This window comes from Cornus florida, unplaced genomic scaffold (genome assembly GCF_030987335.1).
Source record: "Cornus florida cultivar Cherokee Brave unplaced genomic scaffold, ASM3098733v1 CherokeeBrave_3.0.0_Hap2_Chr05, whole genome shotgun sequence".
In the NCBI taxonomy this organism is placed as follows: domain Eukaryota; kingdom Viridiplantae; phylum Streptophyta; class Magnoliopsida; order Cornales; family Cornaceae; genus Cornus; species Cornus florida.
In genome coordinates, this window is record NW_026775575.1 from 86,481,096 (window position 1) to 86,553,184 (window position 72,089).

Sequence of the window (72,089 nt, forward strand, 5' to 3'; positions counted from 1 at the left end):
CCACTCAATTTTTAATCATTCATAATTAGGGTTTTAAATTTATTCATTTACATGATATAATGTATGCAAAACGTCTTGATTTTAATCCAATTAAATTTAGAAAATATTTGGACTTAAATGATTCACTAATATTTAATTTGAGGCACACTTCAAAAATAATTTACAAAAATAATTTTTCGTTTCCCAATAAGTGGCCTCTAATTAATTAGTAATCAAATCCAATTAATTTTCATAATTTAATTAATATAAATCAAGTCATTTAATTAAATATCATGGATCCAATGCATGAATACAATAAACAATTAATTATTCCATGCATCAGTTAAATAAATAAATAACAGACAGAAGCAATTTAAATGGCCAATGGATTTAGCTTTTAACATTTAATTGCTCTAATAACTGCATGATGGTCTTCCATCAGCATGAAAACACCCGCAGGAGGTTGATACGCGCTAGGAGAAGCAAAACGAGGCTTGCTACGCACCTGGAAGGTCATTCACGAGCTCCCACGCGCCTCTGGAGAGTCCCAGCGCGTGTCACGCGCTCCCACGCGCTTACACGCGCTGGAAAGATGATTCAGTGCATGCCACGCGCTGCCACGCGTCGGCACGTGCTGCCACGCGTCGGCACGCGCGTGGGGAAGGTTCCTTTGTCCGGCGCGTGTTCCTCACGCGCCGGATGGTTGACTTTGTCTGGCGCGTGTATCTCACGCGCCAGAATGCTGACCTTGTCAGCACGTGTACTACACGCGCTTTTCCATTGGCTGTCCTCTTCAGTGCACCATGGGTGCTGCTACACTGGATTATACGTCCATCTTCCGGCGCTGTCCCTCGCCGCCGGCATTGCTCCGGTCTCCGGAAAATCGCCGAAAATTCCAGAAAATATTTTTAAAATTCCAGAAATTAAATTAGGCCTTAAAAAATTCCAGAAAAATTCTGAAAAATTTCTAAAAAATCCTAGAAAATTCCTGAAGCCTAATTTAACCCTCTCGGACCTTCTTGAAACTTCAAAACATCCTTTGATGAAGATTACATGGCTTTAAATAAATTTACAATTTGAAATACAATGAAAAAAATTAAATTACATCATTGAACTTTCAAACGGCTAAATCAAAGCCTTAATTACATTCATCTAAAGATAAAATTACATTCCAATAACCTATAAGTTTCATCCATGGCCCAAACATTCATCATCATTCATTCACAATTATACATACATCATGATCATATAATAATATAAACATATGCATATATAAATTTGGATCCATGATGATGATTTTGATAAAAACATGATCTCTAGTAATGAATCAAACCATGCTCTGATACCACTGTTGGGAAACGTGCAAGTTTTAAAAACTTTTCGAGGGATTTTGATTCATAGATCTTGATTCATCACATAGAGACAAGTTTTATGCAAAAATAAAAATATGATGTATCATTCAATTAATGGATTGAATACTTACATCAAAGGTCTGAGTAAACCTTTAAAACTTTCCTCTAAAGTGAATGTTCTCACTTATTGTAGATCCCTTAGCAAGATGCCTTCTCCTTGGATCTCCATCTTCTTGGTAATTATTTTGCCTTTAGGAATCACTCATAAGCCTCCATGAATTACCTTGGAAAACTAGGCTTGTGGGAGCCTCTATTAGATGAGACCATAAACCCTAATTTTCTAGAGAAAGAAAATTCATTCCTTATTCCTTCTCATAAAAATCACCACCCAAAATATACATAGACCATGTATATTTATAGGCAACATAAAAATAAAGAAAAGGAAACAACAAATCCTTCTCCATCTCTAATTCATATGTCTCAAATCTAATATGATTCCAATATCAAGTTGGGCTATGAGTGAGAATCCATTGGGCCTATTATTTTATTGGCTACAATGAATTAATAATTGGCCCGGTCCATGGACCCAATTCAATTAATTCATAAATTAATTTATACTCCACTAAAAGAAATTAATTGAACTCCAATTAAATAATAAATAACCTCTAAGTCAATATTGCACTTTGACCCCTCTATGCATAATTAGTTATCGGATAAATATAGCCATCAATCCGACTACTTAATTAATATATTTATTTTGGTACCTTTGATTATTTCTGGCTCGATCACAATAAAACATTTGTTTGACAAAAAATAATAATTTAAATAAATAAATATATAATAAATCATTTTGTCTAAAAACACACGAAGGCCTTCGAATTTACTTTGTGATCAACCATAATCAATACAAAATAAATACAAGTAGCAATGATGCAAATATTGAAAATATAACCCTCTAACTATTAATTACATAACTACCCAAAGTGTCGGTCTAAGGATCCCGAAAAATCCGCCGAACAAATCAAAGTAATTATTAATTAATAAAAGAGTCTATACTTTTATCATGCTTAAGAGTCAAATGCCATGACGGTGATAGGGAGTAATTGCATACGACGGCTCTCGCAATATATCTCAACCTAACGCGGATCCAGTTCAAGTCTTAATTAATTATGAGTCCATCCATAATTACCGACTATGAACAATTTATAATTACTATTTATATATCATGTATTGATTGTCATCACATACATATATATAAATATTTCTTGTAATTACATGGACACTATCAATTTCACAGTGAATCGAAACATAATACATTGAATTCACCAATTATATAAATCATAAATATGTCAGGAACATATGTCAGGAACATATGTCACTACAATCCAGATAGGAATTTGCTATGCCAGGGCATATAAATCCCAACAGAGTTGTAGGTGACGATTTTGCAGATATGTTTGTGATGTTAGAAATTATGAATTGCATATAATATAGAGGACGTGAGAGAGAGTGTTAGAAATTATGAATTGCATATAATATAGAGGACGTGAGAGAGAGAGAGAGAGAGAAGGGTAACGTGAAAATTTTAATTTATTTAATATATGATATTAGTAAAATTCGGACCGTATTGATCATTAAAAAAAAGAAATTTGTATAATAATGTTTCATTTTTATATTCAAGCACCAATTCCCTCATGTTCCAGTGTTCCACGTTATTGCAATACTAATATTGATTGCATTTTGGAGCCCACCACCAACCACATTGTTACTCGCCATTGACCTTTACCTGTTCACGCGGGCCAAGAACTTTCCATCAATCATCATCATTATGAAACGAATACCCACTATCCTTCGTCATAATCTTGTCACCACAGACATGGATAGATAGATGGATAGATAGAGAGAGAGAAACAGAGAAATAGATATCTAGATAGAGAGAGAAACAGAGGAGAGAGAGAGATGGGCGGCAGCGGTGGTGGTGAGAAGAAGGTGGAGGTGGTTGAGAGCAAGGAATGGTATTTAGCTGCCTATGCACCAGAAGGTGTTCCGACGTCTGATCATCTCAAACTTCGCACCGTAACCTTATCACTCGCCGTTGATTCAATCCCTGATGGACACGTGGCTGTTCAGCTACTCTGGACTTCCACCGAACCATACCTCCGGACCATAATGACCGGCGTCGAGGAAGGAGGACTCTACTTTCCCCAAATTCCCCTCAACAAGGTAAAACTGTAATTTTCCCTCTTCCGACTTGATGAATTTTAGTAGTTTTATTTCTTATTTTGACTGTTGCTGCGATGCAGGTGATCACAACATTTGGGGTAGGAAGAGTGATTGTGTCCAAAGACGGTAAATTTAGTGAGGGTGAGATCGTGGTCAATCCCTTCTTTCCAGTTGCTGAATATAGTGTGGTAGCATCTCATTTCCTTAGAAAAACTGATCCAACTGCTGGGATTCCACTGCCTGAGTACCTTAGTTCTCTTGGTAATTTCCTTTCCTTTTTCATTACTAAAATTACTATATTTTGCAATGTCAATTTCTCTCTCTATATGTATATATATATACTAATATGGTCTGTATTTGTTATATATATATATATATATATATATAGGACTACCTGGGTTTTCTGCATGGGTTGGGATAGAAGTACTAGGGAAGCCAAAACCGGGTTCGAATGTATTTATATCAGCGTGCGCTGGAGCCGTCGGGATGATCGCCGGACAGTTGGCTAAACTTAAAGGCTGCCGAGTCATCGGAAGCACCGGATCAGATAACAAGGTATATGTAAAATGTTTTCCTTAAAATGTTCTTTTCATTTTTTTAATTTTATTTTCCTATGTTTGGCAACGATCGTAAGATATATTTTAGATAAGCTTCATAATTAATACTCATAAGAGGTTGCTAACCACAGTCGGCGACTGTAGTAGCGCAGTCGCGGCTTTTACTGGTATTTTTTCTTGAGCCTATCATCGATGTATAATTACCATCTTATCCCATTATCTTTTTAACAGAAAAATGAAAACACCAATGAAATTCCCCCTCCTCTCTCTCTCTCTCTCTCTCTCTCTCTCTCCGAAACCTCACTTCTCAGTTCTCTCTGTGTCTAATTTTTTTTTACAGAAAAATGAAAACACCAGTAATGTGTTGAATCTCTGCAATTAATCAATAATCTAGTGAGATGAAGATGGTCCCTCAATCCTAAAATCTCTGATCCAATTTTCTCGCCAACCAATCATTATTCTAGAAATTCAATCTCACATCACAAAACCACCCATGACCACCACCGGAGACACAGCTCCACCACCACCCAGACACCCCCTACCAGCTCCCCACCACCGCCACCACCACCACCAACAAAAAACTAACCCTCATCCCCCTCATCTTCCTCATGAGCTCGCCACCGCCTGCCTACCCTGGCAACGGCGGCTTCGTCCTTTGGGCCACCGCGCCTTCTGCGGCTCCCTCATGGCCACCTGAAAATTTCTTTCCGGCGTCATCCACCTTGCCACCTTCCCCGTCCTCTGCATCGATTACGTCGAGAAAATCTTCGCCTCCGGCCTCCATCGCTACCTCGCAATCCTCGCCGGTCCGGCCTTCTTCACCCCGTTGCTCAATACTCCCTCTGCGCCGTCAATCACTTTGCCGGCCACGATGGAACTATCAACACCTCATCGTTCTGTCTCCGTCGACAACTCTCTCATCGCCGGATTCTGCTTTGGTGTCAATATACATTTTTGGCTCTGTTTTCCAGTAGCTTGGTACCTAATTTGGTATGTTTATGTTGCCTGATTTATGGTGTTGGAACTTAATAATATTGGTTTGCAAGTTTAAAATTTTGTAATGTGTGTGTTATTACAGGCGTTTTCATCTACATTTTGGTAAAGAAAATTAGATGCAGAATGCTTGGTTAGAGACAGAGGGGTTCTCATTTTTCTGTAAAGAGTAGTAGGGCAAGATGGTAATTATACTCTGATGAAAGGCCCAAGAAAAAATGTCATAGAAGTAGTCATAGAAGTAATCAGTAGTTGGAAAAGTAAACTTACACATGGCAGCTGCTAAGGCCGCGACTGGCAACCCTCTTGTGCATAATTAACTCTTTTTCTTCAATGTTTCTCACTGAACACACAATTAACTCTCTTTTTCCACAGTTCCCCACCCACATGGAATAGAATATTGTGCATAATTAACTCTCTCTTTCTTCGATGTTATTCACGAAACCCACAATTAACTCTCTCTCTCTCTTTCCACGGTTCCCCATCCACAGAGAATATTACCCCCAAACCAACCCCTCTCTCCCTATTATTTTCTCTCTCTATCTTAAACCATCCCTCCTCACCATTTCGTTACTTTCTCTATCCACTCTCTCTCTATGCTAGAATATGTTCTCGACCCAAATCTGTACCTCGACCAACTTAAAAAAGAGAAAACTAAAGATTAGATTTTTATATTGGGAGGACCAAAAAAGATTAGTTGTTAGAGGAACATGTTATTCAATAAGAATATGGATAATTAGATGACCAAAGTAACACGTGGAAAATGACTTACTAAAATATTTTTAGTAAATCATTTTTAGTCATTTGGGGGTAAAATGATTTACTTGAAAAATATTTTTCTAACCTTGGAGTCTCTCAAACACCGAAAAATGAGGAAAATAATTTTTGAAAAATATTTTACGTTTGTTAAACGGAGCCTTAATTTACTCAGTTTTTCAGAACATAAAATTACATTGACCTAGCCTAGTTTTAGAACCCTTAACACCATTTTTGTTTTTGTTAGGTGAGTACTCACACACATTTGGCTTGAACCCCTCACCTCTCGTTTGAGTGAGGAGATGATGACCCACTGACTATCGTGGCCTCTATTGTTAAGTCAAATATGTTAAAAGGCTGAATTAACCTTATATTGTTTTGGGATAATTACACTTTCCTCTAATGTAGATTACCTAAATAACAAAAACCTCAACCTCCCTTCTAATTTAAGTCTCATTAATGTTCACCTCCCTTCTAATAAAATCTGATACTCTTATTTTATCTTTCAATGTTCAAAATTTACTAAAAAATCGAGAATACCCTTAGAAAGCTTGAAAATCCTATTTTGTCCATTTGTTGGACCAATAAAAATACAATGGTTATAATAGTCATTTAATATATTCGGATCAAAGGACATGAAAGTCTTGTTATTTAGGTAATCTAGAAGGGAAGTAAGTGTAATTATCCCTATTCATTTAGGAGGAAAACAAGCTATTGTTATAGTATGGCTAATAGAAGACATCTCATGACTCTTGTAATGTGATAATTCTCTTACTAGTTTTACTCATTAAATGATAAAGAAAACAAGAGACAACTATAAGATGACATTTTTTTGAACTTATACCATGATTAAATTGCATCATTAGTCATAATAATTATTTAATATTAATGTATAGCAACAATGCTATTTGATCAAAGGTTGTAGTTTAGTGGTATCTTCTTTGTCTTTCATGATGAAGGTTCAAGTTCTCATATGAGCAAGAGTGTGTGAGTTTCTTGCCATGAAAAAAATAGTATAAATTTTAAAAAATTATTTGTACCATTAGTTGGTGCTTCTAGGTTGGGTGGTTAGTCCACTGGGTTTGGTGAGAATTTAATTAATAGTAAAAAGGGACATTATGACTTACAGAAAAAACAAAACAAAAAGGGTCATTATGATCTTCAAGAGACTTTAATCGCAAGGCTAATAATAAATGATCTGTGATATCATGTTTGGTAGGAACAAGGAATGAAAAACAATGGAGAAGGAGAAAGGAAGGGATTTTCTTAATTTTGGACTCATCATATAAACAAATGATCTTGATAATAGTAAAATAATGAAATTCGATCCTTATTGGCAAGGTATAGATAGATTGATGGTTTAAATATGATTTTCATGTTTTGTTATGCAGTCAGGGTTTAGTGACTTCAATTTAATATCTTCTTTCCAATTTGATTCCAAATCATCGATCAGGAGTTTCAGGACAATGATTTGTTGAGAAAAAACAAAGTTTTTATAAAGTTGTTTGTCACATTGCGTACTTTGAATATTTTCCTAGCATCCAACCACCTGGGTCCAGTGTGCAAAAGCTTCATTTAGTGGGGCTGGGGCACCATAAATTAAATTGTAAACATATATACTGTGAAGTCAAGACACTTTTACAATCCAGAATTTGAATGGGCTACACCACATTATCTTTGGGCTTTGATGTTGTTGAGATGGGCCTATTGTATGTATGACATTTTGTGGAATCCCATTTGGCCCATTTTATACCATATGACTGTTAATAGCTTGTTTGGTAGCAATGATGGATGGTTTTCATTTGTTTAATAGATGGAAAGAGGAAGGGAAGAGGCAGGCCCATCATATTCTTCCTTCCAAAAGTTTAAGGAAATAAAGTATAAGAAAATAGGGGTGTAGAAATAGTCGGTTTGACCTGTGAACCGGACCAGACTGGTAGGTTTCGTCCGGGTTTTTTTTATGGTTCTATTCGGTTCCAATTTAAATAATAAGGAACCGTTAATTAATGATTCGGTTCTAGGTTTGGGGTCCCAAAGGACCAATCCAAACCGCTAATTAGTTTAAAGATCAAAGTAGAATCTCAATATAAAAATTTAAGTTATCAAAAAGGCCAGATTTGTGTTCCCAAACTAGTCCCTCATGGTTCTAATGATTCCGAAGGTCCGGTTTTTTCCAAACAACATTAGGGTAGGTCTCTTTCATTTTTTTGGATAGTTCTTAATTCTATCTTTCCACCTTTGCTTTTTCCAAGTTTCCATCTTCTTACCAAAAGAAGCATATTGGCCTACCAGCATTTGGGATTATTTAAAACGCTTAACCTCTTGTAATATACTTGATATGATTGAACTAAAGCTTGATGCTTAGTAATTCTTTTTCCAATTTTGTCTTCCTTATATTACTTATATTAACAGCCATTATAGTTTCACAACCATATGTTTAGCTATGAATCTGTGGTGATGCATGGAGTTTTTGGTGTTGTAACACAATAAAATATATATTTATTTAATTATCTATTTATTTTGTTGCATGAATTTATGTTATATAATAATCTCAACTACATAAAAATAGAATTTAACCGAAGAGAATATAAAATTCCAGAAAAGAAAAGGACTCATCACATAATATATTTATCGAAGATTTGTCTTTCTATTTTTTTATTTTTTATTTATTTTTATCTAGTGATTCTTTACATTAATTCCTTAATTTATTTTCTTACATAGGTACTTACTTTTGTTAGGAATAATATTTGTTGAGTTGAGTTGAGTTTATAGCTTCTTACGTTTACATGTGCTTGACCTTCACGGCCACACAATGCAGGTTAAGCTATCAAAGGAGAAATTCGGATATGATGATGCATTCAACTACAACAAAGAAACTGATTTCGATGCTGCTTTGAGCAAGTAATTTATTTAAATTCCTTTACTTTTTTTTAATAAAATGAATTATTGTTCAATGTTATGAGAAGATATGTCTGCTTATGAAAATACAATTCAACAAAACCATCATTCTGTGTTTAGGCCTTTCACATTGTTGGGTTCCCATTCGGTTTGCGCCTCTTTGGGCTTTTTAAATTTACAAATACACTTATATTACCAATAAGAACACGAGACATGGTTTTATGTGAAAGTGACAATGCATGGAAGTTTACATTGGATGTTACAGGTACTGCCCTAATGGCATTGATATTTACCTCGACAACGTTGGAGGTAAGATGCTTGAGGCTGTCCTTAACCATGTCAATAAGGGTGCTCATATTCCAGTCTGTGGGATGATATCTCAATATAACAAGGCAAGTCAACATCTATCCATAGATACATATTTTGCACAAATTGTATATAAATAAGTGTAAGGATGATCCTGATAAAACTGTCAATTAACTGGCCGCCTTCATGTAGACTTGGACAGAGAGAGAAGGGGTGAGGAACCTACTCAATATAGTTGGTAAAGAAGTAAAGATCGAAGGGTTTTTGGTGGGTACATATATGAATCGCATGGGGGAGTTCATGAAAGAGATGGAGGGCTACATAAAAGAAAAAAAGATTAGTTCGGAACACAAAATTTATAATGGGATCGAGAGCTTCTTGGAGGGCTTTGCATCCATCTTCTCTACCTCTAATGTTGGTAAAGTTATAATTCAAGTTGCTGCATAGAGTGCTGAAGGTCACTCCACTCTTATCGTTCAGGTTCCTAATTAATCGGTACTTCTGTGTTGCTGTTTATTTTGTTCATGGAATTGGCTTTAGCACCTTGCAAATGCTTCTTATAAACTACTTTTACATATTATTATTGAATAATTAATGCAGTCTGCATTTGTATGTTCTTACCAAAAAATTGATATTGTTGCAAAAACCTACATGTTACATATAGTTTTGTTCCCCCTTTTTATTAGGGTGAAACCTACACGTACGGTGTTGACTTAAGCAAAATCAACAGACTGTAGAATAGGAAGAAATCACGAAAGCAACAGACTGTAGAATAGGAAAGTAATCGTGATATGTCATATCGACTGAGAGTGTCTTATGTGATTTCAATTCTCACTGGTACATCTGTGTGGATCAGGCTCAAAAAAGTAGGGAGAACGACAAGAGACATAAAAAGTATGGTAATGCGTGGTAAGGGAACCCTCTGCATGTGTGTGTGTGTGTGTGAGAGAGAGAGAGAGAGAGTAGCATATGGGAATGGATTTTGGGAATGGAGGGAGCAAGAGTTCCTAAATTAAGTGAGAGTGAGTGGGGAGGAAGCCAAAAGTGTGAAGAAGAGTGAGAAAAAGATGATGTGATGAGAAGAGAAGGGAACACAAGGTTGGAGAGGTGAGAAATGAGTGGCTTGAAATGAGGTGGTGTGGTGAATAGCTCAACAAGTGCATGGACAAATTTCACTGCCACTACTCTTGATTCATGCGTTATCTGTGCTCCCTTAAATTAAAGTACCTTGTGAAAGTGAGATACCTTAATAAAATGTTTTATTGGTAAAGGTTAATGGTATAATATGATAGAACATGTACAAAGGACGAAACTAAACAGCCAACATGACAACAGCCACAGCTTAGCTGGTGCATAAATTATTACATGGTCCGAGATTACATAGTCTCATGTCAACTTTATTCAGTTTTTTGCTTGCTAGTTGTGATTGAATGAGATTGTAAATTGTGATTGACCGAGACTGTAAATTCTTAAAAAGCAGTGCTAAAAAAGGAATGAAACAGCATAAAAGGCCAGCTCCTAATGCTATACAAGCTGGACAAAATACATTGGAAATAAGGTGCAACAAAAGAACAAAATGTCATGTTTTCATCACTATAATAAGAGTTCAGTGCATAATAGTGCTAAGCTATATCAGTTGTCCTAGCAAACACAATATTTTTGTTAAATTTTTTTTTTCCCCGGCAGTAATTAATATCTTTGTTAAAATCTTAAAATGATTGCAATGGCATTTTGCTAGTCTACTATTTAGTATAAAATTTGTCTTGGGGTGGTAAATGGGCGGGTTGAGTGGGGTTTGGATGAGTCAGATATGGATGGTCAAATATTGGTTGGATTTCATATTTAACCCATTAACATCGGGTTGTGTCAAGATGGGCCGGGTCAAACCGTAATGACGCAATGACCCATTTTTTTTTTTTTTTTTGAACCCTTTATTATTTGGAAAATTTTATCTTTACTATTTTTTAGTCCGAATTCTATTTTTATTTACTAAAAAAAATTGAAGAAAAACCAGCACATCTCTCTCTCTCTAAAATTGAATCAAGAAAACAGTTACAAGTAGGTTCTAAACGCACACAGACACACACAAGTCTCACCGATCTGTCTCTCTCTCTCTCACGGCAGCACAATGAAGGCACCATGTATTCAGAGGCAAGAGATCAGTGTGGACTGTCCAATGCGATTTTGATTCAAGCCGGTCAAATATGGGTTGAATATAGTTAATCATATTCAATCCGTTTTGACCCTCTGGTTTAAATTTATTTAATCCATTTGACCAGTGTTTTAATATGATTCACCCAAATTCATTAAAAAGTTAGTGAAAATGGACAGATCAGTAACCATTTTGCCACCTTAAGTTTGTCTAATCAAACAACAAAGAATTTTGAAGGGAGAGAGTCTAAAAACGCTCTGTTTTACTGCTATCAACATAAATTTTGATGAGTTGAAAGTATGTACGTTCGATCCCTTCTTTTTTTTATTTTATTTTTATTTTTAATTTTTTTTAATATACGTTTTTTTATATCTTGAATCGAAATTTCCATGGATCGATTTTCAAATGCATAGAATATTTAAAATCTGAAGCCCATTATTATAGACTAGATAGGCATCGTCATGACAAGAATGAAATATAGGTCATGACAAGAATGATATTATTGTATACAATAATACAAATATCATTATATGTACACACGTGTATATCCATTGCGTTGTCAAAGAGTCACGTATGGCTCAAGATCCATTAAATTATTGAAATATACCTACGTCAGTAGTAGATATAAATAAGTTACCAAAATACAGTAGTAGTACATTGAACGTGAAACATGTTTCCATGGTCACAAATAACATAAGCACCTCCAATGTTCTTTTTATGTTTTTTCTTTCACACAAACAAGTCTTATATTGAATGTATGAGAGAGGAAAGTAGGCGATGATTGGGGAAAAGATGGTTTGCGTGAACCCTTTTTTTAAGTGATAATATTGTAGAAAGACATACCATACGTTTCAGAACAGAGAACAAAAAAAAGAAAGTCACTCAAGTTGACAAACATTGTCTTATTTTAACACCTCATTGCCACGCCACCACATTTATAAGAGAGAGAAGGCCCACCAAGGCACCTTCAAATTTAGCAATCCCTTTTAGCGAGATTCCGGAATAAAGCAACCATGGTCCAATTGGGTTGGGTTTATCACGCCACTTTCCAAAATAGGCAAACATTCAGTGGCCCAAAAAACATAATGGAATGTGGTGTATAAATTTATATGGTCAAATGTAAAAGGCAAAAAAGACCTATCTCCTATCTTTCTAACTATAGTACATTTTGAGCCCTCTAAAGTTGACATGCTCCTTTTCAAAGTGTGTTAAAAGAAAGAGATTATTACGTATAAATAGTATTAATGACTCATATTTATTATTTGATAGAGTTAAAGTTTTATCAATTCGAAAAAATGAAGATATAGAAAAATATTGTTTATCTTCACTGAGGTATCACTTTTTGTGCATACTAGTACCACTTTTTCTCTATGCCAAAAAAAAAAAAAATATTGTACCTCCATATACAAAAAGTGGTACATATATGTCTAAAAGTGGTACCTTAGTGAAAGTAAATAGTATTTTTCTATGTCCATGTTAGTATTTTGGTCAACTTCATTTTTTTCAAAACTGTGAAACTTGACTTCATTAAATGGTAAATATGGGTCATTATCACCATTTATATGGGTCATTAACACCCAAAGGTATCAAACAAATAAAATTAGACTTTACCTAAGGTACCCTTATATTTACATTTTACATTTTTAAAAGCATGATTTTGTGAAATGACAAAAAATGGCTAAACTAAAAGGACAATGCTTGGGTTCTGCTTGATTGAGTTTCACCTTCACCATATTCGAATTGCACAAGAAATTTAAGAACTAATTTGCTTCCAAACTCGGGCGGACCCAACACCGTTAGTGGTGGCGCATATTGGTTCATTCGACGCTGACGGCTTGACATTGCCCCCGTTTTACTCTTCCTGCGTCACTACAAACCCTAAATCTCAACTAAAAGAATGGAGACCAAGAAGATGAGATGCCACGACAACAATAGTGAGAGACCGACAGTGTAATGATTCTGGTAAGGAATAATGTTGTGGGGAAAACCAAATAATGGCTGACGATATGCCATATTCTTGTTCTCTCAAATTTTCAATCCAAATTAGGGGGAAAATCACAAATAGAAAAATATTACACTTTCCCCTTTCAAACAATTTACTCCTTTTGAACCATTTCTTCCCAATTACATTCATGCACTTACTTTTCTAGGCTAAAACCAAGAACAACTTTGTTTCAAATCCCTAAATTTGAAAATAACCTTACTTTAAAAGCCTATGGAGAAAATGAATGATCAATATTGCATACGTAAGTGCAAAAAACTGTAAATATTCACAGAGACACCGGAGAATAGAACAAAAGGGAACAAGGAATATTATTTGGAGATTTTTCTCTTAAACAATGGAGCTCTATTATAATAAAAACTCGATGACTTTCTTAGGCTTCCTCGGGTACATTTATAGAGAGCTTTAGTAACGGTTGTCGTTATTTCCTTCCTCAATCTACTCCACATTTTCAAATCGTTGTTGATTTTATGACTCGAATCATGCCCCCCACTACTTTCTAAATCATTTTCCTGCTTGAACTATTCCCTTACATGTCATTTGGCAGTTGTGCTATGTGGGTGTTTCTACTTGGTCTCTGATTTGGACATATGGACTCCTCTGCTTGGTGTAGGTTTTTGGTCCCATAATATATGTATACTCTTCTAATAGCCCTATGTTCCCTATTGTGAAAATTAAGGGCCTGCTTGGTTTGTAACTCTGATAATAATTTTCTGTTTTCAAAAAATTGAAAACAGAAAACTGTACACAAAATTCTGTTTGGTTCAATTTTCTGAAAACTCAGTTATAAAAGGTCTATTTTCAAAGAACTATCTTTTATTGTTCTTTGAAAACTGTTTTCTGTTTTCTAAATTCTTAAGAATTATTTTTAGAGTTACAAACCAAGCATGTCCTAATTATCTCCATAAAGATTAATTTGGGAGGTTCCCGCCTGAGTTGAACCCCAAAATCTAATACATCCCATTCCTCAATATAAACAAATCCATCACTATTCACTACAAAAGCAATCAATTCAAGTTTATTCCAAAAAACTTACTTAAAAAAAGTTGCCTTAATTTTTCTCAGTACTCAAATTTGAGCAAATCAAGAGAGGGAGAGAGAAGAAAACCAAAAAGAGAGAATGAGTGAAAGCAAAAGGGGGAGAGAAAAACCCGATTGAGGTGGTGGTGTCGGTGATAGAGTATGTTTTGTCAGTGGTAAATGAAGATGATAATGTAATATATTTATATAGGATCGCGAGTATTTAACATCCCTGTATTATGCATATAACTCATACAACCCTTTATATGTTTTGAAAACTCCCTAACATTTATTTTAGGGGCGAATAAGAACCTCTGCTCATTCGGTCCATTATGCCCTTCCTACAATTAAAATAAAAAATAGTAAAAAATTTAATTAATGTAAAATAAGTATTATGGCTTTTATATACAAAAAGGGTAAGGGCATTTTCTGAATAAGGGCATTTTCGGTATTTAATACAATTAATTAGCCATGTGCAAGGCACATAGTTTGTTAACAATACTTTCTTAACGATTGATTATCAGAAAGTCCTAATTTGCAACATTTTAAATTTTTTTAAGGAGTTATATACCTAAAGTAAAAGAAAGGGATATTATTTGCTCAAAAAATAAACCTTAGTGGTGTTTTATATACTTAGTCCATTTATATATACAAATGATCGCTTCCTCATCAATGAGCAAAAAATTTATATACACCATGTATGGTGACCATTTGATATAATTGTTACAATATATTTTTTTTGTAATTATTATATATATATTAAAGGTACTTTGCTCATTTAAAATTAGCTAAAATTGTCATTTAGTATTCTAATAGGGCCATTTAAGTCTTTTTACTTTAGTTAAGGATAGTTTCAGCATTTTAAAAATATCTCATTGACAAATTTAATGGTTAACTACCAAGGCTGGTCAAAGTAATTATGACAAACCTCAAGGGAGGTTGACCACACATTTTTAGATAGCTTTAGCCGTGGGTAATACGGCCAAACCTTGACGAGTTTCAAGTAAATTACCCTTATTTTGAAGATGGTGTGGTCATTGTAGCAACACCAAAGACTATATGATCCTTATTAATGCATTGAGATAGTCAAGAAATATATAAGTACCATGTGATTTAATTGAGGTTATAATGAGTTGATAAACAAGATTGATTATGAAATCGATCACAATTTTATGAGTCATGATCGAATGTATCTGATTGTATTTATATGAGTCGGAGTTAATGTAAAATAACATGATGACTTCATTCTCTGTTCACATAAAATAATCAAATATATTAATTTTTTTAAAAGCTATAACATTTCCCACATGTATTACTTAGTTGGTAATCAATGCACACATCCTCATCCTATTACTAATTTTTAGGCATAGTGATGAACTCTCTAATTAACCAATAAATTAAAAGAAGTATTAAATAATTCATTTAAATTTTTATATATCTCAAATGCATGCCAATTCCAAGTCAACATTCAAAATTAGAGAGTTTGTGCTAGGGCTAAAATTAACCGGTACAAGTTTTTGTGCTGCAAAGAGCTTAATTCATTACAAGAGCTGAACCTATAACATTTATACAACATTGTATAATCAACAGAGCTAGTGCTCGTTGGCTCCGAGAGCTGTACACTAAATTGCTGAGTAGAAAAGGCTACATAAAGTCTAAATTAAGCCAGCTTGTACAAGACAAGCGCTCCCAAACTAACAAATTGTAAAAGAAAGGATTACTAAAACCTAAGACACACGTAATTAAAGAGAGATTTGATAAATCCCTCAATCTCTAATTTCTCTAAATCAAATTCAGATGTTTCACCAAGTTCTTGGCATATAGCGGGCATGTTGTTCTCCCAACGTAACCTTAGGGTTTAGTAAGATATTCTTTCTTGTCGAGGTGGTTGTAACCGGAGGCGGTAAAGTTTTAAGCCGACTATCAAGCTTCAGATTGTCATCGATCATATCTATTAATCCATCATTTTACAAATTGTCACTTCCATCGTACCAACTGGGAACGGGCACGGTAAGGGGAAAGTTGTCTAGTAAGCTCGACAAATCATCGTCAATGGGGTTCATCTCTTCCAATGGATCTTTTGCTTTCACTCCTATGTCAACCAAAAATTAAAACCACATTTAATTCTTCATAGCCAAACAAATAAAGTAAATAAATAAATAACAACAATTCAGTTTGACTTTTGACCATGTTTTTGCTATAAATGAAAATTACAAGAGACAAAAATTAAGGTAGCCTACAACATTAAATAAGATTCCAACACCGCTTGCGTAAAGTTTGTAAAACAAGTTTGTGAACTCAATTCTCGAGGCAATACTTATCTAGAAATGAAATTGGCACTAAAAGAAAAAGTCCATATCACCCTTCTTCTTATAATGTTGATTAAGTACATGAAAATAGGGAAATTTTGTTTTGGGAGATAATATGAGTGGGAGAGTCAGAATTATGGGAGATAATATGAGTGGGAGAGTCAGAATTGTCCGATTGATTTAATGCGAGCGGGGTTGATGGCTGAAGTCATCACTACATTAACATTCAACAAAACAATAGGGGTTATTAGACTCTCAGACTGTAAATAATTTTCATTTAATTAATTTATTTTCTTAACTGTGTTCAAGGAAAATAAAGGGGATGAAATAATTCCAGTGACTTTCATTCCTGAATTTCTCCTTACCTTCATCGGCTGGCAATAATTTCTGCTTCTTTGATTTGTCGGTGCGCGCCATAGCATGAGACTCCTCCAACAGAGCTTCCAACAAGCCACTGTTGGCCATTGACATCTCCGGCGCAGTCTCATATTCTTCAGCATTGCTTGATGCTGCCATTGTGTAGTCACTCCCAGTATTGCCGGAAGAACTTGGTGTCGTAGTAGTCACCGGCATGATTGATTGGATTGAAGGTAGCTCTGTATCTTTACTTGGGGCTAAACCAATTAGGCCAATTGAGGCTCCATGTTTTGGTGTTTGGTTGGCATCCAAATCACCAGAATTAAACAGAGGGGATGAAGGTATTGGCAGTAACTCATTGGGCATGCTCTGGCTAAACAGAGCCGGCGACGAAGACTGGAACGGCGAAACATAGGACGGGAACGGCAAAGCAGGACCGGCTTTCCTCTCGTCGTGGCCTAAAAACTGGAACTGGTTGTTGGGATAGTAGAGAGGTGAGAAAGCTGCGAGGTGAGGCTGCATAGGACTTGACGATGTTTTCGAAAAATTGATGTGATCAAAGAGGGATAGAGAGTGGTTAAAATTGGGTTCTTGGTGTTGATGAGATGGTTGTAGGAAAAGAGATGAAACTGAAGATGATGAAGAGTTGGGTTGTGTTTGCTCTTGTTGCTGCTGCTGCTGCTGCTGTTGGTGGTTTTCTATGCCAGGAGGGTATATAGGTAAACCGGCACGTTGGCGTCTCTTAACTCTTGTGTTCCAATAATTCTTTATCTCATTGTCTGTTCTACCAGGAAGCTAGTACACACAAACAAAAAAATTGAATCAGATACAGAGGAGCTAAAGAAAGAGGCCAAATGAAGAAATAGGTCAAAACTACTAGTAAAGGCAAATTCAGTGCACCAGACTCCTACCATTTCAGGGTCTGGGATGGTTAAATGTATGCAAACTTATCCGAGCTCAAATAGTCAAAGATACCAAATTAACCCCCAAAAAAAACAAAAGTTTAATTATAAACAAAAGAAGGTGATGTAAATCTGATGGAGATTGCAGAAGATGATGTATGTGTATATACACACAAATCTATATACAGATATAACCGGGTAATTGTCAAAACTACAAAAACAGAGCAAAACACGAAAGGGTGATCATGAAATTACTTAACATGCAAACAGAGATAATAAATCAAAAGGAAAAAGAAGAATTGTGGAGACAAAGAGATGATAAACAACCTGAGAGGCCATGCGAGCCCATTTATTGCCAAACTTAGCGTGAAGCTCAATGATAAGCCTCTCCTCCTCAGGAGAAAAGGCACCTTTCTTGAGATTAGGCCTAAGATGGTTAGCCCATCTCAGCCTACAACTCTTCCCACACCTCAACAGCCCACAATTCTTCTGAACTGAATTCCAGTTTCCTTCACCATTCTTCCTCACATACTCCGTCAAGATCTCGTCCTCTGAGGCCGTCCACGGCCCCTTCTTCAGCGCCTGCCGGGACCCCCCACCGCCGCTTCTTCCTGTACCTTCTCTTGATCCGTGGACCATCTTCATTCTGTTTTGATGAAACGAATTAAAATGTTGTTGGTTTTTGTTAAATTGAGCTAATTGCACCTTCTTTTCTTTTTCCTTTTTTTTTTTTTAATGAGTATTGAGCTTTCAAATGATACGTTAAAGCTCAGTGCTTGAATTTGATACTCATGATGTGGAGGAGAGAATTGATAAGAGGTCCCTCCTCTCTCCTTGATGAGAGAGAGACGAAGAGAAGAGAGGAGAGATAGACAAACGAGGGGTTGTTGTTTCTGTCCCCTCTTTTTTGTTTGGCTCCAGAGAAATAATGGTTAGAGAAAGAGGGAGATGAATTCAGAAATTTGCAAGAGAGAGATGGAAGTGGAGTTGGGGGAGGGAGGGAGGGAGGGAGGAATTTGCAGAGGAAATGGAGAGGGTGGAAAGGTTGAAGGGAAAGAGGGAGGGATGGGGAGGGAGGATGGAGAGTGTGAGAGAGAGAAAGAGAGTGGGACCAAATTTGGGAATGGAGAGGCATGAGAGAGACTCAAAGGAGGTTGTGAGAATTTAAAGGCGTGAGCTTGCACTTCGGTCCGCGTTACATGCTACTACATCTTTGCACGCGATTTCTTTGTTCACTTTTTTTAGAAAATTATTATACAAAAAATTACTTATATTTTTAGTTCAATTTTTTCAACCAAATCTCAATGTTTATTAGAGAATAAAAGAAGCTTCCGAAATTTGTTTTATTGGCAATATTTTTTGTATGGTGCATTTTAAAGTGAAGAGATAAGGGTCAAGTCCCCGTAATTTTTTTTTTTTATTTTATATTTTGTATATTTGAAAACCTATTCTAATCTTAAAAATTAACAAAAAATCCTTTATTTGATTAAATTTTGTTTATATAGCAAAATACGTGATAATCGTAATTGTACTTGAATTAGATGAATTTTATTGTTTGGGTGTATCATCCGACCTTTTGACAATTATTTAATAATTTTCAAACAACGGGTTATCAACTTTGATTAATATTTGTGTGTGTGTGTATATATATATATGTCTTTGAGGTAGAAAAATTAAGGTAAGTGGGTGGTATTAATTGATAAATTTCCATTTTTACCCTTTATTTATTCTTATAACTGTACATATGTTCTTTCCCTAAAATACCTGACCTTCAAAGTCAAGCAAACATCCAAAATTTTCTCACTTCAAAGAAATCACCGTCCTAATTTGGACTGAAGCTGCATAACTACAAAGATACATTGAAACGGAATTTGAAATCACAGTTGTTCTAATCTTATGATTAATAGAAAGATTACTTCATACAATCATAAAAATATAATAAGATAAGTTGGAGAATAAATTTAAAAAAAATAATAAGTAACAACTTAAATTTATCTATATTTGTCTAGCATCAACACTTTCTAATCCATTCAACACTTTCATTGATGAAACACAATGGTCAAAATACCATCAACTAAACTTGACCAAACAAAACTCAAAGTCATTAATGTATACGTTCGCATGCTTCTTCACATTGGCAATTTCTTTGACACGTCTCAACGACTAAACCCTTTTCACAGTGCTCTTTGTCAACTAGTGTTTCAGACTTACAAGCAACTTCCCAACAAATCTCCACATAAATTGATACGGAGTACCTCCTTTTTTTTTTTTTTTTTTTTTTTTTTTTTTTTTTTTTTTTTTCACTTTTACCCTTTATTTATTCTTTTAAGTGCACATTTGCCCTGCCCTTCACATGCCAGCCCTCCATGGTCAATCAAATCATCCAAATTTTTGGAAAATTTTTTACATGATCCCAACCACTCATAAATCAATTTATAATTGATTAGGACTATGTAATCATTTCTCTATACTTATCATTTGATATTATGTCCTAGTCCGGACTTAAGTTATATAGATATAAAGGTATATTGAAACCGCCAATGAAATCACTTATAGTAATTATTCTAAATTTATAATCCATCAAATGTCAAATAGTTTAAGATCATTTACTAGTTTCTAAAAAAATATGGATGAATAATTCAGAATGATATTAGAGAGTAAGTGAGATCAAAAACTTCTAATTGGTCATATGCAGAATAAAAGAAAGTGAAACAACCACTTGTTTATATCTTGCATAAATGACTAATAAGCGAGAATTCTGCTCGACTCTTGGGTAAACCACTTAATATTTTCATTGATGAACCATACCCAACTCAACCAATTTAGCTCAATAAAGTCAATAGTCAAAAGTCATTAATCCATGTTCAAATGGTTCGCAATTGCCACTTCATTTACACATCTCAGCAAGCAAACTCATCACACACACTGCTCTTTCTCAACAAGTGTTCAAGCAAATTCCCAACAAATCCTCACTTGGAACACCTGAGTTTGACTTGTGTAGGTGCAAAATTTCGCCCAACCAATAATGATTGAGAAAAATAAAACAACTCACTCAAAAACAATAAAAATAAATAAGAACAGTGTGTAGAGAAGCGTAGAATTGCTTGATCCTTTATTGGAGGTCTTAGCCTCTATTTATATACAAAAGATTGCAAAATTATGGTAGGACTCGCGTTGCTTGCCCTCCAATTCTTTCTATATAACCATTCTTTTCTAATAGAGTTCTTTCCATTGTCGAATTTTCCATACATAGAAATTGCCTTGTACAGAACTTCCTATCCGAATTTTCCTTCTACAGCAAATCCTTCAAATGGTAGGATTTGTGCATTCTTGGGCTGAATATATTTTAATCCGGCTGGGTTTGGGTAACAGGCCGGATGTTAAATACTCATACGCTGGGCTGACGACAAGCTGGGCTGATGACTTCTTGATTCGGCCTTGATGGAAGTTGGAGGACAAATAACAATGGTCTTGGGCTGTAAATACCCTCAACTTGGGCTTGAGCATGATGGGCCTTGTATGTCCTTGGAATGTAGATATGGGTAGTGGTGACGTGTGCGCTTTTTATTGGAGGGAGTTTTTTTCCCTCCATACTTTGCCCTAAATTCCATTTTTAATTGAGTGCCGGCTCCTATTAAAGAGGGAATTGAAACCGGTTTTTACTTTGCTTCAGAAACGGTTCGTGGTCTTTCATTATTACTCCGTCACACAAGATTTTGCAAGAGTTACATTTGCCCTTGCTGCACTTCTGCGTCCTTCATCCCATCGCTTCCTTCGCTTTGTCAGGTTAGTTTCGCATCTTTCTCTTCAATCTTTCATTATGAGTACTTCATCTACTCCCGAACGTGTAGACCTTGGGGATTCTGAATCCACACCTTCATCTTCCCCCGTTCGCATTAGGGCTCCCCCTCCTAGGGTTTCTACAGATCGCCCTTTGTTGAATCCATTAGGTACTTCCCCTCTTCCAACCGAAACATCCACCTCAGGCTCTGATTATGTTCTTACCCATGAAGAGAAGAAAGCAATCATCTCTATTCGCCATATCAAGTTCTCTATTGCTTTGGTAATGGAAGAATTTGATATTCCTGAGGGAGTAGAAATTGCAGAATATCCCGAGAGTGCCGATTTCACCTCCGGCGAGGGAATTGAGGAGGATGAGTTGCTTCTTTCGGTAGGGCACCTTAACGCCCTCCGATTCCCTCTCCATCCCTTCTATCATTTAGTTTTCAATAAGCTAGGTCTTGCCCCCCTTCAGGTAAATCCTAATTTCTTTCGCATCCTTTCGGCACTGTTGGTGCGCCGAAAATTAAAGGCTCTGGATTTGACCCTTGCCGACCTTCTGCTTACTTACAATATATCTAAGCATGGGACCGAGCCTGGTCGCTTCTTTTTTACTTCTCCCCTTCATCAGAGGATATGCACGAACCTCCCTTCATCCGAAAAGAAATGGAAAGAAATGATGGTTGTAGTTAAAGGAAAATGGTTCGTGTCCCAATCAATTGCGCTCCCTATCCCGCGCAAATTCGGGAAATTAGATATAGAATATTTAACCTCCCTTCATACCAAGTGTTCTGGCTGTTTTCCTTGCCAAGTCTTAATATTTCGCCGTATTTATGAGTTTCTTGGTGTTTTTTCAGCTACATTCCCATCCTCCGCAGCAAGGAACAGACTTTCTTTTCTTAAGGAACGAGTCTGGAGTGACCCCTCGCCTATCGAGGACCTGCTAACTTCTTCAAACCTCAAGGACATTGCCTCCAGTGCCGTTGCTGCAGACCTCATGGATCTGTCTCTACCATCCTTTGACAGTTTCCCCATGACTGAGGAGGAGATACAGAGGGCTGAGGCTTTAAAAAAGAAAGCCGAAGATGCCCAACCCTTGGTCGTCATTGGATCAACTGAGGATGAAGTGGAGGTTGAGGAACCAACATTGAAGAAATCTCGCCTCAACCCCTCATCCTCTGGCAAGGGCAAGGTCCCTTCTAAAAGCAGAGGGAAAAAGGCTGGAGAGGCCGAACCTGAAGATGAAGTCAGGGCCTTTGTTCTATCTGAGACTGGGGCTCCTTGGACTCCTTTCTTCACCAGGGCTGACAGGTCAGTCCTGCACTCAGGGGATTCTGTGATTACAGACCCTTCAGCTGCACTGGCGGTGGCTCGAGGAATGTGGCTCCCAAAGGACGAGGAAGCCATCAGCCAAATGGGGTTGGAGCAACTACTCCCCTCTGCCCCAGTCCGGGCCATAGAGGTTCGCATTGCTCCTTCAGCATTAAGTTACTCTTGCTTGCTTATGTTTCTATTTATGCTTATATTTGTTTCCCTGTTAAACAGAGTTTATACCACACCATGGCCCTCTGCGCCACTGCTGAAGCTCAATCCCTCTCCATCAAGAAGTTGGAAAAGGATCTTGACAATGCAGAGAAGAGAGCCACTACTGCCTCTACCAATCTGAAGATAGCTTCTGAAGCCAAGGATGCGTATAAGAGGCAGTTGTCAGCCTCTGAGGCTAAGGTGGATTCTCTTCAGGCCGAGGTTCAACGCCTGACCGAGGCTCTTACTACTTGCTTCAAGGCGGGGAAGCAAATGCAGGGGCGCTACTCTTGTCTGGCGCACCTGGCTAGTGCTAAAGCGTTCCGGTCTGGCTATAATCAGGGCTCAGGTCCTAAGACGATGGATCCGGACGCCTTTGACAAGAAAGTGGGGGTGCACTTCCCATACGATGAAGGGCCAGAGGCTTTGGAAGCTGAAATCCGCTTTGCCGAGATGGTGAAGGCACACCTGAAGGGTACTCCTAGCTCCCCTGCTCCTGCGGCTTCAACTCCTCCTACCTCAAGTCCTAATGTAGTGGATACTTTTGAATCTACTTCCTTTGATCCGAAGAGGAAGTAGAGCCATGTATTTTATTTTTATGAACAGCCTGTTTTGGGATAATGAATATAATTTTTCGTTTTAGGCTTGCCTGACTTGTTTTTGCTGTATGCTCTTGATACTGTTCATATTTCTCTGTCTGGTAATGTGTTTAAACACTAAACATTGTCTTTATGCTCCGGATTTATGCTATCCGTGAAAACGCAAGGATTGTGGGAAGAAGGAGATCCTTTTAACAGTTTAGTTGATATCGCAGGATGATTCATATGGACAATGATTTAACTTCAAATGAACCCTCCTTGCCTTTTACTTGCCTGTAGTAGACGTATACATACTCTTTCTTTCTCATGTGTTCCTGATGTGGGGTGGAGTATGATGAACTTATGATATATCCGCATCCACAGGGTATTAAACACTTGGAGTCCAGAGGAAAGAGTTCTGATCCTGGTATCAGAGGTCTAAAGCGAATTACTCCCCGGCGCTGAGTCGTGGAGGACTAGTGCCGAATCGGACACTTAAGGTCCGAGGCGAGAGAACTACTCCCCGGCGCTGAGCCTAAAGGGAGGTTAAATGAATTACTCCCCGGCGCTGAGCCCGAGGGGAGGTTGTGCCGAACCGGACACTTAAGGTCCGAGGCGAGAGAACTACTCCCCGGCGCTGAGCCTGAGGGGAGGTTAAATGAATTACTCCCCGGCGCTGAGCCCGAGGGGAGGTTGTGCCGAACCGGACACTTAAGGTCCGAGGCGAAAGAACTACTCCCCGGCGCTGAGCCTGAGGGGAGGTTAAATGAATTACTCCCCGGCGCTGAGCCCGAGGGGAGGTTGTACCGAACCGGACACTTAAGGTCCGAGGCGAGTGAATTACTCCCCGGCGCTGAGCCCGAGGGGAGGTTGAATGAATTACTCCCCGGCGCTGAGCCCAAGGGGAGGTTGTGCCGAATCGGATACTTAAGGTCCGAGGCGAGTGAATTACTCCCCGGCGCTGAGCTTGAGGGGAGGTTTAATGAATTACTCCCCGGCGCTGAGCCCGAGGGGAGGTTGTGCCGAACCGGACACTTAAGGTCCGAGGCGAGTGAATTACTCCCCGGCGCTGAGCTTGAGGGGAGGTTTGTTTTATATTTTTCCTCAAACAACTTATCATGAGGCCGAGGACTCAAAAATGATAGGAGGCCAAGAAAGCGAGTAACAGTGGCTGTGAAGTTTTCCAAGTGTTGACTTTAGAGACCTGCCTCCACTGATACTCCCTTCTTGGCAACCAAATGTTGTGGACCACGCATATATGAACCGCATTTCTTTTCTATTTCTATCCGATGTGGGACATAGGCTAAATTTTGTCAAAAAGGTCGGTGTAAGGAATGCCTCTGGTATTGAGCTTGACAGCCTTAAATACCAGTGGGCCCTCCTTACACCGTGATTAACTATTTGAATATTCCCATATATAACAGAACGTGGCACATACTTTTTTGTCGATGTGGGATAGATAGGTTTAAGCACAGGCCATAACTCATGTTTTGTTGCTTTGTGCTTTTTTTGTGTTTTTGGTCAAAAAATCAGACGAATTTTTGTTTTGTTTTTGGTCAAAAAATCAGACGAGGTCAAAAAATCAGACAAATGCCATGCATAGTATGGCCCCCCATTTTTATAAAAAGAAACAAAAATAGAGGAAAGTGGTACTGAATATAGAAGCAAAATAAAGAAAAGCTTGGCTGACTGTGGATATACACAGCTTTATTTGTGAAGAAGTTGTAGCAAAATGGACAAACTTAACTAATGGAAATACCTTTTCAGGTGTATTGCGTTCCAAGGACGCGCAATGGGACGTCCGCCAACTTCGGCCAAATGATATGCTCCTTTCTCCACTACTTCGGTAACCCTGTAGGGTCCGGTCCAATTAGGTTCCAGTTTCTTTGCATGAGCTGTCTCCTGCTTCAAAACCCAATCGCCTACCACAAAGCTCCTGAATCTGACGCGTTTGTTATAACTGTTAAACACCTGCTGTTGGTATGCCGCGAGACGAATTGCTGCTGCATCTCTCCTTTCGTCCACCAAATCAAGGCTATGTTCGAGTTGTTGCTCATTGTTCCCCTCCAGTACCAAGGATGTCCGAAGGGTTGGGATTATGGACTCGGTAGGAATGACAGCTTCGGATCCATATGCCATAGCAAATGGGCTTTCTCCCGTGGGTCGTCTTGGAGTGGTTCGATAGGCCCAAAGCACTTGAGGGAGATTCTCGTACCACTTTGTCTTCAACTTCTCCAACTTTTTCTTTAAGCACCCGAATATCGTGCGATTAGTTATTTCAGCTTGCCCATTGCCTTGTGGATGACTAACTGCAGCCAATTTTTGCAGGATTCCATGTTCGCTAAAGAATTTCCCTGTACTTCTGTTATCGAGGTTCTTACCGTTGTCAATTACAATGACTTTTGGTACCCCAAACCGGCAAATAATGTTGCTCCAAATGAAATGTTTTACTTCTTCGTGGGTGACGCTAGAGAAGGCTTTAGCTTCCACCCACTTGGTGAAGTAATCCGTAGCCAGAAGCACATGTTCCTTTTTTTCCATGGTTTTGGGTAATGGTCCTACTATATCAATCCCCCATTGGGCGAACGGCCATGGATTAGCCATGGCGTGCAAACCTTCGGCAGGTTGGTGCTTTATTGGACCATGGCGCTGACACTTGTCACATCGTCTTGAGTATTCCTCGGCATTCCGAGCCAAGTATGGCCAGAAATAACCTTGGGTTAGAATTTTGTGTGCAAGGGATCTTCCTCCGGAGTGGTTTCCACAATCTCCTTCATGAACTTGTTTTAGAATTGTGAGAGCCTCAGTAGGGGTTAAACACTTGAGATAGGGACCGGAGAATGACCTTCGATACAACTGGTTATTGATGATTGCGTACTTAGCCGCGGTAAGCCTAAGCTTCCTTGCCTCAGCTTTCTGATTCGGGAGAACCCCTTCCTTGAGGTAGGCCTCGATTAGATCAATCCAGCAGGGCTCGCGTGGTACTTCTGGGATCATCATCACCTCTTGCCGGGGATTAATGCTGGGTTCTTCGAGAACATCGATTGGAACAAGCCGAATCAACTCTTCATCTGAAGATGATGCGGCTGCGGCCAATCGATCCGCTTCGACATTTTCATCTCGTGGTACCTGATGGAACTCGATTTGATTGAACTCTCGGATAGCACTCTCTACAGCATTTTTGTACGACTTCATACGTTCCTCCTTGGGAGAATATTGTCCTGTCACTTGATTGATCACAAGCTGTGAGTCGCTAAAAACTTTTAAACATCGTACCTGTAGCTGTTTAGCTAGCCGAAGTCCGGCAAGCATCGCCTCGTACTCAGCCTCGTTATTAGTAGATGGGAAATCTAGCAAAATTGACTGCTGCAGCTTGGTACCCTCGGGTGTTGTGATGTCAATACCGGCCCCTGCTCTTTTTCGGTTGGAAGAGCCATCAACCCGTAACTCCCAGTATGGCTCTTGAAGTGTCGGTTCCTCAGGTTGATCTTCGTACTCTAGTAGGAAATCCGCTACCGACTGCCCCTTGTGAGATACCTTCGGTGCATAGGTGATGTCAAAAGAGCTAAGTTCAATAGCCCATTTTGTAATTCGACCAGACAGGTCTGGTTTAGCTAGAATAGCCCGTATAGGGTGATTTGTAAGTACCACTATGCTGTGAGACTCGAAGTAATGTCGAAGTTTCCTCTTGGCATAAATTAACGCCAGGATTACCTTTTCTGTCTTGCTGTACCGCGTCTCGGCATCCGTCATCGTTTTGCTTGTGTAAAAGATTGGGTGCTGAACCTTGCCTCCTTCTTTGATCAACACTGCGCTTGTTGTTACAGCTGATACTGCCAGGTACAGGATGAGAGTGTCTCCGGGCGTTGGAGCAGAAAGGATTGGGGGTTTTGTCATGTAGCTTTTCAATTGATTGAGAGCTTCCTGCTGCTGAGGTCCCCACATATCTTTGTTTTTGGATCGAATAGCATCGAAGAAAGGTTTATACTTATCAGATAATCGGGATATGAACCGGCTGAGAGCCGCAATTCGGCCGGTTAGAACTTGCACTTCCTTGCGGGTTTTCGGCTCCTGGTTCTGTATTAGTGCCTTTGCCTGAGCTGGGCTTACTTCTATTCCTCTTTTATTTACGACGTGCCCAAGGAACTGTCATGACGAGACGGCGAAGGAGCACTTGGTGGGGTTCAGCTTCATATTGTATCTCTTGAGAGTATCAAAGACCTCGTGGAGGTGCTTCGGGTGGTCTTCTTTCCGTATACTTTTGACCACCATATCATCGATGTAGGCTTCAACCGTATTTCCCAGCAGATTATTAAAAATTTTATTGACAAGTCGCTGGTAGGTGGCTCCGGCATTCTTTAGACCGAAGGGCATCACTCTGTAGCAGTAAGTTCCCGTTTCTGTGATGAAAACGGTTTTCTCCTCATCTTCAGGATTCATGGGAATCTGATTATAGCCGGAGTATGCATCGAGGAATGTGAGCCTTTCATAACCCGTCGTAGCATCCACTATTTGATCAATCTTGGGCAGAGGAAAGCTATCTTTTGGGCAAGCTTTGTTAAGGTTGGTATAATCTACGCATACCCTCCATTTCCCATTCTTCTTTTGAACGACTACTACATTTGAGAGCCATTGTGGGTATTGCACTTCTCGAATGAATCCTGCTTGTAATAGTTTATTTACTTCCTCAGCTATTATGCGATTCCGTTCAGGTGCGAACCGTCGGTGCCTCTGCTTGACTGGCTTGAACTCTGGGTTAACCCTCAGACTATGGCATGAGACTGTAGGGTCGATCCCCACCATGTTCGAGTGATCCCAGGCAAAGACATCCGAATTGCACCGAATGACCCTGATCAATGCTTCCTTCTCTTCGGCTGTGCAAGATGAGCCAATGTAGGTGATCTTCTGGGGGTCTCCGAGGACTACCTCTATAGCTTCGAGGGACTCCTCGGTAGGTGCTTCAGGTTCGGCTTCTTCCTCTGCCTTGAGATACTTGGGCAGAGGATACTGTAACTGCTATTTGATCGCGTCTTTGGGATTCGGCTCTGACTGAGGTGACTTTGACGTTTTCTTTGCTTCATGTAGCGTTAGCATGTAACATTCTTTTGCAGCAACCTGGTCTCCCCAGAGGTCGATGACCTCCCTGCCATCCGGGGATAAACACCTCATTACTTGGTGAAGTGTAGAGGGGACTCCGTTCATACGATGGATCCAACCTCTCCCCATAATGAGGTTATAAGATGGATGAATTTCTGTTACGACGAAGTTTTCCTTCAGAGTTCTCTTTGCTGCAGTAACGGATAGATCGATCACCCCGAGCGGATTCACCTTAGTACCATCAAATCCCATTAGGGGGCTGGAAGTTGGCCTGATGGACGATGATGAAACCCCCAACTGATCAAAAGCTATTTTTGTAATGATATTGGCGCTACTTCCCGGATCTATCAGCACTCTCCTGATCATATAATTCGCTACCAGGAGGCTGATGACCAAGGGGTCCTTATGCGGGCGCTGGACTCTAGAAAGATCATTGTTACCGAATCCAATGTTGATGCTGCCTGGTGCAACCGTGTTTACTGAAGACACTCTTCGTAACTTATGAGCCTCTCTCAGCCTGGATCTGTACAACTCTTCAGACTCTTCATCATCCTCTGACCTTCCGTGTATAGCATGGATAACCTTTACCTGACCGCCCTCTACCCGTCGAGGGTTAACCTCCCGAAGTTTTACGTGCTCCTTCGTGGTGAGATACTCCACCAATTCTCCTCTCGCTATCATGCTTTCTACTTGTCGCTGTAGGGACCTGCAGTCATTGGTGGTATGCCCATAATCTCTATGGTAGGCACAATGTTTGCTTTTGTCCCTCTGCTCCAAGGGTTGCTTCATGGGCTGAGGAGTCGCGAACCTCGTCTTATTCTCTTGGAATAGGCGCGCCAAGGTAGTACGGAGAGGGGTAAGCCTGTCCTCTGTCCTTCGCCTTTTCTCAGACGCTTGGGTGACTTGTGTGGCGGTATGAGGAACCTTCTGCATCCTTGTGCTCGCAGCTTTCTCTCGAGACTTGTTTTCCACCGTGACGAGGGTAGCGTGCTGTGCACGGTGGGCTACGTTTTCCTCCAACCGAATGTAGATTTGTGCCCTAGCGTTCAAAGTCTGCATATCCGGGGGGAATATTTGACCAAGGATGTATGAAACTTGGTTCCCTGGATCATTGCCAACTTAAATGTTTCGATTGCCGTGGCAGGATGGCAATCTGCTATCTCCAAGGCCTCCATGTTAAACCTGGATAAAAAATCTTGCAGAGTTTCCCCCTTCCTTTGCCTTATGGTGAAAAGGCTGGCGATACAATTCTTCTGCTTCTTATTTCCGCAATACTGGGCTAAGAACATAGTGCACAAGGTCTCATAGTCAGGGATAGATTTGTGTGGCCTATTCCTGAACCATTCTAACGCTGCTCCGGTTAAACTGGTAGGAAAAACCTTACACATCCACGGATCGTTATGATCGTCCAGTGCCATCTTTTGTGCATAATGATCGAGATGCCGAGAGGGGTCTCCTGCCCCATCGAACTGGGTGAAGGATGGCATAGTGAACTTCTTCGGCCTCTCCACAAGGTACACTTCGTCAGTAAAGGGGGTCTTGACCAAGGAGTTCTTGTGCTCTCTAGCCATCTCGGCTGAGTTCTTGTGCTCTCTAGCCATCTCGGCTGGTGTTTGGACTCTCAAGAGCTTCTTTTCGTCGAAGGCATCTTGTACCCGTGCGCCATCTGGAACGCCATTGGACCATACCGTAAGCCTATGGCTGGACTCGGCCTGTTCGTCCTGTGTGCGATGCGGGAGATTATCCGAAGCAACCGCCTCGGACCTCGTCCCTTAGTTTTGCTGAACCTCACTAGGTCGAGCCCCGTTGGGTGGTGTCTCGTTGGCTGGAGGCTCGTGAACCGGAGGTAAATTCCGGGTGGGGGGTGGTGCCGCAGCATCGCCTGGTGGTGGTTGTGGCGTTAGCCTGGCCATGGCCGTGTGTAGCGTATGAGTCTGCTGCTGAAGCGTAGCTATCTGGGCGACACTCGTATCGTTTGCTTGCCGGAGTGTCTCAAATTGGTGCAAGAACTCTTCTCGCATCTTTTGCATCAATTCTATCTGTTGATTCATTGCTGACTCTCCGTTTGACATTCCAGACACGACTAAAGGATTTAATTTGCAGAACAAGTGGGAGTATATTTCTATACGCTTCTCACAGACGGCGCCAAAGTGTAGGTGCAAAATTTCGCCCAACCAATAATGATTGAGAAAAATAAAACAACTCACTCAAAAACAATAAAAATAAATAAGAACAGTGTGTAGAGAAGCGTAGAATTGCTTGATCCTTTATTGGAGGTCTTAGCCTCTATTTATATACAAAAGATTGCAAAATTATGGTAGGACTCGCGTTGCTTGCCCTCCAATTCTTTCTATATAACCATTCTTTTCTAATAGAGTTCTTTCCATTGTCGAATTTTCCATACATAGAAATTGCCTTGTACAGAACTTCCTATCCGAATTTTCCTTCTACAGCAAATCCTTCAAATGGTAGGATTTGTGCATTCTTGGGCTGAATATATTTTGATCCGGCTGGGTTTGGGTAACAGGCCGGATGTTAAATACTCATACGCTGGGCTGACGACAAGCTGGGCTGATGACATCTTGATTCGGCCTTGATGGAAGTTGGAGGACAAATAACAATGGTCTTGGGCTGTAAATACCCTCAACTTGGGCTTGAGCATGATGGGCCTTTTATGTCCTTGGAATGTAGATGTGGGTAGTGGTGACGTGTGCGCTTTTTATTGGAGGGAGTTTTTTTTCCCTCCACAACTTGTAATACGGGTTTTAGAGTTTTATAACAGAAATATCAATATGTTTCTCTGAGCTTGTATCATTGATTACTTTATATATATATATCCCTTTTTCCGCGTTAAAATCTTCGTGGTCTCTGTTGGGTGTGTTATGAAACAGACTCTCTGTTACTTATTTCAAACTTGTTATAATAATTCGGTCGTAAAAATTTCAAAAAGATCCCATCCTACACCACCCAATTCAAGCTTTCTAATATGTTTTTGCCCCCATCAATTTCGCTCTCATATTTGCCGATAAAGTGTCAGTCAAGTTGAATTGGAAGAGTTCTTCATGGATTAATAATAGTGCTTCCCAGCAAATTCTCAATTCTCTTTGAATGTGATTTTCAAATATAGCTGTTGAATTTTTGTGCTTAGAGCATGAGAAAGGGAGACAATTGATTTGTTCTTAAAAATGCAAGATGTTAAGGTCCATTGCATTACTGTGACTTTCACGTCCTAGGAAACAGTTTTACACACGCACACACACATACATATATATCAATCAGGTAAGTACTCACATACACTTTTGCCCACTCCGAAGCTTGAACCCCTCCCCTCCTCTTTGAAGATAAGGAGATTATACCATGGACTAGAGGCGCTATGGTAATACACGGTTTTGTTCCACAACCAAAAAAACCCAAAATTGATCATGGTCATGAGAGGGCAGAGCAGAGGGGTGACAACAAACAATCATGTTAGTATTTTTTATCATCACATATAAAACAATAAAACATCTCCTAAACCAAACAATAGTCACTCACAATCCAAGATACAGCTTCACTTTCTGAAATAGCATCTCAAAGCTTTTATAGAAGTATTCTGCATATTCCATCTAATCAACAATCATTCATAGAAATCCAAACCCCTGTGATACCAAGCTCCCGGTACATCACATTGAGGTACTGTGGATCCAAATTAGGGCAATATGTAGCACTAGTGCAGAAATCTAAACCCCAATATTATGGTCCATTCCATCAAAATGCAGGGTAAATAGCAGGACCTTGAGCTCCTCTCCAACAAGATTTCTAAATGATTTGGGATATTATGTATATAATGTACTTTATATGAATATGCATATTTTGGTGAAAAGGTCTCTTGATAGGAAGAGGAGCAGTCTTGATGTCCAAGAAACAATAATGATATGTTTGGGAGTACTGAACCAGCTGCTTGGATTTGGAATTGAAAGAAATTTAGTTAAAATTTTAAACTAAACTAAATTTGTTCTAATTCCAAATCCATGACACTGATTCAGTGCTCCCAAATGCAACTTTAGTTTAAATTACCTAATCTTATCGAGGAAAACTGAAAGGAAATAGCAAATCATTCGGATAATTTGGAATTTTGGATATATTTTGCTCCACAAAAATTAGAACTGTAGTTGTTCTCTCAAGTGACATAATGCAACCAACTAATATATACTCTATTAGAATTGCATCAGGGCAAGTGAATTATGTTCCAATTAGAAGCAGAACCACTGTACGATAACCATGAATGCAACAAGAGATAAAGCATTGCGAAGGTTGGCGTCCTTCACCATACTTTCCCTCTTTTTCATAAAGTAATATGTGATAGAATCTCTCTCAATGGAGCAATAAAGTGGAAACAATTATGAGAGGAGGCAAACAAATCATTTATGATAATGTCCAACAACTCATGATGATGCAAAACATAGCAAAGGAAGAAATCTTGTGGAACCTAAACTCATATTTTAGAACCAAGTCTCCCATTTTACTACCGAATATTTATGCGGAAGTCTTGATACATAATAAATACACAACGGAAACAGGATATGACCGTATCAATATAAGCGAAATTTTCAAAACGACAACTATTCGAACTATGTACAATGAGTAACTCACGAGATGAAAAAAATTTCAAATCAAGAAAGCATAAACGCAGAAAAGTCTAGTTCTTTAAGTAATGACTCGTAAGCTTCCAAGAATAAATATCAAATATGAGAGTTCAATTGACATAATGCTCAAACTTCAAAATATAATAGGAACATGTTTTTGATGCTTTTCAGTAGCAGCAGCAGTTCTCTCACTGTTACTGAGTTCAGTAGCAGCAGAAGTTCTCTCAATATGTAATAGATAAGATGGCAAAGACTTGTTTAAAACTTGTTATGACCCATGTGCTGAATCACCAACTATCACAAATGAATGCAGTTCTTACATATATTCACATAAATTATCATTTGATGGAAACTTCAGTATGAGTCGATAACCCATGGCGGTGTTTCCAATATCATAAAGAACAAGACTTACAGAACAATGAAGAAGATCCATGGTGGTTGAAACAGCTTAAGAACAAGGAGGAGCCAGCTGATACCTGTCACATACAAAATATGTCAAAGCAACCAGGGGGAACTAAGTTTGTCACCTCCATGGAATATCACCAGCAATCATCCCATGTTTCATGTTTGATACCAATATGTGGGAGAGTTTATCCAAATTCAAATCATATTCAAGTCGAAGAGATCATTCCAAATGCTCACAACAAATCTTTGATAAAATCAAGGTTCAGCGTATCCCGGATAATAAGGAATAACCCAAGAACTATAACAAGCATGATCCCTGATGACATAATCCCCTGCTCTAATTCTGTAGGGAGCTTTCTTCCACCTCTAGCTGCCTCTACCAGAATCAAGGCCAAAGAACCCCCATCTAAAGCAGGCAATGGAAGAAGGTTTATCACTGCAAGGTTAAGATTGAGAATAGCTGCAAATTGATAAAGCCCATCAATATTTGACTTTGCAACTTCTGCTCCAACTGCTATAATGGCAACAGGACCCGAAACTTTACTTGCTGTTTGAGAGAAATTAAGAAAAGTCTGTTTCAAGCTGTCCAAAACATTAGATGACAGACCCCAAAATTCGCGTCCAGAGAAACTAAAAGCCTCTATGACAGTCTTTGGTCTAACTTTTGAAATCTTAACATTTGGTGATAATTGAACCCCAATTCGGCCTGTACCATCCGAATTCTCATCCGGGGTAACCCCAATTTCAAGATCCAGCTTTCCCCTCCCAACCTTGAGCAACACATTTCTTTTGGGATTGTTCTTAATGATATCAACAACCTCAGAAACCAAATTAGGCCCGGTTTTCGGCAATTCAATCCCATTGAAACCAAGAATTACATCCCCAGGGAGCAACCCATCTCGGGATGCAGCCGATAAGGGTCGAACCTCGGGCACAAGGACCCCAGGGAAGGCCTCTTGTACAGGCAATCCAACGGACAATATTTGCACAAAGATTATAACATAAGCAAACACTATATTGGCAATAACACCAGCTGAAATAACAATAACCCTATCAATGATTGGTCTATTTTTAAGCAAATTCTTGTCATCTACAGGAATATCACTATCAGGATCATTATCAGGAAAACCCACAAACCCACCTAGAGGAAATGCTCGAATTGAGTACTCTACATTTTTGGCATTGAATTTAGCTAAAATTGGACCAAAACCAACTGCAAATTTACTTACATGAATGCCTTGAAGATAAGCTGCTAAAAAATGACCACTTTCATGAACCACAATGATAGCTGTTAACACTGCAGATGCCTGCAGAACTGATTGAGCACTCTCAAAACCCCCAAAATCAAATCCAGCAATAGCACAACACCTGAAATTTTGCCTATTTCTATGTGGTTGTCTACTCTTGTGGTGTAAAAATGGATTTTTGCAATTTACATTGAGTTCTGAAGAAGAAAATGAGTGATATAATGTACAAGATACAGATTTTGGTAAGTGGGTCTTGGGCTTTAGAGGGAGTTCTGAAATGGGTGACTTTGAATTGATCAATCTGATGAGAGAGGAAGAGGATGGTGGAGAGGAGCAGAGGTTTATTATCATGGTGGTTTTTTGGTTTTCCTTTTTTCAGAGGTATTAAGAGGAGAGTTTGGGGTTACAAAAAAGGGCGAGAGAGAGGATAATTCATATTTTTCAGATTTTCTGTTCTGTGGAGGATAAGTGAGTCAGATGTTACGTCTCAATTGTTTTCCACAAGTTGGGCTTTTTTAGGAACTTTTGATGGTTTGGGATAAAATATGTGAATGAAAAATGGAAATACCCAAACGTATCTGTGGTTTCCCGGAGGAGCAGCCGGCGGTCAGCATACTCCGGTTGGGTTGACCGGTGTTACAAAAACCAGACCACATCAAATTGAATTATATAAAATAAAAATAAATTAAAAGAAAAAAAGAGAACCCCACCTCACTCTCATTTGAGAAATTTGTGTCATTCACCTATTATATTTTGTTATATAAATTTATAAATAAAAATATTTTATTCTAAGGTAAAATAATTTTTTTTTGAATTTTCTTTTCTATTTTAGGTAAAATATTGTTTTAAATTTTTATTTTTTGGTATTTGACAAATATTTAGGTCGAAATTAAAGTCGATGGAGCAAGGCGTGTAACATAACTTCTCCAAGGCATGTAACATAACTTGTCATTTTTGCTAGGTTTTAATATTTTTTTCCTCTTAAAATTTTATGACAACCAAATACAAAAAATAAAAAAATTTTAAAAAAATTTTATATCCAAATAAACGAAATTATTGAGTCCTATTACTACGTGTCAATATTTAATCATTTGATAATACAATGTTATTAATTAGGGACAGATTCAGGACCTAAGATAAGGGGGCAAAAATGAAATTTAGGGAACTGTAATATTTCTTAGATATATTACTAAAAATAAACAAATTATAAAAATATATTACTAAAAAAACAATTTAGTGAGAACAATTGCCTTCACAGACTTAAATGTAACTACGTCCCTATTATTAATACAACACGAATAATAAAATGTTTTTCGTGTGAAAACTATTCGTGAAAATTTGCCCTTGATCCCATCGTTTATATTAAGTTTGCATGTATGAGCATGTCTTCGCAATTTTGGAATAGATGTTTTTCTTTTTATCATAGAATCTTGACAAAGTGACTTTTTGCTAAACCATGCTACTCAAACAAAGGCATAGTAGTTATTTGCGTTAATTGTTAAACCAATGTGTTTTTTTTTGCGCAAACTTAAAGTTAGTATAGTTAGCTAAATGAAGGAAATTTGTTACTCTTTAAATTTTTTCAAACTTGATTAGATACATATGCAAACTAGAAAAGATAACAAATAATTATAAAAGAGAATAATGCATTAATTGTATTCTGTAAAAAAAATCAACCTAAAAAAGAATATGGAATTAATAGAGTATTATTTTGGTGAATTTAGTTTAGTTTGTCGAGATCAAATTACCATTTGAAAAAAAAAAAGAAAAAAAAAGCACAGATTCAAGGAATCATTCGACAAAGAAAAGTAATAATATGTTCAGTATGAATAAACATTATTAATTACTTAATTTTAAAGTCCTAATAATGGTATATGATGTACTATGGAAAATGTTTTTGTACAACAATTGAAGTAAAAAAATTAATAAACTTGTGTAAAATGTTAAACAAGTATTAAATGTAAAGGTTGAATTTTAAGTAATTATTTTATGAATAATGCTTTATTTAATTAAATTGATTTTCCGTAACACTGGTATTCACTTGTCCCGACGGAAGTGGTGTGGTTTGGGCTTGTCCGTGGTCGAGTGATTACGGATGTGATCACTAAATAGAAGTGGTCCAAGCCCAAGTCTGACTAGGCCTAGTCCGCTATGATTCAAAAGCCACCCGAAGCATGGAGCTTGAAAGCTCTTCAATGATTTCTTATTCATTCTTTTTTCTTCTTTAATTTTAATTATTATTTTTTCTTTTATTTATTTAATTATTTTTTGGGGTTACTCTGAGGTGCTTTTATTAGGCCACATATTCTACGAAGAATGAACTTCCATCTTATATGGCCTAACACAATTATCGTCCAAAATATCTTTCAAAAAATAATAAACAATTATATTCCAAAATAAAAAATAAAAAAGAAATTCAATCTTACCAATAAAAGAAACCAGGGCTAATTTCATTGACACCCTCTTAAGTTTGGTCAAATTATTATCATTCAAATATCAAATGACTTTTTCGTGAATGACACTGTTAAAAATGTGCGAAAAGATAATTTTACCTTTAATTTTTTTTAATGCATTTTATTGTAAAATATTTTAAAACTAAAATGCAATTTTCCTCTCTGCAAATTTCACTCTCCCGTTCTTTCCCTGATCACCAAAAACCCAATTCATCATGCCTGTTGTGGTGATTTTGAAAGCTTTGAATCTGTTGTGTGAGACCAAGGACAAAAATCATTTATTAAGAGGAATGGTATTGCCCAAGCAATGGCAACGCCACAGACATCAACAACAGTAGTTAGACATAATTAGAGCAGTGGTCTTCATATATCCTACTGTTTCCACTGATGGGTCATCGACGAAGTGGGACATATAGAGAGAAGGGAAATAGAGTACTGGTTGTACTATTAATAATTGTTTCTATTCTCATTTCTTTTGTTTTGTTGATCATGCTGTGTCAATGAATGCAAATCTTTCTAAATGGTAAATGGAGATGGAAGAGAGAATTACAATTCCTTTCTTCTGAGGGATACTATATTTGTTGTTTTTTTGTTTACTGGGTAACTAATCTTTTTGTTTTGCTCTTCCAAACAAAAAAAAAAAATCCTTTCATATCTCTTATCAATTTACTTCTTGATTATGTGTGTGTACATAATATATATATATATATATATATATATATATATATATATATATAGAATAATTGTAAATTTATAAGGTCAAAGGGTATCTAAGTCATTTTAATTATTTTTGTAAGTTAATATAAAATTAAAAGGGTAACAATGTCATTTTACATGCAAAAGTGTTTTGACACCATTGAAAAGTAAATTTAGAGGTGTGAGTGAAAAAGGACCAAACATTTATAATATAATTAATTGTAATTTTTTAACGGTATTTTAATATGATATTTGACTAAATTTAAGGAGTATTGTAAGTTAAATTAACAAAAAAAAAAAAATCAATAGACAAAAATGTCATCCTTACAAATAAAAAATCCACCATAAAATTACTTTTTAGAGTAGAAATCTTTTGTCTGGGTCGAAAATAGTCAATGCTGGCCACAACAAAAAAGGGTTCTTTTTAGTAATTTTTTTTTCCCCCCTCCAAAATGCCTTTGGACTCTCCTTATATTATATTATATTGCCACTTTTAGAAGGACTGAAATTTGAGTTAAATGTTGCAGGTATTTTGTAAAAATTGCGTGCTTACAAATTATTTAAAAATTAAAATAAAATAAGTAACGGGAATTGATGGTCGTTAATAATAATATTAATAATTATTATTATAATTTGATACTTTAAAAAGTGATCCATCATCCATCAAACTTGAGAAGGAAACGAAAAAGAAAGGTCATAAAATCAAAGTCCAAAGATGCTACGATGTTCCGAAATCCAAAGGTGTCTCGTAAGTGGGTCTCCTGCTTTAAATTTTCTTACCATGAGTCCAGACAAATTTGCATTGAAGGAGTCAGATTTGATCAATGACGTGTGTGTGTATATATATATAGCACATAAATGTCTATATAATCCGCATAAAAGAACAAAATTGCATTGAAAGAGTCAGATTTGATCAATGACGTGTGTGTGTGTGTGTGTGTGTGTATTGCACATAATTGTCTATATAATCCGCATAAAAGAACAATTTCATGTAAGCTTCCCGGGAGATGACGAATTGATGATGCTTATTTGACATCATAAAATTGAAGGACTTTGACACAATTAAATAGTACCAGTGGTTCGAAATATAAAAAAAATATTTGAAATTTTTTTTATTATTATTTGTTATGTTAGGGCTCTTACAACATACAATAAACTCACTATGAGACGCATGCAGAACTCGGTCTCACATGTAACAGGCAAAAAATTTTTATTTTTAAGTTGGTATTTCATCATAAATTGTTAGAGCATTTTCAGCAGTATGTTAAAAATTTTTTTTGCGTAATATATATACCGTCACATCACTAATGTGTAAAAGGGTTGTGTATTTTATATCGCCTTTTTACACAGCCACGTAAGCATACTCTCTCTTTCCTCCCCCTTTCCCACTCAGAGTTCTCTTTCTTCTCTCTCATTCTTTTACGCCTCTTTGTTTCCCACTTTTCTAGAGCACTATAAAAAAAATCTGTAATTAGCAGTAAGGTAAGAACTATTCGATCATCTTTTATTTTTTTAATTATTTTTTTAAATAAACATAGTTTAATTCATCATTTTCGTTTGATCTTATCTTTAGCAATCATCGTTATAGATTATAGGGTTTTTTTATAGATTTTTTATTCTTTTACATTCTATTCTAATGGGATAAATATGTACCAGCTAGTCAAAGATTAAATAAATATTTTAATCACATTTTTATATAATTGTTGATATAAAACCTTTGATTATGTAATTTCTACATACTTGAATCTTATTTTATTATTTGTTATTAAGTTAGAATTCTAGTGGCGGCAGGATATATTTGCTATTGGCGGGATGGGAAAGTGAAATATAGGGTGAACTTATTATTTTTTTCTTAATTGAGAAGGATTGGGACTTGAGGTTTAATTGCGGAAAAGTAATAGCGAAAAAGTAAAGTAAATTAAGTTAGTTTGTAAAAGTTATGTAAGAATAGTTCAATTTTTTTTGTGTAAATCTACTTTAACACATTAAATTTACACAAAAATACATACGCAACAACTGGAGATGCTCTTAGAGTATAGAGCATCTCCAACAGTATATTAAAACACTCTTTCGTGTAAAATATACACCATTACGTATTATGTGTAAATTTTTTTTATTTCCAACGTTAAGATACACTGCCACCTCACCAATGTGTAAAATAATTATCTATTTTACATAACTTTTTTACACACCCATCATATTTCATTTCTCCTCCCGCTCTCTCAGACATGACAGTGATCGGTTGTTATTAGGAAATATATTTTTATACAAAAGGTATAAAACAATTGCTGAAATTAAAAATAAATAATTAAAATTTTTTGTGTAAATTTATTAATTATGACACATCAAATTAACACAAAAAAATATATATGCACACACAATGATTAGCGATGCTCTTATATCCTGTATCTGCAAGTAGATTAAAAAAGAGGTTTACGTTCTTTTAGTTATTCGAAATTGTTAGAAGAGTTGAAAATTGTTTCCAAAAACTAAAAACCAATTAGACTCATATAATTGTCCTATTATAGATTATGGTAACCGAATTTTCTTTTGGACCTTCATGTTGTATTCGTGACTATTTTCACGGTTGGGAAACGATCATTGAACAGTGTCATATTGATAAAGATAGTGAATGATACATTGCACATAATGTTCAAAAAATGAAAAGTTGAAAGATAATAAAACAAAACAAAAAAAAAAATCATAACTTAATAAAAAAATATACACAACTTAAAAATAATAATGTTATCAAAAATATATATATTTACTTACCGAATATATATATATATATATATATATATATATATATATATATATAAGTATTAAAAAATAAAAATAAAAAGATGAAGAAAGAAGTATTGGTAAAGATGGTACCATACTAGTCTCCTGAAATATTACATAACATGAGTCACTGAGTCATGTTCTTGCACTAATATATTATAATATCATAGTAATTCAATATATAATAGAGTTAATTATCTAATTCTATTAATAAAAAAAAACTCTATATAAGGTGCAAAATAAGGCAAACATATGTGTTTATATTAAAGTTTTATTTCTGAATTCTGATGGCTGGTTGATCTTTTTAGAATACTAATGGAAGAGAAGTTTTGGACGATCTGAAATTTGTTATAAGATAATAAATGCATGGTATAGTTGGAGAGGGGAGAGTTTCAAGGCTTTCTTGATGGTTTTTCATAAGAATGGAAACATTATTCTCATTACTTAAAACTGAAACTCAGAGAACAATTTGAAAATTTTGGTTGACAATTTCATTAAAGCTAATTTCAAAAAACTTAATTAATTAAAACATAATAATCAAAACTCTGTAGATATATATTTTTTTATAGGTACCTGAAAACTGCTCTCTATTTTGGAAAAATTAAAACCAAAAGAGAGGCCTCACTTGTAAGATTATTTATTAATTGTGTGACCCACATGATTTGGACATATAATATATTTCATTAATTAATGATTAAGTAAATAAATATGACGTTAATATTATATTATTTGGTCAACTTATTAATTACCTTTTTGGTAATTAATTATTAGGGAAGTGTTTTTCTATTTATTCCTTACTTTGATGGAAGGTTGAATTATAGTTACTAAAAGGAAAATTGGTCATCTCTGCCTTTAATAAAAGTGCATATATCCATTAATTATGTACGCTAATAAAAAAAAACAACACGTATAATGTTTATGTGTGCAAAAAGTCAAGAGAGATAAATCAGTTTTCACACGCTTTGGCTATTATTTGTATTTGCAGTTTATCACGTTGTTCTTCTGCAAAAAAAGATCTCGATATTTGGCTTGATCTCAACAAGATTTACAATTACAGATCGAGGTATTTATATATAACTATTTTATTTATGCATGAGAGCAATGTGAAGATAATGAAGTTGTAAGATCTTAGGATTCATGTTTATTTGTGATTAATGGTTTGCACGAATAAATTATAGTTTACATATGGTATCAGAGCTTACGGTTTAGGAACTCATTATTTTTCATTAATATTGCATAAATAATATGTGTAAGTATAAATTAAAATTAAATAATTAAATAATTGAATTTATTAGATTTGGCTTATACAGTAAGCGTGTATGGTTTTGATCAATTTTGTGGATTTATTTCAATTTTTGAAATTGCCTAAAAGCTAAACATATATAATAATTCAACAGATAAACAATTAATATGATGCTTTCTATTTCGATTTTCATGCATGTTTTGTATGACCTAAATATGAATGTTTGGGCATTAATCAGAATTTGGGAATTTTCGTACATATGAATTTTTCTATTGATTTCAAATTTGGGTGAATTTGTGTTGCACCTTGTAGAGAGATATAAACATACATGTATTTTTCTTAATTTATGTGCTTACTTTAAATAATGCATGGGATTGAATAGTTTTGTGTGTTATTGTTTTGTTTAATTATTAGAAAGATTCTGGGTAATTCTTTTATGAGAATTGTTATTAAACATGATCATATTGGACAATTGAAAACTAAAATTATTCATATTTATTTGATTGAATGGTTCAAAAGTTTAAAATTACTTTTGAATTATGTATTATTTAATTTATTAAAGAAATTAGAATTTCTAGAATAATATGTGAGTCTAGAAAATTTATTTATTTTTAATTTGTTAGACATAATAAATAATTATTTTATACCTATACATATATACATGATGGAGAATCAATTTTAAATTGATTCAATTATGGCATCCGAGTCCGAAAATAAGAATAATATGTTTTATTATGTATATAAAATAAAAAAATATTTTTATTGAATTTTTGGACTATTAAGTTTTTATGATCGAACCTACCTAAATTTAGATCAATCAGTATGAGTATGTGTGTATAATGTTAAATGGGTAACTTAATGATAAATTCATCAATCTCTAATTTAATATTCATATTATGTGAAGATTGGTAACTACCAAAGTGGTCCAATCATAATAATTGATAAATATTAATTTTTGTATTAGACATAATTAATGATAAATATACTAGTTAATTTAATATTCATATTATGTAAAGTTTGGTAGATATCAAAGTGGCCCAACCGTAATGGTTGATGAATATTAATTTTAGTGGTAAACATAACTACAATATTTCATGAACTATGATGCTTATGATTTTTTGTGATATTCATAAATATTGAGTTTATTAGGTTATGAGAAATAATTCAAAGGGAATTGATTTTCAAGTGATTAAATGAAAATTAAGGGGTTGTATGTATTTTTACATTAGGTAGATATAGTATATCTAAAGATAACTTATCTGTTTAATTAAATAATGCATCACTAATAAAGGTATTCATATAAATACAAATAAGTATCATTATTAGTATTTTATAGTTACCACCTAAAGAGGTACTCTAGTTATATATTGTATTTATATTTCTAAGTTATATATACGTATTATTAACTCAAAACATTATTGTTGTGAACATTTTATCTTATTATGTTTACTTTATTACATCTCATAATTCGTATGTTACATCTGTTTTGATTCTCAATAGGACTAACTTCTAATAATGGAATGAATAAGTTAAGTTCAAAATTTAAGTGTAATTTAGCATTTTAAATTGAGAAACCTACTGTTATTACTGATAAAGATAGTGAGGAATAAAAGATTCTGCATAAAGCTTGGGAAAGATCAAACAGATTAAACATTATGGTTATGCGAATAATTGTCCCCCATAGTAATAGTGCTAAGGAATATTTGACTGTAAGAATGTTTTCGTATTGTAAATAAATATCTAAAACGAAAATTATTAATTGCTATTACAACTATGCATTTTTGTTAATACTCGTACCATGTATGAACATAATTTTGAGATACTAATGTTGCTGCAAAATTGAGAATTTCCTTATTCAATTCATTCTCAATTTCTTGTCTACTCAGTATGGGTCATTTCGAATTAACACTATTAAAATAAGTGAATTAATTGACCATTATGTTAATTTAGGAAAAGACAAGACTAAAGTAGTAAGGTAATCATTGTGTTCATCTGATGACTCAAGAACTTAGAAAGAAATTTAGGAATAAGCCTGAAAAGGCATTAAGTGAGCAACCCAAAATTAAAAGATTTAGGTCAATCTACTAAAAGAATAGAATGTAATAATACAAAAGTGTCATTTATGTATTGAACACTTTTATAAAAATAACATGAAATATAAAGAATGATTCGAGAAGAAAGATAAGTCTTTTAACTTTTGTATATTTCGAAAATCACTTATTGATATTCCTTCTAATACATGATAGGTTGACTTAAGCAATAATGTTTATATTTCTAATATATGCAAGAATTTCTTATGACCTAAATTACAAATTCAAATGAGAATTTTTTATTTATAATAATTGGAAAAAAATTTGTTGAAACCATTGAAACATTTTGTTTACTCCTAGATAATTGATTTTATTTAAATTGTTTTAAATTTTTTATATTTCTTTAATTTCCCATAATTTGATTTTATTTCAAAAATTTATGTTAATAGTTTTTCCTTCAAATTTGATAATGATGTTTATTCAAAAAATTCTAATTTGTGAGTTATGGTATTCTTTTAATGATTTCTTTAAATTTAAACTTAATAGTTTAATTATTAAAACCCTTTTGACCTTACATCTAATGTTAGAATTAAACGTAACTCAATTAATGAAAATTCATTTATCTTATAGCATAAAAAGCTGGACAATATTTAGTGAAAGGTTAGGAAAATTAGTAAATGATGTGATTCTTCTGAATCTAGACTTTACTAATTTTGTTGTGTTTGTGAATTGTATTAAGAGTAAACAAACCAAACACATAAAGAAATGAGCCAAAATAAGTACAAAGCTTATTAAAATTATTTACATAAACATGGACCTTCTGATGTTCCATCTTTTGATGGAGAAAAGTATTTTATCGCCTTTATAGTTAATTTTTCACGTTATGGATATATCTATTTGTTGCATGAAAAATCTCAAGTAATGGGTACTTTTAAAGTATACATAAATGAAGTTGAAAAATAACTAGATAGAAAAGTGAAAATCAAAAGGTCATATAGAAGTGGTGAATATTATGGAAAGTATGATGAAATGGGTTAAAACTCTAATCGTTTGCTAAACGCCTTGAATTGTTTGGCATCTGTGCTCAACACACTTTATTTTTTATGCCATAGCAGAAACGTGTAGCTGAAAGGTATAATCGTACTCTTATGGATATGGTTAGGAGTATGTTAAGTAATTTTTTGTTACCTATAATCTAAAAGCTACATGTTTTACTGTCCTAAACATAGTACGAGATTTGTTAAAATAGAAAATGTTAGATTCATTAAGAATGGTGAAATCAGTAGGAGTGATAAAATAAGAATGTGATCATTTAAGAAGTTGGGGTACAAATTCATTTACCCATAACTTATAAGGAAATAACTGTTCTTTCAGTTGTTGAACCATATAATAATGTAGAACATTTGAATAGTCAACAACTCCATAATGAAATTGTCACCAATAAATAGATTGTAGAAAAAATCACGAGTAATAACATTAAGACGATCTCAAAAATAAATGAGATCTGCTATTTCGAATGACTATATGATATATTTGCAAGAATCTGATTTTTAGAATAAAGAATATATGGTCCGTAAACTTAAGATGTCAATATATGGATTTAAACAAGCTTCCTAACAATGGTATATTAAGTTTAATGATACCATTATTTCTTTTGATTTTAAGGAAAACATTGTTGATCAGTGTATATACTAGAAGGTTAGTGGGAGTAAGTTTATATTTCTGATTTTATATATTGATGATATTTTATTTGTAAGTAGTGATCGTAGTTTATTATATGAAATTAAAAGTTATCTCTAAGAACTTTGAAATGAAAGATATGAATGAGGCATCCTACGTGATATGAATAAAAATATTTTATGATTGATCACGTGAATTTTTAGGATTGCCTTAGAAAGTATATATTGAAAGAGTTCTAAAAAGATTTAGTATGATTTATTAATTAACCAATATTGTTCTATACATAAAAGGAAATAAATTCAGCCTAATGCAATCCTAAATAATGAGTTAGTTAGAAGGTAAAGAAACGAAAAATATTCCTTATGCATATATTGTGAAGTTTGATGTATATACAAGTTGGTAGGGGATAAAATATTATATGCTTACACTTATAAAGATATTTTTTAATTGGTTATTTGTTTCTTTTGGCTGGAGGAACAATATTATGGAAAAGTGTCAAGTAATTTATTATTACTTTGTCTATTATAAAATTTTAATTTGTAGCATACTTTGAGGCTACAATTTATGGTTGCAGAATTTATTTCAGGATATGAAATCATGGGTCCCATTTTTTCATATTACTGAAAATTTATGCTGCAATTGTTGATATTTTTGTATTAAAAATGATAAGTATTATAAAGTTGAAATATTTTATCATTAAAGAAGATATTTAGAAATAACGAATGTCTATCGAACATATAAGCACACAACTTATGATTGCAATTCATTAACGAATGTACTACCACCTAGGACATTTATGAAACATGTTGAAAGAATGGGTCTTGAATGTAGTCATGATAATTATTATTTTTTAAATGTGGATTGCTTAACAGTGCTTATATACATTTGACATCTTTGGGCTCATTTAATGTGTTTCTGATATTTCCTATTAATTAATATACATGTACATATTACTTTAATTGGAATAGTCTTGAAAAAGACATTATTGTTAGATCATTGTTGATATTTCTCATTTATAAACTATGTTGAATAGGTTACCAGTGTTGTGGTACATGGAAGGGACTGTGCCATTGAGTGATACAACCGCCATGACTTGCATTGGTACTTTATTTATCATGGTATTTATGATAACCAACTTAATTAAGGACTCAATCAGATTTATGGTGCATACTAATGACTATTTTACTAAACCACTACAGAAATTATCATATGGTCCAAGTGAGAGAATGTAAGATTATTTATTAACGGCCCGTTTATTAACGCTTTCACTTTCTTACTTTTACTTACTTCAAAAATAAAATTATAATTTTGATTTCTTAAGCTGAAATAGAAAGTGAAATTATGTTTATTAATATCTCATATTCATTAAAAAAATTTACAACAAAATAACAAAATCAAGTTTAATAATTATAATTTTGCTTTTATTTTTTTACCATTACTACAGTTCTATCATCTTCCATCCCCAATCCCCCAGTTCATGTTCGCATCCACCAACCCCCATCTCTATCTAACTACAAACACTACCAGAAACCACCACCACCTCCCATCATAGCTTTCAAACATCAATAATGTCACTACAAACCTCTTTCCAACACAAAATTAAATTGTCTTCCAGAACCAAGATGTTCACCACCATCCGAAAACCCCTCTTCCCACTACAATTGCAATTGCTCCAATCACAGGAAGAAAAAAAAAAAAAAAAAAAAAAAAAAAAAAAAAAAAAAACAACAACAACAACAACTCCGATCCTGCCACCGTGCAGTCTCAGATCGGCAATCAAACCAGAAATCTCAACCTATTATTTTCAAACCCTTAACTTTCACCGAAACCCCTTTGTCGTAACAACCACGTTAGTGAGTCTAGGCCTCGTAACACGATCATAGCCATCACCAATTGGATGAGTCTTTTGCCGTTGTCGTCACTGCGTTGATTCTCATTATCGTCGTCAAAATCTTTCATCGTCGTATTCATTGTTGTGTGCCTAACTCTTTGATTTTGTGCTAAGGATTCAATGGTAAGAAAACAGAGGGAGGAAGAGAGGGGATTTTGTCTTGAAGATGAGAGAGAAAAAAAATTCAGATTTGAGGAAAGCATAACTTACCTAAGTCCTATTATCGCCGATATGGTGGTCACCGGCGATGCCAATCGACGAATCATCCTTGTCGGAGTTGCGCATCTGGTGGCCATCGTCGTGGTACTTGGGAGAGACAAATAGTGGGTATTGTTATAAAACAAAGAGTATTTTTAAGTTCCGCTACAGTAGCGGAAGTAATTCCTCCGCTACAGTGGAGAAAACAAGAAAGTGAGGAATCTGTGCTTTCTTTTTCTTTCCTAAAATGTGAAAGTATCTTCGGAAAGTAAAAAAGCAAAAATATGTTAATAAACATAATTTTTACTCTTTACTTTCTATTTTTAGGAATTGACAGTATAAATCAAAAAGTAAAAGTGTTAATAAACCGGCCCTAATCGTGTGGCCCACATAATTTGGATATAGGATATATTTCATTAATTAGTGGTCAAGTAAATAGATATCAGATTAATATTAAATTATTTGGTCAACTAATTAAAATTGGGGAAGTATTTTCCTATTTATTCCTTACTTGGATGGAAAGTGAAATTATAGTTACTAAAAAGAAAACTGGTCCTCCATTTGTCATTAATAAAAGTGCGTATATCCGATCAATTATGTACGCTAATAAAAAAAATATACATATAATGTTTATGTGTGTTAAAAGCCAAAAGAGAGAAATCATTATCACGTTGTTCTTCAGCAAAAAAGAATCTCGATCTTTGGTTTGATCTCAACAGGATTTACAATTACAGATAGAGGCATTTAGATCTAACTACTTTATTTATGCATTATAATAATGTGAAGATAATAAAGTTCTAAAATTCATATTTATTTGTAATTAATAGTTTACACTAATAAATTATAGTTTGCATTACTCTGTACAAATACCCAAATATACAAACAGCCTTAAATGATTCCAAGTCTGGTGTTTTTTTTTTGTGTGTGGATAAGTAGTTCCAAGTCTTCTTGTAAATTTGTAACACGCCTGCGACAGCTTATTTATCTTCAGAAAATATATACAACACACACGCACACGCACAGGCACACACGCACATGATTTCTATTATCCTAACCTGAGTAGAGTCTACTACCGGATACATATATATGTGTGTGTACCTAGAAAAGGATAGGTCTCTGCTGGTCAAGTGTGCAATAGTGTAACCATGATGGTCCCTTAATCTGAACTGGCCATTAGTCAAGGTACAAGTTATAATAACACAGGTGGACACCGAAAGTCTAACTACCACGCACATGTGTAATTCCCAGGACCATCTAAACTAATGGCTTTCTCGTCATTTTGCACTGCTAGGGTTTCAGCTGCTGTTTAATTACTGCATCTCAAACCTATGTATATATATATAGTTAATTTGAATGATAGAATATATATAGAACAAACCGACCACATACCCTTCTCTGTGTGCCAAATGATTTAGGAGGACCTATGATGGCAAAAAGACAATAGAACCCTAAATTGTATGAATACCAACCACCGTCCGGAAACACTGCGCTCTCTAAGAAACACCACCTCTCAAAGTTGTGGGGTTCAGTACCACATATGAGCGTCTGTGACTAGCTAAGGCCCAAGAGGGCATCAATTAAAGGTGTTGAACGAGTTGTATATATGCCACACACACGAGCATGTGTGTGTCTATATATATATATATGTGACAAGAGTTAGAAGGGATAAAAAAAATCCCAAATCCAGTTCTCCTGTATATGTGGATCTATTATAACTAAGCGTTAATTCATCTATCTGCATATATTCATATGGATATATATATATATATGAAAAATAATAATAATCAAAGTGATACCTAGCCAGTGCACTTACCAAAGCATCTAAGCCTAATAAATAGAGAAGAGGTCTAAGCATGCATGGAATTAAGTTGGAAGTCTCCTTTAGAGAAGAGATCAAAGGTGATCATATACATAAATATGAATGAAATTATAAAGTGGAAGTCAAAATGAAAAAGATATATATGCTTTAACTAAACCAGTCTTGATTGATTGAATGGGAGCATCTGTGTGTGACTGTGTGAGTACATGCTACTTTTACACACACACACATATATATATATATCTATATCCGGCCAGGAAGGGGAAAAAATGCATTAATTAAGAAATAAATGAGAAGAAAGCAGAGCTTGAATTACATACCAAAAATTTATTATCTGAGGGGGTGAGAAGAGATCGAGTAGTCTGAGTAGAGCTATATATATATGTGTGTGTGTGTGTGTGGGTTAAATGAAGGAGATATTGACGCGGCTCAATCAAATGAGATGGCTAATAAATGTTTCTATCTAACCATGTCCTTAAATTGAGACACGCCAATACCTCCCCATCACCACTGGAACCATCTTCTCACCACAATTAAGACTCTGATCGAGATCCTTAGAGTATCCCTGCCAAAGTTTTCTATACACTGTGAGTGCTTAGATATATATTTATATATATCTATATCTCTATATCTCTATATATAGAGAGAGCTGTCATATATATATATATATATATATATATATATATACATACATATAATATTTGGGCGATTGACTAGCTAGCCACCCCTTTTAATTGATGGGTTGCTGAATGACAGAGGCTGGCTTGGATGAGCTTTTTATCTCCCCATCCTTAGCTACTGCAGCTTAAGGGGAAGCACCAAATATACCACACCAATCTTGTTTGTCTCTTCTATGTACTGTATACTTACATACATACATACATATATATATATATATATATACAGATTAATAAATGGATGCCTATCTGACACCTAATGCAGACGCCAACTTGGAGCCCACATTGCATCACCCATTGCCCCACTCGATTCAATGCCATGGAAAAGAAGTCAGACGGAGTGGTTCTCTAGTCTCTTTTCGCCCCGCGGGAGAAATGAAAAAATTACTTGAAAAGAAAATTAAAAAAATTTGGAATAATTTCACAGACACTTCCATTAATTTGATTAAATATCAGTTTAAAATATCTTTCGAAAATAACTATCACTTAGGTTCATTTTTTATTTTCTGTCACAGTCTCCATTAAAAACATTTGAAAATACAACTTTGCCCTTATTTTTTTAATAACATTTATTTCAAAATATTGTATTAGTTAAAGACAATTACACCCCGACAATTATACCACAAATAAAATCCCTAAACTTCATCATCTCTCTGACGATGTCAACACCCTCTTCGAATGAGCATTGGGTAGATGGTGTTGTTGGCCGTGGTGGTGGTGGTAGTGGGTGGTGGTTCCAATAGTAAAGGCTTTTTTGGTGGTGTTTTGAGTGTTGCAGAAGAGAGAAAAAGTGTATAGAGAGATTGGTGGTTGGTGGTCGGTGATGATGGGGGTGGTGGTGGTGGTGGTACTGCCGGCGACTGTGGTTGCATAACCCAAACCCAATTTTGTTGTCAGGTGAGGTTGACGCGGGGGTTGTAAGCGGTGGCGTGGTTCACAGCAGAAACTTCAGGCGACAGAAGCAGCAACGTGGTTTAGGGCGGCGACGGCGAGGACGAAGTTGACCCGAACGACAATGTCGTCTCCAGTATCGGCGAATTAGGCACCGAATGAACATCTTGAACTAACCCCTTTAGCATTCCCAAACGATTCAATCTGTGCCTCCACATCACCGACACCGAATCCGAAGGCCCTCTATTCGTGCCGTTGAGGAACTAATCCTCTGATCTCGTAAAGTTTTAGCAGGGACCCAATTGCGGAGGTGAGACGACTTTTGGGTTGCGGCGGCCGTATTGGCCGCTGAGAAGGGTTTTGGAGAGATGGTTGGTGAGGTCAGATAGGGTGGTTTGGTGCTCAGCCACCACGATTCGGCTGTCGCCGCCGCTGTCTCTTGTGGCGACATCCTCGCCGGTGTCGGTGGTGGTGTAAATCAAACCCAAACTCGGCAACGATGGCTGCCACCAAGACCCACAAGACCCAACAAACCCCGCCGGAGACGAATCTGAATCAGAATCGAACTCAAACCATGGCAAAGACAAGCTCAGCACCCCGTCGCTGGAATTGCGCCACATGCGCCGATTGACATCTTCTTGAGGAGAGCAGTCACGGCGTGTTGGAGGTCCTCTTTACTGCGATCGACGGCGATTAATGGTGGTGTTGTGCTTATGTGTGTGTGTGTGTGTATATATATATATATGTCTGTGTGTGTGTGTGTATATATATATATGTATATCTCTGTGTGTGTGTGTGTGTATATATATATATATGTATGTATATAGGAGTATATATATGTCTGCCTGTATATATAATATAATTTGTAAATTTACAAATTTTTAAGGGGCCATATTGTCTTTTAATAATGATATTTTGTAAAAAAATAAATTAAAAAAATGAGGGTAGGCCAAAGTCAAGGGTCAAACCAAAGTCAAAGGGTAAAAATGTCTTTTTATATGTAAAAGTGTTCTGACATACCTGTAAACTAACTTTTGGGGTGTGAGTGAAAAACGGAGCAAACGTTTGTAACATGAGTGATAGTTATTTTCGAAAGATGTTTTAGATTGATATTTGACCAAATTAATGGGGGTGTCACTGAAATTATCCCAAAAAATTTTGTATTTGGAATGACCAAATTTGAGGTGCAATTTGGTCCCTCCTAAACTTACATAGTCAAAAATTATTCTCAAATGTAAATCTAACTGGCATAATATAAAATAAAGATGAGATGACGTACATGAGATTTATATTAAAATTCTTATTCATTATTTTTTGTCAATTACCTTTTATAAGGCTGATAGACGTGTATTTATGGACTTGTCATTGTCAAATACACTCTACACAAAATTAAATTCTACAACCACTTAATTAAAAATGTCTAATGATAAGTAGGGTCGAACCACTCATTCAAGTGAGCCTTTGTTTTGGAAAATGAGATTTAAAAACATTGATTTTGAAGTTTGTCATTAACTAGAATTAACTGAAATCATAAAGAAATGAATATTGAAAAAAAAAATATTTAAAGCAATATTAGAATAAGAAAATTCAAGTATATAAATTGAGAGCAAGAAACTATGAGTAATAAAACAACAATGCATTAATTGAGAAGGAAAGTACAACTAGAACAAAAAGAAAAACTTTGTAAGAATCTATTCTATTACTATCTCTATCTCCTTTGTCTTGTGCAAAAGGGTCGCTTATTTATAGTCGGATGACCAACACAAGTGGTATGTGGATCCACTTGCCTATTCCAACTTCTCCCATCAGAGGTCACTTCTCTTCATTGCCTAATCTGACATGTTGCTTCCTTACACGGCACCACTCCACACAAGTGGCTGGTGTGTGGATCCACTTGCCTATTACAACTTCTCCTATCAAAGGCCACTCTTTTTATTGTCTAATTCTCATCTTTCTTTTCTCTGTTGACTTCTAACCACTCCCATTTCATTTCTTCACTTTTTCTTTCATTTTCTAACTCATCATTTCTTTTCTACCTTTACTAACTTTTTATTTTATTTTCTTGCACACACATATCCATACACAATATAGCTGACGTGGCATGTAGGTGGTGACATGGCAGCGATAGGACATTAATGCTGACGTGGCATGTGACTGGATGTGTACCAAAAATATAGCATTATTGTGTTGTAATTTGGTTTTGAACTTGAGACCTCTTAGAAAGAGATTTGTACAACACACTAACTTTCCTACAATGCTCCTTGTGTACATTTTTTGTTATAAATATAATCGTCCTCTTGCAGCTAACTCTTCACTTATTTTCCATTTTTGTTTCTTTTCTTCTCATTCTGATATTATGTGTACAAAATATAAAAACCAAATATAAGAATATTTAAATCATTTAAAGACTAATTAAATGTTTATTTTTTGTGCATAAAATAATGATTTTTGTGTACTTATCAAACTACCCCCAAAAGAGCTTTTGCTAGTCCTATAGTAAATAAAGGCAAAAATAGATTAGTTCACAAAATCATTATTTTTTAAATCCTAACTAATGATGTACCACTTTCGCAAATTGTTTTCGATTGCATTTACCATATGCAATAAGGCCTTAAACCACTAGGTTACCCCTAATGGACTAATTATAGCCTCGTGAGGGTTTCCAGTGAAGGTACCCACAAACTTCCAAAGAATTTTCCTGCATATCTACAAAATGAAAAGTTTCAGAGATGAAAATATCAAATTCTTTATATACAACGAGCTACTAAGGTGTTATAAAAACAAATATTTCAAGAAAGTTCATCCATAAACAACCTAGAAGTAGAGAAAGAGAGAGAGAGAGAGAGTGTGTGTGTGTGCGCGCGCGCGCGCGCGCGAAGTCGACAAAAATCCATTTTCAAATCCAAGTGATGAAATTCCCAAGTCACTAGAAAATTAAGTTTTGACTTCAAATCTCACAGGGAAATATCTCTCTAAAAGAACATCTCTCAAAGATTTAGCTAACTGTATCTCTCAAATGTATGTAAGTAGGAACTCTATTTTCAAAGTAAAATCAAGTTCACATATTAATTATTTGAAGGACCGATACACATAATAAAATAGTCTCATGATAGGAATGTTGATCACTTTTGAGAGAATGTCGAGTCACCCACCATAACGCCTATTCATTTACTATGCACTGTCATACCTTTTCTAAAAACATTATTGAGCTCAATTTGTGCATAAATGTTTCTGAGAATGAGGGGTTTTCAAAATACTTGAAAGGGGCACTTTACTCTTCATTTTTTTTTTTTTTTTTTGAAAAAGATGTGAATGACTTCTTGATCCCTTTTTCTTTTACACACAGTCATCTCTAACAGTTCTCAGAAAAATAACAAGATTACAAAAGGTAATGAAGGTATGATAATACATAGTAAACTAGAAGACTTATGTTTCTCTTAACTCGATGTGATTTCATTCTTCATAATCTACCAAGATGAAAGATTATAAGACTAACAATAATTTTTACCGTGCTATAAAAGAAATTTGAGCCATCTTGTGACTCAAAGTTAGCGTAAAACTCTCTAAAAAGATGAAAGGCACGAAAGCTCACATGGTTTTAAGTCTCCAGTAATAGATTTCTAGATTTTTGGGAGATTATTCATTTCTTTCTTTCAAGTTGCGACTTTGTGCAAAAAAATCTCTACTTCTAAATTCCTATGATGCAATGTCTATCATTATATCACCTTAGTAACAAGCTCAATCTCAATCTAGAATAATGACATCTCATAACTTTCACAAGTAGGAAACTAGGATTTATTTATTTTTTTTAGTGAAAAGATTTTCAAAAGAGGTACATGTTTTGATAAATCTGTCCTACCTCCAAACAAACTAAAACACTTTCCTTAGTGTTTGAAAAATATAACACTAAAAAGTGGTGAATGAAATGGACAATGTACCGTTAGAGATAAAAAGAAAAATTGGAATTAATGAATTACCTCAATTGATTTGGTGCTTCTGAAGTACAATCCCTACAGATATTTATTGCAAAAGAGAAACCAATTGTTTTTGAAATTATGACAGAATGTACCCCCAAACAAAATGTAAGCATATATAAAGAAATAGAAATAAGGAACTAGGTTGCCTCCCGGTAGCAATAAGTTTAACGTCTTCAGCCAGACGCAAGGGGGGTAATACCCTCAGAAAGATCAGTCCGAGTAGACAGGAACGATAAGGAGAATTTCCTCAATTTCATGAGACTCGAGCTCAAGGAAAGGCTTTAGGCGATGAGTATTAACTTTAAACATTTCCCCTATCGTGGGGTCTTGTACCTCAATTACACCATGACTTGCCACATGTTTGACATAGTATGGGCCGGACCAACGTGAACGTAATTTCCCAGGAAATAATTACAGATAGGAGTTATACAAAAAAACCTTTTGTCCGGGGGAGAAATCCTTTCGAAGAATGTGCTTGTCATATTCTAACTTTGTTTTGGCTTTATACATTTTGGAACTCTCAAAAGCATCATTTCGAATTTCTTCCAACTCATCAAGTTGGAGTTTCCTATATTCACCGGTTTTATCAGAGTTGAAATTCATGGCCTTAATGGCCTAATAAGCACGGTGTTCCAGCTTTATAGGCAAATGACAGACTTTGCCATAAACCACACGGTATAGAGACATTCCTATAGGGGTCTTGTAAGCAGTCCGGTATGCCCACAAAGCATCCTGAAGTAAGAGCATCCAGTATTTTCATGTAGGATTAACTGTTTTTTTTAGTATTTGCTTGATTTCCCCTATTGGATACCTCAGCCTGACCATTGGTTTATAGGTTATATGACAGGGCCACTTTGTAAGTAATACCATATTTGGACAATAAACTTCCAGGGACTTTGTTGCAAAAATGTGAACCATTATCACTTATAATGGCTCGAGGTGTATCAAACCTAGGTAAAATTAAGTCTTTGAAGAAACACACCACAACGCGATGGTTGTCTGCCTTGGTGGCTAAAGCTTCTACCTATTCGGACACTTAATCAACAGCCAGAATGATGTAAAGATATCCATATGAAGAAAGAAAGGGCCCCATGAAATCAATACTCCAAACATCAAAAAGTTCAACAACTAAAATGGGTTGTTGGGGCCATTCATTATGCTTGGTAATCTTACCTAACAATTAGTGTGATACCCCTCGAATCCGAGACACGGGTTGATCAGGCCCAAGCCCAAACCCGAGGGAAATATCAAACAATTAATATGTAATACGAACACAGAAGACAAAATGCATTTGATAAATAAAGTTTAAGCTGAAAGAAAACTAAACATAAAAAAAAAAAACCTTTAATATTAAATATACTTAAATCTCAATAATCCAAACCCTCCATAAGTTAACAACTCGGGAATCCATCTCCAGTGGACCACTAAAAACCAAACTGAAATGAAAGTAAACTGAAGATAAAATCCAAATCAAATATCTGGAAAGAAGTCCTACATCGTCGGTAGAATGGAAGATCTTCTCTGCCCAGCGCGAACACGCTCAAGCCTGGAACTGACGAACACCTAAAAAATAGGAGTGGGTCAGGCCCACGAACAAGTTCTAATCTACTACAATCCAAGCAGAGACTCGATACGCATATACACTCTAACCAACTCAACAATAAATATATAAGTCGTGTATATATATATATATATATATATATCCACACTATGGACTCTCACTGGACTATGATATAGGTCTCAACCTGAGTAGAAGGCAACATGCAAAACGCACCTGAGTGGGCATGACTACCTAAGCCTAACAGGGTACACCACAACCAGCATAGCCAGCTACGCATCCTACTGTATATACACTCCCTAACCGTCGACTCTGAGACTCAAGCTCATGTCACGGTACCGTAATAATATATTTAAAATCCATTCATAACAATCCATAATAAATCTAGTAAGTCGTTCAGCTTATTCAACTGCACAGACTTAACATAAATAACCAGTAATCCAGCTAGTCATTCAGCTTGAGCAACTTCTTTGACTTAGCCTAAATATAAGTAGGATTTATTTTTAATCCATTCCCTTATTCCGTATAGGTAGGATATAGTAATTTTGAGCCAATCCAAACCTAGTATGTCACCGTCCCATACCGGTGCATACAATCCAATCCATCCGGCAGTTAGTAGAATAAATAAAAATATAACTATCAACCAATCCATACATTCCACAATTGACAATAAAACATTAAGTACAAATATCAATTGTTCCATATTAAGCATGATCAAATAATTGTCAATTAACAAGCTTAATCCATACTACTCTGAAATGTCCACTAATTGATATTACAGGTTATACATGTAAACCAATTAATTCTAACCAACCATAACAGAAAATAAATGTTCACAGGTTTATTTTTAGTAACTCTGGAATATGACTAACTGTAAAACATCACTAAGAATTTTAATACCAAAGCTTTAACATCTTGCAGCTCCTCCTATCCAAACTGTAAACCAACTTAGGGCCAAATAAGCATACTAAACCATTTAAATCCACACGCTTATTTGATAACATTGGGATAGGTTTAATTGAGAATTTTATTACCAAGAACTGCTATTCTAAGTGTTAAGCAATTCTGCATCCTTTCATAACAAAAACACAGTAAACTGATTAATTAAACATTGTCTCATATTCAGCTCCCGCTTAGTGAACAAGTACTATAGACTCTTGTGATCACTAAATAATCTGAAGGACTCACCCAACAGATAATGCCTCCAAATACGCAAAGCAAAAACCACTGCTGCCAACTCCAAATCATGTGTTGGATAATTAAGCTTATGAGGCTTAAGTTTCCGAGATCCATAAGAAATCGGTCGCTCCTCCTGCATCAATACACATCCAAGACCCTGCAACGAAGCATCCGTGTAAACAAGATACTCTATCCCGCTCTGTGGAGTAGCCAGAACCAGTGCAGAAGTCAGCTTCCTTTTCAGCTCATCAAAAGCTCGCTGACAGTGTTCTTCCCACACGAACTGTACACCCTTCTTGGTCAAATGAATAAGTGGTCCTGCTATCTTGAAGAACCCCTGGATGAATCTCCTATAATATCCTGCCAGACCGAGAAAACTCCGAATCTCAGTAGGTGATGTAGGCTGTCCCCACTCAACCACCGCTGAAACCTTGGCCAGATCCACTGCTATCCCCTTTTCTGACACCACGTGACCCAGAAATTTCACCTCCCGCTGCCAAAATTCACACTTCTCGAACTTGGCATATAACTGGTGCTCACGAAGCGTCTGCAAGACTATGCGAAGATGTCTAGCATGATCATCCTCCGACCGAGAATAGATCAAGATGTCATCAATAAAGACAATAACAAACTGATCCAAATAAGCCCGGAAGATTCTATTCATTAAGTCCATGAATACTGCAGGTGCATTAGTCGTCCCAAACGGCATAACACGAAACTCATAAGAACCATATCTCGTGAGAAATGCTGTCTTAGGAACATCTTGCTCCCTAACCCTCAGCTGATGATACCCAGAACGCAGATCAATCTTGGAGAAGTATGTGGCTACCCTTAACTGATCAAACAAGTAATCAATCCTGGGCAAAGGATACTTGTTACGAATCATAACCTTGTTTAACTCCCTGTAATCTATACACAGACGAAGCGAACCATCCTTCTTCTTCACAAACATAACCGGTGCTCCCCAAGGTGATATACTCCTACGAATAAAACCCTGGCTGAGTAACTGCTGAATCTGATCCCTCAGCTCTCTCATCTCCACCGGTGCCATCCTATAGGGTGCCCTAGCAATAGGCGCAATGCCTGGAGCTAAGTTTATCACAAAATCAATCTCTCGACTAGGTGGCAACCCTGTAATCTCCTGAAATACATCCGGGAAATCCTGTACAATCGGTATGTTATCCAATGACACAGTAATCCCCTCATTATTTTCCTCCTCCATATGGAACAAATAGGTGCTACCGCCCCCTTTAGAACGTGGCATAGCTACTACATACATATCTTGACCAGGTATGGTAAAAATAATAGATCTATCAAAACAATCAACTTGGGCATGGTAGTGAGACAACCAATCCATCCCAAGTATCACATCATAAGTGTGCATGTCCAGGACCAATAGATTGGCTAGAAATCTGAGTCTGCCAATATCTAGTGTCACAGGCCTATCACTCTCATGTACAATAGCTGTATCACCCAATGGTGTAGAAATACCCTGAGGTCTAGTGCATACCCTCGTCCTCATCCCAGATAAAGCAACAAAAGTCCTAACTACAAATGAGTGTGTAGCACATGTATCAAATAAAACACGTCCATGTAAACCATGAATAGGAAACTTACCCTCAATAGTCTGAGGTGCCTGAACATCCTGTGGCATGGGGTTATACACCCTGCCATAGTGCAACTGCTGTGGTGCCTGTCCCTGTCTGCGGCGGTGCCGGTAAAGCCAGATGTGTCTGTCCCTGAATCCATGGAACCCGTGGAGCTAGTAAAGGCACCGGCGCCCTCTGTCCCTGCTGCACATATTGTCTATGTCCCTGTCCCTGTCCTGCTTTAGGACACTGCCTGGTGGTATGACCATACTCTCCACAAGTGTAACAACTACCCTGGAAAGTACCAAATGGCCTCCTCTGTCGGTTAGCCTGTGGCTGACCCTGTCCTACCTGTGGTCCCCCATTCTGTTGCCTCTGAATAGGTGCCCCATTCCAGTGAGCATCTGAACCACCTTTGTGCTTCTTCCAAGGCTGTTGTCCCTAGAACTTGCCTTTGTCATTCTGCCGGTGACCATTGCCATTCCCCTTTTTAGCTGACTGGTTAGTAGAGTCTTTATCACCTCGTTTCTCACCACGAGCCTGTCTGATGTCCACAGTCAACTGATACTGTTGTAGAGCGGCGTCTACCACCTGAGCATAGGTAGTATAGGCTGGACTACCTGTAATAACTCTCTTGATAGACCACATCAGTCCCTTGACGAAACTGTTACGCTTCTTCTCATCTGTATCCACCTCCTCCGGTGCAAAGAGAGACAAGCGTGTAAACTGCTGCTCATATTCCGCCACTGTCATGTTTCCCTGCTGCAGATTTAGAAACTCCGTCTTCATAGGTGCCCTGACTGCATAGGGAAAATATTTCTCGTCAAAGCGAGCACTGAACTCATCATAAGACAATGTCATCCTCTCCTCTGAGGTGGTAACTGACTCCCACCACTGTAGTGCATCCCCAACTAGCTTGAAAGTAGCAAGCATCTGCTTCTGAACCTCCGTGCACTGAACCAAACGAAGATGACGCTCAATGTCCTGTTTCCACTGGTGAGCTGCTCTCGCATCGGTTGAGCCTGAGAACACAGGTGAACTACCCTTTGTGAAAGAGCTCCTAGCCTTTCCCCAAGAATCCGTCTGAACCACTGATGCTGGTACAGGTGCCTGCTGAACCTGTGGTTGGTTCCGGAGTGCAGCTGTTACCCCAGCCTCTATAGCCCGAGCAACAAGGTCATTGAGGTGTGGAGGAATCTCTGACCCGACCCTGAGCTTGTTGAACTTCTTCCTGCTCCTCCTGAAACCCTGGCATTTGCTGCTCTTCTTCCACTTGCCGACGTTGTAGACGTTCCTGCTGTCTACGTGCCGCTCTCCTCTGTCGACTGTTCATGTTCTGTCCTCTTCCAGTGTTAACCATGCTGTTAACATAGAAAGACAGACATCAGTACGAGTTTAAACGAACCATAAAAGAATTCAACGAATCCTAAACATGAGCTCTATATAAAAAAAAACGCTACGCGGAAGTCTTCATACGAAACGTCTTAGAGACACTTGAACCCGGAGTGCTCTGATACCAACTGTGATACCCCTCGAATCCGAGACACGGCTTAATCAGGCCCAAGCCCAAACCCGAGGGAAATATCAAACAATAAATATGTAATACGAACACAGAAGACAAAATGCATTTGATAAATAAAGTTTAAGCTGAAAGAAAACTAAACATAAAAAAAAAAACCTTTAATATTAAATATACTTAAATCTCAATAATCCAAACCCTCCATAAGTTAACAACTCGGGAATCCATCTCCAGTGGACCCCTAAAAACCAAACTGCAATGAAAGTAAACTGAAGATAAAATCCAAATCAAATATCTGGAAAGAAGTCCTACATCGTCGGTAGAATGGAAGATCTTCTCTGCCCAGCGCGAACAAGCTCAAGCCTGGAACTGACGAACACCTGGAAAATATGAATGGGTCAGGCCCACAAACAAGTTCTAACCTACTACAATCCAAGCAGAGACTCGATACGCATATACACTCTAACCAACTGAACAATAACTATATAAGTCGTGTATATATATATATATATATATATATATATATATATCCACACTATGGACTCTCGCTGGACTATGATATAGGTCTCAACCTAAGTAGAAGGCAACATGCAAAACGCACCTGAGTGGGCATGACTACCTAAGCCTAACAGGGTACACCACAACCAGTATAGCCAGTTACGCATCCTACTGCATATACGCTCCCTAACCGTCGACTCTGAGACTTAAGCTCATGTCACGGTACCATAATAATATATTTAAAATCCGTTCATAACAATTCATAATAAATCTAGTAAGTCCTTCAACTTATTCAACTGCACAGACTTAACATAGATAACCAGTAATCCAGCTAGTCATTCAGCTTGTGCAGCTTCTTTGACTTAGCCTAAATATAAGTAGGATTTATTTTTAATCCATTCCCTTATTCCGTATAGGTAGGATATAGCAATTTTGAGCCAATCCAAACCTAGTATGTCACCGTCCCATACCGGTGCATACAATCCAATCCATTCGGCAGTTAATAGAATAAATAAAAATATAACTATCAACCAATCCATACATTCCACAATTGACAATAAAACATTAAGTACAAATATCAATTGTTCCATATTAAACATGATAAAATAATTGTCAATTAACAAGCTTAATCCATACTACTCTGAAATGTCCACTGATTGATATTACAGGTTATACATGTAAACCAATTAATTCTAACCAACCATAACAGAAAATAAATGTTCACAGGTTTATTTTTAGTAACTCTGGAACATGACTAACTGCAAAACATCACTAAGAATTTTAATACCAAAGCTTAAACATCTTGCAGCTCCTCCCATCCAAACTGTAAACCAACTTAGGGCCAAATAAGCATACTAAACCATTTAAATCCACACGCTTATTTGATAACATTGGGATAGGTTTAATTGAGAATTTTATTACCAAGAACTGCTATTCTAAGTGTTAAGCAATTATGCATCCTTTCATAACAAAAACACAGTAAACTAATTAATTAAGCATTGCCTACTATCGCATTAAAACAAAGTTGTTTTATTTTGCATAAATCTTCTCTCAAGGATTTTAATCAAGCTTAGACCACCTTTAAACACCTCAGTATAGCCTCCAACAGAAACTAAAAATCTCAAAATCCGAGTTCCGTAGCCAAACCAGTCGCAGAAAACTTAAAACTGGAAGCCGGTTAAAGAGCCTGCTCTTTCAAAAGAAAGAGCCTGCTCTTTCTTACTTGGAGCCAGCTCTCCTTGTCTTGGAGGCGGCTCCAAGACCCCTTAGAGCCGGCTCCATGTTCCCATGGAGCCTGCTCTTTGCTCCAAAGAGCCGTCTCTTCTCTGTTCTTCATCCCTTCCACATCCGATGTGTTTCTGTTGATCTGAATTCCATTCCTAAGGTACTTAGATGATTAAACTAGGTTCCAAGTTAATCCATAATTCACTAAATTCTTTGTTCAATTTCTAAACTCAACTAATAAATGGATTTTGCAAAAAGAATTTAATACGAGCAGTTTAAGCATTCCTGAGCATCAACTGTTGTAACAAAACAAACTTGCAATCTAAATTAATTCTAGTGCTTCCCAACATGTTATAGAACTAATTAAAATCATTATTCATTAGTTTACACGAATTAAATAGAGGTTACACAAGGAAGAAATTAAAACAAACAGTACACACGTTTCAACTATAATCAGTTTTAAAACAACAGAGGTACAAGAAATCCAGTTTCATTTTAATCCTTAACAGTTCCCTGGAGTTGTGTTAGACGTGTAAAGAACATGAGCCTAAGGGAAAGAGATAGGTTTAGAATTGCTTTTAGGTCTCAGTTTGAAACCTTGCACCGTTGCTTCCTAAATTCTCCGGCGAACTCCGACTACTGTAAGCCTTCCTCTGTTCTCTCTCTCTGCCTCCACCGACGTGTTTAAGTTCTAAAACCCTAGGTAAAACCTTAATGTATATATTTATAGGATTAAGGTTACCCTAATTCTAGTCCTAATACTAGACAGGAAACTAAGTCGGCTAAAGAAAAAAACAAAACCCTAAGTTCAATTAACGAAAAATAGAAAAATAAAATACCATTTAATAATTAATTCAATTAATGAAAAATAGAAAAAGAAAATACAATTTAATAACTAATTAATTAACTCACAAACCACCACTAAATAAATAAAAACAAATAAAGTCACACTTAATCAACAAATTCACAACTAAATAAATAAAAACACAATTAAATAAATAAATAAACCATTAAGCAATTAATTAAGTAACATGACTAATTAAACAAATAAACCTTAAAACTATTACGCAAATAAGCAAATAAAATGCAAATAAGCCATAAATTAAATTCCAGGAATAGCTTTTTTAAATTAGGGTTTATTTGTTGTAATAACCCTAATTTACGCAGTCATGTGAACTATTACGCAAACAAATAAACCTTACAACTCTTTGATCGGTTCGAAGATCAAATAGGAAAACACGACTGCTAACAACTCTTTCTCTGTGGTGGAGTAGTTGATTTGGGCATCGTTCAAGGTTTTGCTAGCATAATAGATTACATGTCGTGCTTTCTCAATCTTTTGACCTAAGACAGCCCCGATTGTATAATCCGACGCATCACACATGATCTCAAAGGGTAAGTTCCAATTGGGTGAACAGATGATGGGTGCAATGGTGAGAAGAGACTTCAATTGTTCAAAAGCAAAGTGACAGGCATTAGTGAACTCAAATGGAGCATCCTTCCCTAACAGATGGGTAAAAGGTCTTGCTATTTTGCTGAAATCTTTAATGAAACGACGGTAAAAACCAGCATAACCTAAGAAAACTCTAATATCCCAAACAGTTTTGGGAATGGGTAAACTCGAGATAAGGTCAACTTTGGATTGATCTACTTCAATTCCTGTAGCGGAGATATTATAACCGAGCACAATTCCTTTTTTAACCATGAAATGACACTTTTCCCGGTTAAGAACCAAGTTAGTGTCACAACAACGCTGAAGAACAAGAGTAAGATGGTGAAGGCATTGCTCAAATGATGAACCAAAGATAAAAAAATCATCCATGAAGATTTCAAGAAACTTTTCAACCATGTCACTGAAAATACTCATCATACACCGTTGAAATGTAGCAAGTGCATTGCATAAACCAAAAGGCATGCGACGATAAGCAACTGTACCGAATGGACAGGTGAAAGTTGTCTTATCTTGGTCATTAACGTGGATAGGAATTTGATTATACCCAGAGTAACTGAGATACCCCTAAAATCCGAGACATGGGTTGATCAGACCCAAGCCCAAACCCGAGGGAATATCAAACAATTAATATTTAACAAACACGGAATACAAAAAGAATTAAGAAAGGAAAGAAATAAATACGCTGAAAAAATTATTAAATATAAAATCCTCAAAATGATAATGAATAATAATAATCCAATTCTCCAAAATCTCCCAAAGTATAACTCGGGAATCCATCTAGTGGACCCCTAAACAAAGTTCCAACTGAACTGAATAACTGAAAAAAAAATCCCAAACTAAAACATAGAAAGAAGTCCTACGTAAACAGATGAATGAGTAATTACCTCCGATAAGCACGATCAAGCTTTAAGGCTGGAACCGTCTTGTACCTGAAAAGATATAAGAGTGGGTCAGGCTCACGAACAAGTTCTAATCTAACTGCAATCCATATAGTGACCCGATACGCAGATACATCCTACATATCTCACAATATCTATCTAATCCATAAATATATATATCCACACTAAGGGACATTCACTGAACTATAAAGGGGGTCTCAACCTGAATAGAAGGTAACATGCAAAAACACACCCAAAGGTGGGCATGAATACCTAGACCTAACAGAGTACACCTCAACCTATCATAGCCAGCTACGCATACATTGCATATACGCACCATAACCAACGAGCTTGTGACTCAAGCTCATCTCGTGGTACCATAACCATATATTTAAAGTCCGTCCAAAACCAGAGTATGTCATTCAATTATATAATAATCTGACATAAGATTTATAATCCAGTTAGTCACTCAATTTATTCAGTTGATCTGACATAACTCCAAATACTAATTAATCCATGTAGTCACTCAACTTACTCAGTTGATCTGACCTAAATATAAGTAGGATTCAATTTTTACAATCCATTCCCTTATTCCAATAGGGTAGGTCTTAGCGTGTTGAGCTAAACCATCCCTAGTATACCACCGTCCCATACCGGTGCATACAATCCACAACATCCAGATAATTGACAGAATTTAATATAATAATCCAGTAATTATAATCCAACACATAAATCCAGATAATTGACAGAATATAAGTTAATAATTCTTCAATTAAAATCCTGGTTAACTTCCATGTAATTGGCAGAATATAATGCAATAATTCAGCAATTAAAATCCAACACCTAATTCCATGTAATTGACAAAATATATTTTAATAATTCTTCAATAAAAATTCAAGAGAAGCATAACAAAATCTAATATGTATAAGACCCTATTATGCATCCAAAACAAATTTAGAAATCATACTTCAGTCATCTAAGTTGCTAAATAAGTTTAAGCAACTAAATACTTTATATCCGTCAACAGTGTACGACATTGCTTAAAACTTCTACACCGTGAACACCATTAGCATATAAAGATAAATTATTCATTGTGGGTTCTAATACAGCATAATATCATGTTTAGAGTCCATGCTACAGTCCGTTAAATTGTTAACACAAGATTAAACAATTTAATCCTTCCTATCCGTTAACAGCGTGCAAAGTTACTTATTTTTATATTGTTCATTCTATTTGCATTATGGATCAAATTATGAAATTAGAGAGTTTAAAATCCCATGAAATTACTTTTAAAATCTTTAGTCCAATCCTTGAAACAATCCAAAATACCAAACATGTCCAAAACAGTGCCCAAAAATGTTCCGGAACGCATCAACATAAGGGAGCCTACTCTCAAAACCACCGAGTAGGCTCAATGCACCATGGAGCCGGCTCCCAACCTCCTGAAACTGGCTCTCTCCCTCTTTGAGAGCACTGATCCCCTTCTGTTCCGTTTCTGATCATCTGTTTCGTCTCCTGCCTCTTCCTACCCTCTGTTCTTCCTTAAAACTGATCTTAACAGTCTAATATATATCCAGTATCATCTCAGTCCTTTGTTTATAACAGTGAGAATTAATACAACAATTAAAACAGTACCAATTTGTATGCTTTAAAAACAGACAACGAACACCAACTTGCAAGAATTATTTCAGACAAAATTAAACACATACAGATGATCAAGTTGACATATATTACGCATGTAAGTTTCAATTAATATTCAATTACAATCCTAGAGATCATCTAGGTATGCACAGAACACAGGACAAGGGGAGAGAGAAAGAAAAGAATTTGCCTGTGATTTCAGTTCTGAAATCTCGGCGTTGTCTCTAAGTTTCCGGCAATTACTGAATACTGTCTAGCCTCCTACTGCTTCGGCTCTAATCCACAATCAATCTCCTTGGTCCTCTCTGTTTTCCTCTCAAGTCTCTCTCTGTTTCTCTCTGCCTCCAGTACGTGAATAGGGTTCAAAACCCTTGGCAGACTTAAACACGTAATTATATAGGCAAATAAGTTTACCCTAATTCTAGACATAATAAGAGACGGAAAACTTAAAGAAAACTAAAACTAGTCGGCCCAACCTAATTACCTAAGCAGAACTAAAACCCTAATTATATCTGAACAATAATAATACTAATTTAATCCAATTAATTCCATTTAAATTAATTAATAAACCATTAACAATTAAGACAAGTAACTTAATTAAAGAAAATAAAACAATTAAACAAACAACAATTCAATTAAATAAAATAAGTAAAACAAGTAATCAATTAATCACAATAATCAGGCAAATAAACAAATAAACAACTAAAAATGCAGTAAAAAAATTATAAAAATGCCGAGACTATCCTTTTAAAATTGGGGGTATTACAGTAACCATCTAAGAAGCAATAGAAAGATTGACCAGCTAATCTTTCTAACATTTGATTAATGAAAGGCAGAGGGAAATGATCCTTTCAAGTGACAGTATCGAGCTTTTGATAATCGATACAAACTTGTTATCCAGTTTGGGCACGAGTAAGAACCAATCATTATGGTTATTGGATACAATGGTAATACCTGATTTTTTAGGGACAACATGAATGGGGCTTACCCACTGACTATCAGAAATGGGATAGATGATACTGGCATCAAGAAATTTGATAATTTCAGCATGAATAACTTCCTTTAAATTAGGGTTAAGTCTCTTCTGGGGTTGCCTATAGGTTTTTGCATCGTTATTTAAATGAATTCGATGTTGAACCACTAAAGGACTAATGCCATAAATATCATCAATGGACCACCTTATGGCTGCACGATTCTCCCTGAAGAACCTTAAGAAATTGGGTTTCCTAATGGGTAGTTAAGTCTGAAGCAACTACTACAAGAAAAGTGTCTGAATCACCTAGGTAAGAGTACTTTAAAGTCTCAGGTAGAGGCTTTAGTTCAACCTTGGGTGGCTTCTTCTCAGTTTCAAGAGCAGTGGTAACTAGAATAGATAATGGCTTAAACCTAATCTTCGGTGGTTCAAAGATTATAGTGAAATCGAGTAAAACATTGACCTCACTAATATAACTATCCGCATCAAAATCATCACAAAAATGTGCTAGACATTGTTGGAGTGGATCCTCAGGGTAGGAGTTCTCAAAGGTGTGAGCGGCTAATGGCTCAATGAGACAAATTTCTTCAATGGAATCTGAGTCAGGGGGTTGCTTCATCAAATTAAACACATTGACTTTCAATTTCATGGTCCCAAAGGTTAAGGTCATATTATCGCTTCGACAATTGATCACAGCATTAGCGGTAGGTAAGAATGGTCGACCTAAGATGATAGGAATTTGCTTACCTTGGGTAGGTTAGTTATCTAGAACAATGAAATCAACCTGGTAATAGAAATCTGTTATTTTCACTATCACGTCTTCAATTATACTCCTTGGAATTTTGACCGAATGATCAACTAATTTGATCCTAACATCAGTTTTCTTTAAATTATTCAAGCCGAGCTCCAAGTAACTGAATATGGTAACAAGTACACACTAGCACCTAGATCCAACAAAGCATGGTCAGCGAAAGTTTCTCCAATCCTACAAATGACAGTTGGACTCCCTGGGTCTGTATGTTTAACCACGGCTTGATTTTATAGGAAGGAAGAACAATTTTTGGCTATGAAAGCTTCTTTTGGGATATTAGTTTGCCTTTTGACTAAATCTTTGATGAACTTTGCATAAGAAGGAAATTGTTTAATAGCAATGAGAAATGGAATATTGATTTGAAGATTTTGAAAAATATCTAAGATCTCACTGTATTGTAACTCCTTCTTATTATTGACTAGTCAAGAAGGAAATGGTGCAAGAGGAACATAAGACTGAAGATGGATTGGATCAAATTCAGAACCTTGGTCCTTTTTTTATGTTGGGTGGGTCTGATACACTAGACTTGGATGGTGCACTTGTAGCTTGGGTGGGTAGCTCAACTTGATTATTGACTTTCTTCCCTGACCGAAGGGTTAAGATGGAGTTCACTTGATTATTTTATTGGTTAGTGGGGGGGAGAAATTCCAATGTAATTCACTTCTTTGCCTTTTAGATTAATTTCAGGTTGGCTAGGCAAGGTACCCTTTTGTCTTTCAGACAGTGTAAAAGTGAGTTAAATCAACTGACTTTGGATAGATTGTTGAAATTGTAGTTGACTCCGAGTTAAGAGGTCAAAGTGACTCTCTAACTTTTGAATTCTATGATCTGGTTGCTTGTTAGATTGATCAAGATTAAGGGCAAGCATTTTCAGAGTGTCCTCATAATTAATAGCACAATGGTGCTGTGGGACAGGAACAACATTACTGTTCATTGGATCAATTGTAAGTTCTCTATTTTGATTGAACTGATTGTTCCTAGGAAAATATCCTGGAGGGACAAAAGGACCTTGAGGTTGTGCTGGCCTATTGGGATTACCTTGGAAACTGGGTGGGCCACCTAAGTTTTGTGGAGGCAAATTTTTTCTCCACGAAAAATTCGGATGGTTTCTAGTATTGGGATGATAAGTTTGACTAAAGGAATTAGCCGTCGGTTTCCTATAGGTAATATAGGCACAAACTTGTGCATCTGAAGGTTCAGATGTACAGTAGATCGGACAAGCCTCAAGGGATGAAATGAACTTGAACAGACATTGCATTTTGCAGGTGTGGACATGAGAGCAAATGCATCAAATTTTTTATTCAAATCTTTGATTCCTCCCGCTAGACTTTGCATTACTGATTTGAATTTATGTTCAGGTTTGATTTCAAATGGATTTGGAGTTCTTTTGGAGGGATTATTCCTAGAGAATTCGTCATCACAAGGATTCCAACTCCAATTTTGGGTATTTTCAGCAAGTTCTTCTAAGAAAGCATAAGCTTCTTTAGGAGTTTGGGATTTGAACTTTTCTTGGTGCATTGATTCAATAATGGTTCAGTTAGTAGGAGAAAGCCATTTATAGAAAAAATGAACTAATTGTGCTTTCTTAAAGCCATGGTGGGGGCATTGGAGTAGCAAATCATGAAAACGCTCCCAAGTTTGATGGAATCGTTCTTCATTTTTCCCTTTGAAAGTGCTTGTGACATCTCTCATTAACTCTGCCTTTTGCATTAGATAAAACTTGTTCATGAATTTTTTAACAAGTTCATCTCATGTTCTAGTGGAGTTTGGAGGAAGAGAGTTGAACCATGAGGAAGTTTTATCGTCTAAGGATAGAGGAAACAGACGCAATTTGACACCTTCATCATTTAAATGCTGATTTTTAAAAGTACTGCAAATGGTTAGGAACTTCCCTAAATGGACATAAGGTTATTCACTTTCAAATCCATGGAATTTGGGCAACATGTTAATGATAGGGGCTCTAATCTCAAATTGTGCATTGAATGGAGGAAAAACAATATAATTGGGTGGATTGGTTGTGATAGGGGCAAAGTAGTCATTCAAAATCCTAAGAGTAGGTGGAACAACCGGTGATGCAGGTGGTGGATCCATTGGAGAATAATTAGATTTGGAAGAAAGTAAGGATGTTTTCTCTAAAGCAATGATTGAAGGATCACTGGAACAACGGATTAATTGTTTGTTAACTCCTAATTAGTTGGGCATACAAAACGGACACCAAAGATCACACGTTTTTTTTTTTTTTTTTTAAAGGGAAAACACTTAAGAATTAGATCCTAAAAATGGGCTAGACATTGGATTGCACACACAAACTCCACAAATATTTTTGACTTTTAATCTTGAGCTTAAATTCAAGGATGGTGATTTTTTTTCTAAAATAATTATAGCACCTATGAAAAAGCTCCTACTCTCTTCTAAAATAATTAGAGGCTTACCAATTAAGACCTGCCAACAAGAAACCAGGGAAGTTTCCAGGAAGTACGAGGAGGCACGAGGCCTGCTTAATGACGGTACGCCTACACCCTTAGACAAAACTTTTCTTAGACATTGTCAAGTTGGAAGGTACTCACTGGAGTGACCAAAAATTAATTATGTCCAAGAGGATCCTATGAGCTATGTGAAAAACCCTATGGCCAATGTCTGCTGGATTTTAAATTAAATTAAATTTGGCTCGGGTTTGACAAATGTAAGGATTTAATGATTTGTGGGCCACGAAAAACAGGTGATGAAATCCCGACCATATCTTGTTTAGGTTTTGCCCTTAAGTATTTTATGCAAATGCTAATTAAAAGATGCACAAATAAAACAATCAATAAAATAAAAATAAAAAGGGAGTGAGTGTGTGACTTTCTTCTTCTTCTTTTGCTTTTTCTTTTTTTTTTTTTCTTTTTTTTTCAAGAAAAAGAAATACAAAAATAAAATAAAATAGAAGAAAGTGGGAACCTAAGGTTACATCTAAGTTATTCTATCATAAAATTTGCATGCAAAAGTTAATCACCTAAAAAAAACTAAGTTTTCCTAGTCTAAAAAAAATGAAACCGCTAACGGGAGATTCGCGGTATAAAATTTTGAGATACTTACTTGGAAGACAAAGCCATCGCTTGCCCTTTTTTCCACGTGTGCTCCAATGAGAATATCCAAGCTTTTGAATGCTCCAAAATGAGTCCTCAATTCGAATTGACAATTTTTTCTTTTTTTCTTGTCTTTTTTTTCTTTTTTTTTTCTTTTTTTTTTTTCTTTTTTTTTGTTTTTTTGGGAACTGGTTTACAACAGAACCAGTTTTCAGATGACTGTACAGAACTGGATTAGTTCTATTCTGGCCAAACAGAGGCATTTGCCAAATATATTACTTTCTATATTTTTTTTAGTTA

At 36.2% G+C, this 72,089-nt stretch overlaps 3 protein-coding genes across 3 annotated transcripts; 1 reads left to right on the plus strand and 2 right to left on the minus strand.

The window, feature by feature from the left end:
* The first annotated feature begins 3,136 nt into the window (after positions 1-3,136).
* On the plus strand, positions 3,137-9,761 carry LOC132307369 (2-alkenal reductase (NADP(+)-dependent)-like). Its single transcript, XM_059805097.1, has 6 exons — positions 3,137-3,554; positions 3,635-3,815; positions 3,943-4,109; positions 8,679-8,761; positions 9,024-9,150; positions 9,257-9,761. Exons 1-6 carry the CDS (start codon positions 3,291-3,293, stop codon positions 9,509-9,511), a joined length of 1,077 nt encoding a protein of 358 aa, XP_059661080.1. The 5' UTR covers positions 3,137-3,290; the 3' UTR covers positions 9,512-9,761.
* Positions 9,762-15,731: 5,970 nt separating this feature from the next.
* On the minus strand, positions 15,732-18,969 carry LOC132307370 (transcription factor MYB101). Its single transcript, XM_059805098.1, has 3 exons — positions 18,134-18,969; positions 16,913-17,699; positions 15,732-16,330 (listed from the first exon to the last, which is right to left on the minus strand). The coding sequence occupies exons 1-3, from the start codon at positions 18,449-18,451 to the stop codon at positions 16,206-16,208; spliced, it is 1,230 nt and encodes a 409-aa protein (XP_059661081.1). The 5' UTR covers positions 18,452-18,969; the 3' UTR covers positions 15,732-16,205.
* Positions 18,970-33,467: 14,498 nt separating this feature from the next.
* LOC132307372 (probable membrane metalloprotease ARASP2, chloroplastic) lies at positions 33,468-35,547 on the minus strand. The gene has a single exon (XM_059805099.1). The coding sequence runs from the start codon at positions 35,411-35,413 to the stop codon at positions 34,049-34,051; it is 1,365 nt and encodes a 454-aa protein (XP_059661082.1). The 5' UTR covers positions 35,414-35,547; the 3' UTR covers positions 33,468-34,048.
* Positions 35,548-72,089: the final 36,542 nt, after the last annotated feature.

Coding starts and splice junctions, on each gene's coding strand:
- LOC132307372 (XM_059805099.1), bottom strand. CDS start 35,413: ATGATAATAAACCTCTGCTCCTCTCCACCATCCTCTTCCTCTCTCATC.
- LOC132307369 (XM_059805097.1), top strand. CDS start 3,291: ATGGGCGGCAGCGGTGGTGGTGAGAAGAAGGTGGAGGTGGTTGAGAGC. Junction 4,110..8,678: donor GCACCGGATCAGATAACAAG/GTATATGTAAAA, acceptor CACACAATGCAG/GTTAAGCTATCAAAGGAGAA. Junction 9,151..9,256: donor TGATATCTCAATATAACAAG/GCAAGTCAACAT, acceptor GCCTTCATGTAG/ACTTGGACAGAGAGAGAAGG.
- LOC132307370 (XM_059805098.1), bottom strand. CDS start 18,451: ATGAAGATGGTCCACGGATCAAGAGAAGGTACAGGAAGAAGCGGCGGT. Junction 17,700..18,133: donor GGGCTCGCATGGCCTCTCAG/GTTGTTTATCAT, acceptor TGTGTGTACTAG/CTTCCTGGTAGAACAGACAA. Junction 16,331..16,912: donor ATTATTGCCAGCCGATGAAG/GTAAGGAGAAAT, acceptor TGGTTGACATAG/GAGTGAAAGCAAAAGATCCA.